This window comes from Oncorhynchus masou, chromosome 15 (assembly GCF_036934945.1).
Source record: "Oncorhynchus masou masou isolate Uvic2021 chromosome 15, UVic_Omas_1.1, whole genome shotgun sequence".
NCBI lineage: Eukaryota > Metazoa > Chordata > Actinopteri > Salmoniformes > Salmonidae > Oncorhynchus > Oncorhynchus masou.
The window spans coordinates 65,408,516-65,474,850 of NC_088226.1; the positions used below are offsets into that span (position 1 = coordinate 65,408,516).

General features: G+C 43.1%; 1 pseudogene; it reads right to left on the reverse strand.

Annotated features, from left to right (window-relative positions):
• Positions 1–26,434: 26,434 nt before the first annotated feature.
• Positions 26,435–50,570, reverse strand: LOC135555199 (ethanolamine kinase 1-like; annotated as a pseudogene).
• Between the last annotated feature and the right edge of the window lie 15,765 nt (positions 50,571–66,335).

The window sequence follows — 66,335 nt, forward strand, 5'->3', positions numbered from 1 at the left end:
AAATGTATGTGACAATGTGTATTTCAGAATGGAGACATACTCCATATGTTAGAGCACACTATAAGGAGGATGGTCCGTGCACGTTTTTGCCAATTGTTTTCCAGAGTTAAAACGGAAAAATCTGCAATGTGAAGAACCCAAAACTGAAAAATTGCTTTTTTTAAATGTTATATATCGTTTTTGCAAAATACTTGATATTTACATTTTCACAAGTGGGTGGGGTTAAATGTGGAATACCTGTCATTGGCCAAATGCACAACCAACACTTCCTATGTTGGTTAACAATGAAGTTAAAAGGAGATCACCCTTCATTGTATTTATCTACTATCTATTAACTTATCCAACAATGCCACGGTGAAGTGATATTTCTCCATTTCTATTTTAGATTTAATATTATAAGATAGACACATAAATTATAGTGTTTATTGATCTATTCTATCTGATGTTACTGTAAATGGTTAGGTAACTGATATATGCTATCTCCCTAGATAACCATTGGTTGTCAGAGCATCATTTCTGAAGAGGTGTCATTTCAAAATGAGAGGTGCTGTAGCTCTGCTGGTGTTGCTATTCTCTCTGTCGAGGGCATGAGCTCAGGTAAGGAGGAGAGTTGAGGGGTCAGAGAATGACATCAGGCCTGAGGCTACAGAGACAACTCACAAATGACTGTCCAGGCCACCACACACACTCCTGCAGTTCACTCCTCTCCCCGCCTCCTTCCCCTGCCTGCTAAGTACTCAAATGTAGGGAACATCCAGGCCTGTATTCACAAGGTGTCTCAGAGTAGCATTGCTGATCTAGGATTACTGATCAGGTCCCCCTTGTCCACGTAATTAGCAGATTCAGCACTGTTCAGAAGTCAGAATGGGTCCCCTAATTGAGTCCCCTAATTTAGACGATATCATTATAGGAAAGGCCCATTTAATAAATGCATTTGTATCACTATGCTTTCTTTATGGTTGTATTGCATTTTGTCCACCCACCCACTAGCTGTCAAATCCTTGCTTCATACGTCTTTGTTTCCTCCATTCCTCGCCTCGCTTTAAAGCACATCGGAGGAGGCCTAAGGGGAGGAACCTTCAATCCTCTCTCCTAATATGCTTTGAGAGGGAATTGAGGAATGAAGGAAACAAGGACAGAGGAAGCAAGGATTTGACAGCTAGTAACATTTTTAGACAGTGCCTGAGTGAGTGAGTGAGTGAGTGAGTGAGTGAGTGAGTGAGTAGCCGTGTTACCCAGGCCCTGTCCAGACACAGCCCCTAACCCGAGAGGGATTGATTGGTGGTGACATGGTGAGAGCTCTATCTTACCCTCTGCTTGGTGCTAATTACATGGGCAAGAGGGCCCTGATCAGTAATCCTAGATCAGCAATGCTACTCTGAGACACTTTTTGAATACATCCCTAGATCTACCCAAAATGTTAGGTGTGTGAGTGAGTGCGTAGTGGGGAGAGGAGTGTACTGCAGGTGTATGTGTGGTGGCCTGGCCAGTTATTTGTGGGTCGTCTCTGTAGCCTCAGACCTTTGGCTCTTAATCTGAAACTCCCACCCTGCTCACTTCCTCTTCATTGTCCCTCTGTTAAATGATGTAATTCTCTGATACCTCCACTCTCCTCCTTTCCTGAGTTCATGCCCTTGACAGACAGAATAGCAATTCAAGCAGAGTTATAGCACCCCTCAATCTGAAATGATTCAGCAATGATATAGTCTGCGATGCTCAGATTACCAATGGTTAATTAGGGAGCTTTTATATTAAATCAGTTCCCTAACCATTCACAGTAACATCAGTTCATTAATAGGTCAATAAACACTATCATTTTTGTGACTATCTTATCATCTTAAGTATAAAATAGAACTGAGAAATATCACTTTATCTTTACATGAATAGATAAATTCCTAGCTATTAATAGATGACTTAATAGATGGTAGATGAATACAATGAAGTGAAAAGGGTGAACTTCTATTTTGTGGGGTCAATAAGTGTTTGGCCAATCACAGGCATTACACCTTTAAACCCACCCGCTTGTAAAAATCGAAATATCAAGTAAGTTGTTTTTTGGTTTATATGCAAAAGTGAGATAACATTTTCAGTTTTTTTTTCAGTTGCTGCAGAAAATTAAAAACATTTTCAAAATAAGTCGTTTTCACATTGCAGATCATTTTTTTAGTTAAGTTTTAGGGCACAAAGTTTTAGGGCACAAATGTCAACGAACTGACTATAATGACACCAAAAAGTTGTCTATCATGTACAGTTCATGGATCACAAGGTCTTAAAGGGGGCATGTACATGTGTAAATATTGCATAAAATTGTCACTTTAGTCATGATTTATAAAAAATATGGTTTGTGATACAAAATTAAAAAGCATGTCAAACATCCTTACTCCCAATTGCGTATCTAAGTGAAGATTGCCAGAACAATTTGAGATACCAAAAATATTTTCCACTCACGCTGGCATGGAATCGCCCTGTAAAGTTTTAAAGTAGCAATGTACATTTAAAAAAGTTCAGTTCAGGAAAACTAGTAATTAAAATACCAAGTGTCAACCTTGGACATCCTAAAACACTAAATGCAAGTTACACAAATAAAATAAAATGTTAAAACATTGCCTTTGTAAGACAGGCTTTGGTGATGCCCATATTTCAATGTCTCCAAAACACTGTATAGAATTCTGTACTTACATTCATTCAATTGAAAAATGAAACATTCAAAGGAAAATGGTCAATGGACAAAAGGCCAATTTTTATTTTCTTGAATTGAAGTCCTTGGTTGCTTTCACATGCTTAGTCCATTAATTAAATATCCTATATTCAACAATGTTCCTTTGAAAGCTTGTCAGATTGTGTGACTCAAACACATTATCGTAGCCTTGATCAATGGAATTGTGCGTAGCTGTATTTCTAAAGTTGCAAAAGAATGCATTGTCATATGTCCAAAGAATAACAGCCCATACATCAATAACCATTTTACAATAGCTTTGTATTTGCATCTCTTTTACTAAAAGATAGACACAGAAATGAACCAAAACATTTTTGCATGAGAATGCATGAGCAGAAAAGAACCCCATACCCACTGTAAAATATGATGGTGGATCGTTGATGTTATGGGGCTATTTTGCATCTACTGGTCCTGGGGCCCTTGTTAAGGGCAACGGCATCATGACCTTTACAAAGTACCGGGACATTTAAGCCAAAAACCTGGTTGTCTCTGCCAGGAGGCTGAAATTTGGCCGGAAGTAGATCTTCCAGCAAGACAATAACCCCGAGCACATGTCAAAATCCACAAAGAAATGGTTCATTTTAGGAATGGTCTAAAGATCCCTTTATGATTCCTCCCTTCTACAACTCATAAAACATTTGAGAAAAAGGCTCAGTGTCATTATCCTTGCAAGGTGAGGTATTAAAAGGTATTGAAAACAGGAGGGGGGGAAATAAATGATTACTTGTTAAACAATATCTCTTTCACTAAGCAATTATATTTTGGGGAGTATACAATATACAATAGTTCATATGTTTTTGGTGAGCCCAACACGCCATTTCTCTAGAGAGGCATCAAATAATTCACGAGAGAAATCAAGTCAATAAGTATGTTGGACGATGGGCTCAAGGGAGTTGTAGTTTTCATTAAAGGGAAATTTCTAAAATGTTCAACTTCATATGCATCTCCAGCACCACTCCAACATCAACATTATGTGAAAACGGTGCATTTCTAAGTGTTGTAGTAAAAAGGATAGAGGAAGACAAGTGTTCCCAATGATATCAACCAATGAGTAGATAATTTATTAGGCAATATCTACTCATAACTGGTTAAAATCACATGATTCACACTGATAATGTCATTGAAACACTTACACTATCGTTCAAAAGTTTGGGGACACTTAGAAATGTCCTTGTTTTTGAAAGAAAAGCAAACTTTTTGTCCATTTAAAATAACATCAAGTACATTAATTAAAGTGTCTAGTTTGAGAAACAGACGCCTCACAAGTCCTCAACTGGCAGCTTTTATTTTATTTTTTATTTTTATTTCACCTTTATTTAACCAGGTAGGCGAGTTGAGAACGAGTTCTCATTTACATCTGGGACCTGGCCAAGATAAAGCATAGCAGTGTGAACAGACAACAACACAGAGCTACACATGGAGTAAACAATAAACAAGTCAATAACACAGTAAAAAAAAAGAAAAAAAAATAGTCTATATACATTGTGTGCAAAATGCATGAGGAGGTAGGCGAATAGTTACAATTTAGCAGATTAACACTGGAATGATACATGATCAGATGGTCATGTGTAGGTAGAGATACTGGTGTGCAAAAGAGCAGAAAAGTACATAAATATAAACAGAATGGGGATGAGGTAGGTAAAAATGGGTGGGCTATTTACCGATAGACTATTTACAGCTGCAGCGATCGGTTAGCTGCTCAGATAGATGTTTAAAGTTGGTGAGGGAGATAAAAGTCTCCAACTTCAGAGATTTTTGCAATTCGTTTCAGTCACAAGCAGCAGAGAACTGGAACGAAAGGCGGCCAAATGGGGTGTTGGCTTTAGGGATGATCAGTGAGATACACCTGCTGGAGCGCGTGCTACGTGTGGGTGTTGCCATCGTGACCAGTGAACTGAGATAAGGCGGAGCTTTACCTAGCATGGACTTGTAGATGACCTGGAGCCAGTGGGTCTGACGACGAATACATAGCGAGGGCCAGCTGACTACAGCATACAGGTCGCAGTGGTGGGTGGTATAAGGTGCTTTAGTAACAAAACGGATGGCACTGTGGTAAACTGCATCCAGTTTGCTGAGTAGAGTATTAGAAGCTATTTTGTAGATGACATCGCCGAAGTCAGGGATCGGTAGGATAGTCAGTTTTACTAGGGTAAGTTTGGCAACGTGAGTGAAGGAGGCTTTGCTGTGGAATAGAAAGCCGACTAGATTTGATTTTGGATTGGAGATGTTTGATATGAGTCTGGAAGGAGAGTTTACAGTCTAGCCAGACACCTAGGTACTTATAGATGTCCACATATTCTAGGTCGGAACCATCCAGGGTGGTGATGCTAATCAGGCGTGCGGGTGCAGGCAGCGAACAGTTGAAAAGCATGCATTTGGTTTTACTAGCGTTTAAGAGCAATTGGAGGCCACGGAATGAGTGTTGTATGGCGTTGAAGCTTGTTTGAAGGTTAGATAGCACAGTGTCCAAGGAAGGGCCAGAAGTACAGTTTCATTAAATAGTACCTGCAAAACACCAGCCTCAACGTCAACAGTGAAGAGGTGACTCTGGGATGCTGGCCTTCTAGGCAGAGTTGCAAAGATTTTTCTACATATGAGACTGGCCAATAAAAATAAAATATTAAGATGGGCAAAAGAACACAGACACTGGACAGAGGAATTCTGCCTTGAAGGCCAGCATCCTGGGGTCGCCATCTCATTTTACCAAATGAGTTTATCTCCAAACAACTATGTGACCCGCTTCAGGAAACTAGGCATTAGTCGCAAGTCACAACTTCACAGGAGTGGCATTTTAATGTAATTTTATTTCTTTATTAAAATGCGGAAATGCCTTCTGGACTCGTAAACTTACATGTGCCTTAATAACAAACTTGTATGCCATCTGTAAATGCGAATAACATAGTTAAATTATGAGCCTTGTTGGTTTAAACCACAGACAAAGTCAGCAACCTTCCCACTAGCCATGATTGGCTGAGATAATGAGTGGGCTGGACATCCTGAGAGATGAGTTTGGATTGGTCTCTCATATACAGTTGAAGTAGTAAGTTTACATACAGTTAGGTTGGAGTCATTAAAACTTGTTTTTCAACCACTCCACAAATTTCTTGTTAACAAACTATAGTTTTGGCAAGTCGGTTGGGACATCTACTTTGTGCATGACACAAGTAATTTTTCCAACAATTGTTTACAGACAGATTATTTCACTTATAATTCACTGTGTCACTATTCCAGTGGGTCAGAAGTTTACATACACTAAGTTGACTGTGCCTTTAAACAGCTTGGAAAATTCCAGAAAATGATGTCATGGCTTTAGAAGCTTCTGATAGGCTAATTGACATAATTTGAGGTGTATCTGTGGATGTATTTCAAGGCCTACTTTCAAACTCATGACAACAGTTTTTAGCTGTGCTAACATAATCGCAAAAGGGTTTTCTAATTATCAATTAGCCTTTTAAAACGATAAACTTGGATCAGCTAACACAACGTGCCATTGGAACACAGGAGTGATGGTTGCTGATAATGGGCCTCTGTACGCCAATGTAGATATTCCATTAAGAATCAGCCGTTTTCAGCTACAATAGTAATTTACAGCATTAACAATGTCTACACTGTATTTCTCTATTTTTGATGTAATTTTAACTGACAAAACAAATGCTCTTCTTTCAGAAACAAGGACATTTCTAAGTGACCCCAAACTGTTGAACGGTAGTGTATGTGCAGTGCCATCAGAAAGTATTCACACCCCTTACCTTTTTCCACATTTTGGTGTGTTACAAAGTGGGATTAAAATGGATTTCATTGTAATTTTTTTGTCAACAATATATTCAAAATATGTTTGTTTTTTAATGGAAAATAAAACACTAATATATTAATATACAAAAAGGCTTCTCAACAGTTTTTTTTACCACCAAGTCATAAGACTCTTGAATAGGTAACCAAATGGTTACCCGGACTATTTGCAATGTGTGCCTCCCCCAACCCCTCTTTTAAACTGCTGCTACTTTCTGTTTATCTTATATGCATAGTCACTTTAACTATACAGTCATGTACATACTACCTCAATTGGCCCGACATTGGCTAACCGGGCTATCTGCATTGTGTCCCACCACCCGCAAACCCCTCTTTTTACACTACTGCTACTCTCTGTTCATCATATATGCATAGTCACTTTAAACCCCATACCCACATGTACATACTACCTCAATCAGGTTGTCTGTATATAGCCTTGCTACTCTTATTTTCAAATGTCTTTTTACTGTTGTTTTATTTCTTTACTTACCTACACACACACACACACACACACACACACACACACACACACACACACACACACACACACACACACACACTGTTTTTCCTCCGCACTATTGGTTAGAGCCTGTAAGTAAGCATTTCACTGTAAGGTCTACTACACCTGTTGTATTCGGCGCACGTGACAAATAAACTTTGATTTGATTTTGATTAGATAAGTATTCAACACCCTGAGTCAATACATGTTAGAATCACCTTTGACAGTGATTACAGCTGTAAGTCTTTCTGGGTAAGTTTCTAAGAGCTTTGCTAACCTGGATTGTACAATATTTGCCCATTATTCTTTTCAAAATTCTTCAAGCGCTGTCAAGTTGGTTGTGGATCATTGCTAGACAGCCATTTTTCAGGTCTTGCCATAGATTTTCAAGCCGATTTAAGTCAAACTGTAACTAGGCCACTTAGGCACTTCAATATAACTGCCATGTTTACTGTGTTTGGCCTTGTGGTTTATGTTATTGTCCTGCTGAAAGGTGGATTTCTCCCAGTGTCTTTTGTAAAGCAGACTGAACAAGGATTTCCTCTTGAACTCTGCCTGTGCTTTGCTCTGTTCCGTTTCTTTTTATCCTAAACAACTCCCCAGTTCTTGCCGATGACATGCATACCATCACCATGCTAGAATATATGAACAGTGGTATTCAGTGATGTTTTCAGTTGGATTTTCCCCACACATAATTATTTTGTATTCATGACAAAAAGTTAATTTATTTTCCATATTTTTTGAAGTATTACTTGGTGCCTAATTTTTATTTGATTTTTTTTCCCCCACCTTTATTTAACCAGGTGGCCAGTTGACAACACCTTTATTTAACCAGGTGGCCAGTTGACAACACCTTTATTTAACCAGGTGGCCAGTTGACAACACCTTTATTTAACCAGGTGGCCAGTTGACAACACCTTTATTTAACCAGGTGGCCAGTTGACAACACCTTTATTTAACCAGGTGGCCAGTTGACAACACCTTTATTTAACCAGGTGGCCAGTTGACAACACCTTTATTTAACCAGGTGGCCAGTTGACAACACCTTTATTTAACCAGGTAGGACAGTTGACAACACCTTTATTTAACCAGGTGGCCAGTTGACAACACCTTTATTTAACCAGGTGGCCAGTTGACAACACCTTTATTTAACCAGGTGGCCAGTTGACAACACCTTTATTTAACCAGGTGGCCAGTTGACAACACCTTTATTTAACCAGGTAGGCCAGTTGACAACACCTTTATTTAACCAGGTAGCCAGTTGACAACACCTTTATTTAACCAGGTGGCCAGTTGACAACACCTTTATTTAACCAGGTGGCCAGTTGACAACACCTTTATTTAACCAGGTGGCCAGTTGACAACACCTTTATTTAACCAGGTGGCCAGTTGACAACACCTTTATTTAACCAGGTGGCCAGTTGACAACACCTTTATTTAACCAGGTGGCCAGTTGACATCACCTTTATTTAACCAAGTGGCCAGTTGACAACACCTTTATTTAACCAGGTGGCCAGTTGACAACACCTTTATTTAACCAGGTGGCCAGTTGACAACACCTTTATTTAACCAGGTGGCCAGTTGACAACACCTTTATTTAACCCGGTGGCCAGTTGACAACACCTTTATTTAACCAGGTGGCCAGTTGACATCACCTTTATTTAACCAGGTGGCCAGTTGACAACACCTTTATTTAACCAGGTGGCCAGTTGACAACACCTTTATTTAACCAGGTGGCCAGTTGACAACACCTTTATTTAACCAGGTGGCCAGTTGACAACACCTTTATTTAACCAGGTGGCCAGTTGACAACACCTTTATTTAACCAGGTGGCCAGTTGACAACACCTTTATTTAACCAGGTGGCCAGTTGACAACACCTTTATTTAACCAGGTGGCCAGTTGACAACACCTTTATTTAACCAGGTGGCCAGTTGACAACACCTTTATTTAACCAGGTGGCCAGTTGACAACACCTTTATTTAACCCGGTGGCCAGTTGACAACACCTTTATTTAACCAGGTGGCCAGTTGACATCACCTTTATTTAACCAGGTGGCCAGTTGACAACACCTTTATTTAACCAGGTGGCCAGTTGACAACACCTTTATTTAACCAGGTGGCCAGTTGACAACACCTTTATTTAACCAGGTGGCCAGTTGACAACACCTTTATTTAACCAGGTGGCCAGTTGACAACACCTTTATTTAACCAGGTGGCCAGTTGACAACACCTTTATTTAACCAGGTGGCCAGTTGACAACACCTTTATTTAACCAGGTGGCCAGTTGACAACACCTTTATTTAACCAGGTGGCCAGTTGACAACACCTTTATTTAACCAGGTGGCCAGTTGACAACACCTTTATTTAACCAGGTGGCCAGTTGACAACACCTTTATTTAACCAGGTGGCCAGTTGACAACACCTTTATTTAACCAGGTGGCCAGTTGACAACACCTTTATTTAACCAGGTGGCCAGTTGACAACACCTTTATTTAACCAGGTGGCCAGTTGACAACACCTTTATTTAACCCGGTGGCCAGTTGACAACACCTTTATTTAACCAGGTGGCCAGTTGACATCACCTTTATTTAACCAGGTGGCCAGTTGACAACACCTTTATTTAACCAGGTGGCCAGTTGACAACACCTTTATTTAACCAGGTGGCCAGTTGACAACACCTTTATTTAACCAGGTAGGCCAGTTGACAACACCTTTATTTAACCAGGTGGCCAGTTGACAACACCTTTATTTAACCAGGTGGCCAGTTGACAACACCTTTATTTAACCAGGTGGCCAGTTGACAACACCTTTATTTAACCAGGTGGCCAGTTGACAACACCTTTATTTAACCAGGTGGCCAGTTGACAACACCTTTATTTAACCAGGTGGCCAGTTGACAACACCTTTATTTAACCAGGTGGCCAGTTGACAACACCTTTATTTAACCAGGTGGCCAGTTGACAACACCTTTATTTAACCCGGTGGCCAGTTGACAACACCTATATTTAACCAGGTGGCCAGTTGACATCACCTTTATTTAACCAGGTGGCCAGTTGACAACACCTTTATTTAACCAGGTGGCCAGTTGACAACACCTTTATTTAACCAGGTGGCCAGTTGACAACACCTTTATTTAACCAGGTGGCCAGATGACAACACCTTTATTTAACCAGGTGGCCAGTTGACAACACCTTTATTTAACCAGGTGGCCAGTTGACAACACCTTTATTTAACCAGGTGGCCAGTTGACATCACCTTTATTTAACCAGGTGGCCAGTTGACAACACCTTTATTTAACCAGGTGGCCAGTTGACAACACCTTTATTTAACCAGGTGGCCAGTTGACAACACCTTTATTTAACCAGGTGGCCAGTTGACAACACCTTTATTTAACCAGGTGGCCAGTTGACAACACCTTTATTTAACCAGGTGGCCAGTTGACAACACCTTTATTTAACCAGGTGGCCAGTTGACAACACCTTTATTTAACCCGGTGGCCAGTTGACAACACCTTTATTTAACCAGGTGGCCAGTTGACAACACCTTTATTTAACCAGGTGGCCAGTTGACAACACCTTTATTTAACCAGGTGGCCAGTTGACAACACCTTTATTTAACCAGGTGGCCAGTTGACAACACCTTTATTTAACCAGGTGGCCAGTTGACAACACCTTTATTTAACCAGGTGGCCAGTTGACAACACCTTTATTTAACCCGGTGGCCAGTTGACAACACCTTTATTTAACCAGGTGGCCAGTTGACATCACCTTTATTTAACCAGGTGGCCAGTTGAGAACACCTTTATTTAACCAGGTGGCCAGTTGACAACACCTTTATTTAACCAGGTGGCCAGTTGACAACACCTTTATTTAACCAGGTAGGCCAGTTGACAACACCTTTATTTAACCAGGTGGCCAGTTGACAACACCTTTATTTAACCAGGTGGCCAGTTGACAACACCTTTATTTAACCAGGTGGCCAGTTGACAACACCTTTATTTAACCAGGTGGCCAGTTGACAACACCTTTATTTAACCAGGTGGCCAGTTGAGAACTAGTTCTCATTTACAACTGCGACCTGGCCAAGATAAAGCAAAGCAGTGCGACAAAAACAACAGAAATGTACAGTCAATAACACAATAGAATCACAATAAAATCTACGTACAGTGTGTGCAAATTTGGAATAGTAGGGTGAGGCAAAAAATAGGCCATAGAGGTGAAATAATGACAATTTATCATTAACACTGGAGTGATAGATGTGCAGATGATGATGTGCAAGTAGAGATACTGGGGTGCAAAAGAGCAAGAGGGTAAGTAATAATATGGGGATGAGGTAGTCGGGTGGGCTATTTACAGATTGGCTGTATACAGGTACAGTGATCGGTAAGCTGCACTGACAGCTGATGCTTAAAGTTATAGAGGGAGATATAAGACTCCAGCTTCAGTGATTTTTGCAATTCGTTCCAGTCATTGGCAGCAAAGAACTGCTTTTTTCGTACATATATGTATACAGTGGGCCAAAAAATAATTTAGTCAGCCACAAATTGTGCAAGTTCTCCCACTTAAAAAGATGAGAGAGGCCTGTAATTTTCATCATAGGTACACTTCAACTATGACAGACAAAATTAGAATAAAAAAATCCAGGAAATCACATTGTAGGATTTTTAATGAATATATTTGCAAATTATGGTGGAAAATAAGTATTTGGTCACCTACAAACAAGCAAGATTTCTGCCTCTCACAGACCTGTAACTTCTTTAAGAGGCTCCTCTTGATGTACTTTCAGAATTGCGTGTCGAGATTCTCCTAGATGGGCTGCTAGCTCCTGTTGGAGACCCCTGCTCTAGGACGTTGGGAAAGGTGGAAGTGACATGGTCCTTGACTAGCCTCTCAAAGCAATTCATGATGACATAGGTGAGTGTGTAGTTGTGTAGAAATGATGTTGAATAATAATAAACTACTTTTATCAATCTGACTCCATTATTATGTGAATAAATGCAACAGGCCCTGTGCGTCTCTGGAGGATCTAGCAAGATAGTGAATCATTGCATCACCGTCTCAGTATGTCTATAATGAACATGTGTCTGGCTTGCTATGTTATGCAATTATTAAGAGGCTAGATAAATATAGCTAATCCTGGCAACCAATATTCTAGCGTTAATTTATTGAGGCAAGCAGATCAGAGATGTCAAGTTGGTACCCAAACATGTGCTATGTGTATAGTGCAGTGAACAACTGTCAATAGAACTACTAAATTATAGGCATATAGTCAATCAAAAAATTACTCTGTAAAACGAGGAATACATTTACACAATTCAACTAATAGAATGTACTAGTCACTAATTGACACAAACAATTACATTGTACATGAAATACATGACACATTACAGAATAACACAGAGTAAATGACTATTACCAATAGGCCACGATTTAACGTGGTAACACGTGTTCAGTTCAGAATAATGTCTGAGAGAAAACACGGTGTGTCTGATACACACAGGAGCTTGGTAGCAAGTTCTCAAAGTATGATTGAATTCACTGCCCTTTAAACCAAATTCAAGCAGGAACGCACCCCCAACCCGAATTAATATTTCTTAATACTTTGGTTAGTGAAAACCAAAGGTATGAACAACACACCCAGATTCTAATCTAATAAACTCAATTTGGATGTTATGACCTGACAACAAGAATGTGCCTGATAACCAGTAAACCCAACATACAATTGAGTCACTTTAAAAATACGTCAACCAGAAAACATAAAATGCCATAAGACATGTCAAAATGTGCAGCTCTTTATTAGATTTTGAAACAAACCAAACACGACAATTTAATTCACACAGTACCACCGATTTCATCATGTCACGTTTCTATCAGTTGTCCCACCTTTCCTGGCATCAGCGACCCCAGGACTTCAGTGAGAGCATCTCTTCATCGAAATTGACACAGATTAGATGTATTTTATCCCTGTGATAGCCCACAGATAGTCTGCCATCCAAACAATGTCATAAATTGTGATTGAGTCATTACGCCGTACTCCCACGCCAACCAATCGCTAGTCGCGAGTATCACCGTATCTCATTATTCCACTACAAGTGCTACGGGGTGATGGTCATTTAGTTCAGTTACCTTAGCTTGCTTGGGTACAGGATCAATTGAACAAGTGGGGACAACAGACTGGGATAGGGAGAGGTTGAATATGTGACCCGTTTCAGGAAGCTAGGCATATGTCGCACGTCACTACTTCACAGGAGAGGCAAACGTAATTTAGTTTTTTTTTTTTTACAAATTCGTTTTTTTGGCAGAAACATGTGAACTTTCATGTGTCTTAATAACAAATGTGTGTGCCATCTGTAAATCTGAATAGAATTGTTAAATTACGAAAAAAATATGAAAAAGTCAGGAACCTTCCCACTAGCCATGATTGGCTGAGTTAATGAATGGGCTGCACATGCAGAGAGATGAGTTGTAGGCTACTACTTTTACCACTTTTAGTCTTGAAATCTTTAGTTGTTTACTACACTACCTTACTCACTCTGTTTAGCACATGTCCTCACATGTGAATCATTAAAGAGATGGGTGGGGCTAAGGCTTAAGAGGGTGTGAACGATGCTGAATAGGTGAAGACAAAGAAGAGCTCACCGGTAGGTGTACTTTTTCTAAAAAGTGGGGTTTCAAGTTTATCAACTTTCTAAGCAGAATTACTTTCCCATTGTTCCTCAACTGCAGTGTATGATATATCATTTTGTAGCTCCGAGTCTCTACTTTTATCCAATGTAAATTTCAAATGTTGCTACATAAGACCTAATCGAGGTGGTTGGTCACATGACCAGCCAGCTGGTCTGCACATGCACTGATAATTATGCTTTGTATGCCATCTGGGCCAGCTACCTTGCGAGGGTTAACACGTTTCAAAGTCCAACTCAAGTCGGCTACAGGGATCGGGAGCTTGCAGTCCTCGTGAGCAGCGTGTTGTTTTCCTCAAAGCAGGTGAAGAATGTGTTAAGTTTGTCTGGGACTGAGGTGTCAGTGTTCACTACCTGGCTCGTTTTCCCTTTACAATCTGTGATTATCTGATGTCCCTGCCACGTGTCTCATGTCTGAAACATTGAAATGCGACTCCACTTTATCCATGTAATGTATTTTTGCCTCTTTGATTGGCTTACGGAAGTCATAGCTGGTCTGTTTGTCCTCGTCCATGTCCAGTCACTTTACTGTGGTTAAATGCGATGATTTGCACTTTCAGTTTTGTCCGAATGTTGCCATCTATCCCCTGTTTCTAATCCTTACTATAGGACAACATCCTCTATGCACTTCCTGATGAACCCAGAGACAGAGTTAGTGTACTTGCAGATATTATTCCCAAAGGTGACCCAGAACATATCCCAGTGCACGTGATCAAAACAGTCTTGTAGTATGGATTCCGATTGGTCAGACCAGTGTTGAATAGATCTTACCAAATGCAACCTCAGAATATGCAGTTTCCAGTTTGATAAAAGTCCCTTATAGTTCTTTGAGTGCCACCGTGATGTTGATGATTCTTTTGAGAAGTAATGGTGTAGACATTTGATTCCAGATTGGGAATGCAAAAGGTCTTTAGTTGTTGTACCTTGCTACAATACACCATGAGTTATTAATTATTAAACATATCCCTCAACCTTTGCTGTTCACAGAGAGTTCTTTCTTCTGGCAGGAGAAGGTGTAGCCGGGGAGAGCCATGTTTCTGTAAAAGAAATTATGTTACAATCTCTCGTGTGCTCTGGAAGGAGAATAGATCCTCTCCATGAGCTTGTCTACCTTATTGTCTAGAAACTTTACATTAGCAAATAATATACTCGGAAGTGGTGGGTGGTTTGCCCTCCCATGGAGTCTGATTACCTCTCCGTGTGGTGCCAGGACATCAACCTCTCCCTCAACATGATCAAGACAAAGGACATGTTTGTGGACTACAGGAAAAGAGGACCGAGCACGCCCCCATTCTTATCGACGGGGCTGTAGTAGAGCAGGTTGAGAGCTTCAATTCCTTGGTGTCCACATCACCAACAAACTAACATGGTCCAAGCACAATAAGACAGTCGTGAAGAGGGCACAACAAAACCTATTCCCCCTCAGGAGACTGAAAGGATTTGTCATGGGTCCTCAGATCCTCAGAGCCTCCTGACTAGTTGCATCACTACCTGGTATGCCAGCTGCTCTGCATCTGACCGCAAGGCACTACAGAGGGTAGTGCGTTCGGCCCAGTACATGGCTGAGGTCAAGCTTCCTGCCATCCAGGACCTCTATACCAGGCGGTGTCAGAGGAATGCCCTAAAAATTGTCAAAGACTCCAGCCACCCTAGTCATAGACTGTTCTCTCTGCTATCGCACGGCAAGCGGTACCGGAGCACCAAGTCTAGGTCCAAGAGGCTTCTCAACAGCTTCTACCCACCAAGCCATAAGTCTCCTTAACATCTAATCAAATGGCTACCCATACTATTTGCATTGCCCCCCCTCTTTTACACCGCTGCTACTCTCTGTTGTTATTATCTAAGCATAGTCACTTTAATAACTCTACCTACAGGTACATATTACCTCAACTAACAGGTAATATGCCCCAGCAAATTGACTCTGTATTGGTACCCCGCTGTATATAGTCTCACTATTGTTATTTTACTGCTGCTCTTGAATTACTTGTTACTTTTATTTCTTATTCATATTAATATTTTTTAAACACTGGTTTAGGGGCTCATAAGTAAGCATTTCACTGTAAGGTCTACACCTGTTGTATTCGGCGAATGTGACTAATAAAATTGGACTTGATTTGATTTTCAACATGTCTTTTTAGCAGAGCATCCGGGGTGAATGGGGCTGCTTCCAAACCAAGGGTCCAGGTCAGCGAAGTAGAATTTGTGGTCAGTAATTGCTGATCTAATGACCAGAAGTTCTTGACAGTCACGTTAAATGTTGTAAATGTCGGTTTAAGTGTAAATTGCCTTCAAAAGTCTGTTATAGTGGGCTGTTTTATAACGCACCTTTAATCCCTGCCTCAATCTCCTCATGAACACACCTGCATGAACACTGGTTGTTTGACATTGACGGAAACATATATTTCTTTGTTTATTGTCAACAGTTTACTATAGTAAAGTACAGTTAAATCCACATTCAAATAAAATTAAGGGCTACAATCTGTCTGCCATAAAACACCATTCAAACCAAACATTTTCACCTGCACTGCTATGAATGTTTCAATCATGGATTTACATGTAGATGAGTAAAACCATGAATGAAAATGATACTTTCTTAAACTGTTACATTGCCACGATATCTGTTCTGTCAAAAGCATTTGGAACTGAGATGATTTAGGATCAGTCGGAGTCTTGTATTGCTGGCCCAAAATTGCATTTTCTGGCTTTTATACACTCATGAACTGCGTAGAGACCTATTCATCAACACAAATGTGTTGTGTTGTCATAGCGCTTGCTTTCAGGGGAGGAAAGGCATTATTCATTTGATAACCATTATGATTAAGTTCTTTCAGAAACGCCGGGAAAAAGTAGGTAATTTCAAGCATGGAAATTAAGTGATTCAGTGAAAACACTTCAAATGTTCCTCATTCAACGCCTTTCCTATCAAGGGGAAGAGGGCGGCTGAGAAAAATCATTTCAATGGGGAGGGATTAATAACAAAAAGGATAAGTGATAGGTCAGGTAGGATCCGGTTGTATGGCATTAATGAAAGAGGAGAGAGAAAGAGATGAACCAAGGTAAAAAGATGACATTAAACAGTAAAAAAATGTTTAATTGATTTTAACAAATTATTATGGTGAAATAGAAATACAGTAACAAAAGATTGGAATTCAAACATCTCCGAATATTGACAATCAAATAATCAATTAGGAAAACCAATTGAGATAATTTGTAATCTATTGATTAGAAAAAAAAACTTTATTCCATGGGACATGTTTCCCTCTTTGGACGAACTGATTTACTTTGTTACAGTATGTTGTATCTTCACAGAAGTTGTCCCAAAATGGCATTGATTTAGGTAGTTGCCTTTCATGACATGATTAAGTCGGCTTTGATTTTCATCATCTCAACAAAAGTACTTTCTTTCAAAGTAGCACAGAAGCCTCGACATGTTTGAAAAGTTAACCGCGAGAAAAGTGGTTTTGTATTTGTTTGAACCAAGTTGTTCAACACTTCAATAAATCTGATGCTCTTGCCCTTGGCTCATCTTTGAAACAGTGAAGTTAAAAAAAAAGAACGGAAAATGGAGACATAAAGGAGATGATCGTTAACTCTTCCGTGCCAACTCAGTACATAATGTGAATCTCACTGAACCTCATAGTTGCCCTAACTGACAGCCATCTTACCGTGGTGAAAATACTCATTTTGTATACAACAGGTGTATTACATAAAGTTATTTTCCAGTTCCACGACTTAGCATTCCACACTCCCATCTATATGTGTGGTTATTTTGTTGTAATTGTTTGGATTCATTTGTCATTCTGTTAAAATTGTTAGTTTGTGCCTCAAGTTGGCAATGACATCATAGAGAGGATGATTAAAATTGTCCACTGTTCAATTTTAGAAAAGGTTATTTATCTGAAAGACCTGTTTTAGAGTCATCATCAGTCTTCTGGGAGTAACTTGGTTAAACAGAAAACAGTTATTGTTGAGAACAATTGATAAAAATATTTAATTAAGTTTGTTTCCATCGACCCAGTTGTCGTAATTTGCAGTTTTTCCCTCTTGCTTAAAGATGACATAAGTCTATGGTTATATCGTGTTGGCCTAATGTAGGACATGACCACATGAAGTGGAGTTAAGAAAACCGTCATTTAACTTCTCCAACAGGATGCCATGAAAATGTATGTTTTACAACAAAATGTAGTAATAAACATTTTCCTATTTACTGTAGAAAAAGGGGGACAAATACACACATTCAAAAGCAGGTGCTATGTACTTGAGTGAAGACCCAAAAGCGGTTTTAACAGAAAACAGAGTTCTTTAATGAAAAACAGGAATGGCATAAATCCTCTTCCAACGTAGTCAATGGAACAAAAAGAACGTTAGTATAATGCAGGATGCACCTGCCAGGCAGACTCCGACAGGATAGGACAAGGTGGAAGCAAACGAGACGACAGCTTGCTTCTGGCATCAAAAACACAAACAAGAATCAGACACAGAAAGTAGCAGGAACAGAGAGATAAATAGAGACCTAATCAGAGGGGGAAGAGAGAACAGGTGGGAAAGAGTGAAAGAGCTAGTTAGGGGAGATGTAGAACAGCTGAAGAATGAGAGACAGAGAAGGTAACCTAAAAAGACCAGCAGAGAGAGACAGAGTGAAGAGAAAGGACAGGAACAGACATAACAAGACATGACAGTACCCCCACTCACCGAGCGCCTCCTGGCGCACTCGAGGAGGAACCCTGGCGGCAACGGAGGAAATCATCGATCAGCGAACGGTCCAGCACGTCCCGAGAGGGAACCCAACTCCTCTCCTCAGGACCGTACCCCTCCCAATCCACTAGGTACTGATGACCACGGCCCCGAGGGCGCATGTCCAAAATCTTACGAACCCTGTAGATGGGTGCGCCCTCGACAAGGATGGGGGGGGAGGGACGAGCGGGGCGCGAGGAACGGGCTTAACACAGGAGACATGGAAGACCGGGTGAACGCGACGAAGATAGCGGGAGAAGAAGTCGCACTGCGACAGGATTAATGACCTGAGAAATACGGAACGGACCAATGAACCGCGGGGCCAACTTGCGAGAAGCTGTCTTAAGGGGAAGGTTCTGAGTGGAGAGCCATACTCTCTGACCGCAACAATATCTAGGACTCTTGGTCCTACGCTTATTAGCGGCCCTCACAGTCTGCGCCCTATTACGGCAAAGTGCCGACCTGACCCCCTTCCAGGTGCGCTCGCAACGCTGGACAAAAGCCTGAGCGGAGGGGACGCAGGACTCGGCGAGCTGAGATGAGAACAGCGGAGGCTGGTACCCGAGGCTACTCTGAAAAGGAGATAGACCGGTAGCAGACGAGGGAAGCGAGTTGTGGGCGTACTCTGCCCAGGGGAGCTGTTCTGACCAAGACGCAGGGTTACGAAAAGAAAGACTGCGTAAAATGCGACCAACAGTCTGATTGGCCCGTTCGGCTTGACCGTTAGACTGGGGATGAAAGCCGGACGAGAGACTGACGGAAGCCCCAATCAAACGGCAAAACTCCCTCCAAAATTGAGACGTGAACTGCGGGCCTCTGTCGGAAACGACGTCAGACGGAAGGCCATGAATTCGGAAAACATTCTCGATAATGATCTGAGCCGTCTCCTTAGCAGAAGGGAGCTTAGCGAGAGGAATGAAATGAGCCGCCTTAGAGAATCTATCGACAACCGTAAGAATAACTGTCTTCCCCGCTGATGAAGGCAGTCCGGTGATAAAATCTAAAGCGATGTGAGACCACGGTCGAGAGGGAATGGGAAGCGGTCTGAGACGGCCGGCAGGAGGAGAGTTCCCAGATTTAGTCTGCGCGCAGACCGAACAAGCGGCGACAAATCGACGCGCGTCACGTTCCCGAGTGGGCCACCAGAAACGCTGGCGAATGGAAGCGAGCGTACCCCGAACGCCGGGGTGGCCGGCTAACTTGGCAGAGTGGGCCCACTGAAGAACGGCCGGACGAGTAGGAACGGGAACGAACAGAAGGTTCCTAGGACAAGCTCGCGGCGACGGAGTGTGAGCGAGTGCTTGCTTTACCTGCCTCTCAATTCCCCAGACAGTCAACCCGACAACACGCCCGTCAGGGAGAATCCCCTCGGGGTCGGTGGAGACCTCAGAAGAACTGAAGAGACGAGATAAAGCATCAGGCTTGGTGTTTTTTGAGCCCGGACGATAAGAAATAACAAACTCGAAACGAGCGAAAAACAGAGCCCAACGAGCCTGACGCGCATTAAGTCGTTTGGCTGAACGGATGTACTCAAGGTTCCTATGGTCAGTCCAAACGACAAAAGGAACGGTCGCCCCCTCCAACCACTGTCGCCATTCGCCTAGGGCTAAGCGGATGGCGAGCAGTTCGCGATTACCAACATCATAGTTACGTTCTGACGGCGATAAGCGATGAGAGAAAAACGCGCAAGGATGGACCTTGCCGTCAGAGAGAGAGCGCTGAGAAAGAATGGCTCCCACGCCCACCTCTGACGCGTCAACCTCAACAACAAACTGACTAGAGATGTCAGGTGTAACAAGAATAGGTGCGGATGTAAAACGATTCTTAAGAAGATCAAAAGCTCCCTGGGCGGAAACGGACCACTTAAAGCACGTCTTAACAGAAGTAAGGGCTGTGAGGGGAGCTGCCACCTGACCGAAATTACGGATGAAACGACGATAGAAATAGCGAAGCCCAGAAAGCGCTGCAGCTCGACGCGTGACTTAGGAACGGGCCAATCAATGACAGCCTGGACCTTAGCGGGATCCATCTTAATGCCCTCAGCGGAAATAACGGAACCGAGAAAAGGGACAGAGGCGGCATGAAAAGTGCACTTCTCAGCCTTCACATAAAGACAGTTCTCCAAAAGGCGCTGGAGGACGCGTCGCACGTGCTGAACATGAATCGAGAGAGACGGTGAAAAAATCAGGATATCGTCCATGTAAACGAAAACAAAAATGTTCAGCATGTCTCTCAGGACGTCGTTAACTAGTGACTGAAAGACAGCTGGAGCGTTAACGAGGCCGAAAGGAAGAACCCGGTATTCAAAGTGCCCTAACGGAGTGTTAAACGCCGTCTTCCACTCATCCCCCTCCCTGATGCGCACGAGATGGTAGGCGTTACGAAGGTCCAATTTGGTGAAAAACCTGGCTCCCTGCAGGATCTCGAAGGCTGAAGACATAAGAGGAAGCGGATAACGATTCTTAACTGTTATGTCATTCAGCCCTCGATAATCCACGCATGGGCGCAGGGACCCGTCCTTCTTCTGAACAAAAAAAAACCCCGCTCCGGCGGGAGAGGAGGAGGAGACTATGGTACCGGCGTCGAGCGAAACCGACAAATAATCCTCGAGAGCCTTACGTTCGGGAGCCGACAGAGAGTATAATCTACCCCGGGGGAGTAGTTCCCGGAAGGAGATCAATACTACAGTCATACGACCGGTGTGGAGGGAGAGAAGTGGCCTTGGAACGACTGAACACCGTGCGCAGATCGTGATACTCCTCCGGCACCCCTGTCAAATCGCCAGGCTCCTCCTGTGAAGAAGAGACAGAGGAAACAGGAGGGATAGCATACATTAAACAGGTCACATGACAAGAAACATTCCAGGATAGGATAGTATTACTAGACCAATTAATAGAAGGGTTATGGCGCACTAGCCAGGGATGACCCAAAACAACAGGTGTAAAAGGTGAACGAAAAATTAAAAAAGAAATGGTTTCGCTATGATTACCAGAGACAGTGAGGGTTAAAGGCAGCGTCTCACGCTGAATCTTGGGGAGAGAACTACCATCTAAAGCGAACAAGGCCGTGGGCTCCCTAACTGTCTGAGAGGAATGTCATGTTCCCGAGCCCAGGTCTCGTCCATAAAACAGCCCTCCGCCCCAGAGTCTATCAAGGCACTGCAGGAAGCAGATGAACCGGGCCAGCGGAGATGGACCGGAAAGGTAGTGCGTGATCCAGAAGGAGAGGCCTGAGTAGTTGCGCTCACCAGTAGCCCTCCTCTTACTGATGAGCTCTGGCTTTTACTGGACATGAGGTGACAAAATGACCAGCGGAGCCGCAGTAGAGACAGAGGCGATTGGTGATTCTCCGTTCCTTCTCCTTGGCCGAGATGCGGATACCCCCAGCTGCATAGGCTCAGCATCCGAGCCGGCGGAGGAGGGTGGCAGTGATGCGGCAGGTGGCAGTGATGTGGAGAGGGGAGCAACGGAGAACGCGAGCTCCCTTCCACGAGCTCGGCGACGAAGATCAAACCGTCGCTCTATGCGAATAGCGAGAGCTATTAAGGAGTCCAGACTGGAAGGAACCTCCCGGGAGAGGATCTCATCCTTAACCTCGACGAGGAGACCCTCCAGAAAACGAGCGAGCAAAGCCGGCTCGTTCCAGTCACTAGAGGCAGCGAGAGTGCGAAACTCAATAGAATAATCCGTTATGGATCGATTCCCCTGACATAGGGAAGACAGGGCCCTGGAAGCCTCCTCCCCAAAAACAGAACGGTCAAAAACCCGTATCATCTCCTCCTTAAAGTCCTGATACTGGTTAATACACTCAGCCCTCGCCTCCCAGATTGCCGTGCCCCACTCACGCGCCCGTCCGGTAAGGAGAGAAATGACGTAGGCGATGCGGGCTGCGCTCCTGGAGTAAGTGTTGGGCTGGAGAGAGAACACCACATCACACTGAGTGAGGAATGAGCGGCACTCAGTGGGCTCCCCAGAGTAACACGGCGGGTTGTTGATCCTGGGCTCCGGAGACTCGGAAACCCTGGAAGTGGGCGGTGGATCGAGGTGGAGTTGGTGAACCTGTCTTGTGAGGTCGGAGACTTGGACGGCCAGGGTCTCAACGGCATGTCGAGCAGCAGACAATTCCTCCTCGTGTCTGCCTAGCATCGCTCCCTGGATCTTGACGGCGGAGTGAAAAGGGTCCGGAGCCGCTGGGTCCATTCTTGGTCTGATTCTTCTGCTATGTACTTGAGTGAAGACCCAAAAGCGGTTTTAACAGAAAACAGAGTTCTTTAATGAAAAACAGGAATGGCATAAATCCTCTTCCAACGTAGTCAATGGAACAAAAAGAACGTTAGTATAATGCAGGATGCACCTGCCAGGCAGACTCCGACAGGATAGGACAAGGTGGAAGCAAACGAGACGACAGCTTGCTTCTGGCATCAAAAACACAAACAAGAATCAGACACAGAAAGTAGCAGGAACAGAGAGATAAATAGAGACCTAATCAGAGGGGGAAGAGAGAACAGGTGGGAAAGAGTGAAAGAGCTAGTTAGGGGAGATGTAGAACAGCTGAAGAATGAGAGACAGAGAAGGTAACCTAAAAAGACCAGCAGAGAGAGACAGAGTGAAGAGAAAGGACAGGAACAGACATAACAAGACATGACAGCAGGTATACCATTTCACAATGTGCTTTTCTTCACTTGACCCATTCCAAACAGTGGGCCTCCCACTCAAACAGTGGGCCTCCCACTCAAACAGTGGGCCTTCTACTGGAACAGTGGGCCTCCCACTCAAACAGTGGGCCTCCCACTCAAACAGTGGGCCTTCTACTCAAACAGTGGGCCTCCCACTCAAACAGTGGGCCTTCTACTGGAACAGTGGGCCTCCCACTCAAACAGTGGGCCTCCCACTCAAACAGTGGGCCTTCTACTGGAACAGTGGGCCTCCCACTCAAACAGTGGGCCTCCCACTCAAACAGTGGGCCTGCCACTCAAACAGTGGGCCTCCCACTCAAACAGTGGGCCTTCCACTCAAACAGTGGGCCTCCCACTCAAACAGTGGGCCTCCCACTCAAACAGTGGGCCTCCCACTCAAACAGTGGGCCTGCCACTCAAACAGTGGGCCTCCCACTCAAACAGTGGGCCTCCCACTCAAACAGTGGGCCTTCTACTGGAACAGTGGGCCTCCCACTCAAACAGTGGGCCTTCTACTGGAACAGTGGGCCTCCCACTCAAACAGTGGGCCTCCCACTCAAACAGTGGGCCTCCCACTCAAACAGTGGGCCTCCCACTCAAACAGTGGGCCTCCCACTCAAACAGTGGGCCTCCTACTGAAACAGTGGGCCTTCTACTCACTTAAAAAAGGTGCTATATAGAACCTAAAATGGTTCTACGGCTGTCCCCACAGAATAACCCTTTGAAAAACTTTTTTTTGGTTCTAAGTAGAACTCTATTGCATTCCATGTAGAAGCATTTCCACAGAGCGTTCTCCATGGAACCGAAAATAGTTCTATCTGGAACCAAAATGGGTTCTACCTGGAACAAAACAGGCTTTTCCAATGGGGACAGCCAACGAATCCTTTCAAAACCCATTTTTCTAAGAGTGTAGAGTGGAAGGCAGGGAGGGTGGGGTGCATGCATTCCCCTTGCGGCTCCCTATTGTCACATGCACATCTGTCTTTGGTTAAGCGTGAAGCCTAGCAGTCGCCTGTCATTCATTGAGTAGTCAGCAGAGATTTGTCTCAAAGAGATAATGCAGCGAGGAAACAGGCATAGAGAGAAACACCCCAACAAACCTTAATCGCGAGGACTCTCCTCCCAGTCTAGGACATATGCTCTCTACTGGAAGCTCTAGAGGAAGCCTTTACCCACACAAGCAGCTGGTGCAAACTCGCCGTTCTCCACCTTATTATGGTTCAACTTAGATTTGGGGTATAGGGATGTAACCTGACCCTCGCAATGCACTTTGGGGCAACTTGTGCATGGGGCTTGGTGGGGCGAGACAGGCTAACAGCCACGTGGCCCAACCGGGGATGAGAGACAGACAGGGAGAGCCAATGAGACTGGAACACTTACTGTTCCATCTGCTCCTGATGGATCACATTTCTTCCAAGGTTCTGATAGAGAAGAGGTGGGACACCTGTCACTTGTCCACAGAGCGTGCAGAGAAGAAGCCACACAGAGGGAAAGGTTGTAAGGGTTGTCGTCGGTGGAAGAAGGGGAGGACCAAAACCCAGCGTGGTAAGTGTCCATAATGTTTATTTTAAAACATAAACTGAACAATATGAAATACAAAACAATGAACGTGAAATGAACGAAACAGTCCCGTGTGGCGACAAACACGGAAGACTAACACCCACAACCCAAAACTGAAACCCAGGCTACCTAAGTATGATTCTCAATCAGGGGACAAAAATTGACAGCTGCTTCTGATTGAGAACCATACTAGGCCGAACTCAAAAATAAACATAGAAAATCCAACATAGACTGCCCACCCAACTCACGCCCTGACCATACTAAAACAAAGATAAAATAACAGAACTATGGTCAGAACGTGACAGGGGTGCTGTGTGTCAATAGTGATTAGCGTCAGCACAGTTGAGACTGCTGCTGCTGCTGCTGCTGCTGCTGCTGCTGCTGTGGGGCGCAATGGGGCATGGTAGCAGAGAGGAGGAAGAACGAGAGGAGCAGGAAAGGAACACTTTCTGCTCAGAGGACTATGCTGTTCATAATACATTTTTGTCCCCCTGAAATGACAAAATGTTTGTTACTGATTCTAATGTGTTACTAGGTGATTCCATTGAAGTTCATCCATTGTGCTTGGTGTTTTCTCACTCCTCATAAAGGTTGTGTGAGTATGAGGAGGTGGGGAGGTTGTGTGAGAATGGGGAGGCAGGGAGGTTGTGTGAGAATGGGGAGGCAGGGAGGTTGTGTGAGAATGGGGAGGCAGGGAGGTTGTGTGAGAATGGGGAGGCAGGGAGGTTGTGTGAGTATGTGGAGGCGGGGAGGTTGTGTGAGAATGGGGAGGCGGGGAGGTTGTGTGAGAATGGTGAGGCAGGGAGGTTGTGTGAGTATGAGGAGGTGGGGAGGTTGTGTGAGTATGGGGAGGTGGGGAGGTTGTGTGAGTATGGGGAGGTGGGGAGGTTGTGTGAGTATGGGGAGGTGGGGAGGTTGTGTGAGTATGGGGAGGTGGGGAGGTTGTGTGAGTATGTGGAGGTGGGGAGGTTGTGTGAGTATGGGGAGGTGGGGAGGTTGTGTGAGTATGGGGAGGTGGGGAGGTTGTGTGAGTATGGGGAGGTGGGGAGGTTGTGTGAGTATGGGGAGGTGGGGAATTTGTGTGAGTATGGGGAGGTGGGGAGGTTGTGTGAGTATGGGGAGGTGGGGAGGTTGTGTGAGTATGGGGAGGTGGGGAGGTTGTGTGAGTATGGGGAGGTGGGGAGGTTGTGTGAGTATGGGGAGGTGGGGAGGTTGTGTGAGTATGTGGAGGTGGGGAGGTTGTGTGAGTATGGGGAGGTGGGGAGGTTGTGTGAGTATGTGGAGGTGGGGAGGTTGTGTGAGTATGGGGAGGTGGGGAGGTTGTGTGAGTATGGGGAGGTGGGGAGGTTGTGTGAGTATGGGGAGGTGGGGAGGTTGTGTGAGTATGGGGAGGTGGGGAGGTTGTGTGAGTATGGGGAGGTGGGGAGGTTGTGTGAGTATGTGGAGGTGGGGAGGTTGTGTGAGTATGGGGAGGTGGGGAGGTTGTGTGAGTATGTGGAGGTGGGGAGGTTGTGTGAGTATGGGGAGGTGGGGAGGTTGTGTGAGTATGGGGAGGTGGGGAGGTTGTGTGAGTATGGGGAGGTGGGGAGGTTGTGTGAGTATGGGGAGGTGGGGAGGTTGTGTGAGTACGGAGCAGCAGAGGTCTGAGGTGAGGAAAGGCCATTCATAGTAAAGCTAAGTAAACAGTTGTAGGTTTTACTTTGTATCAGCATTTAGAAGTAATACAATTACTGTAAGCCCGAAGTCCCACAGTCTAGACTCAAGAGATACCTGGTCACTCACCTTTCAAAGTTGAAGTCAATGGACGAGTATCTGGCCTGCAGGATTGCCCAGAGACCTAAGAAGAAATTGGAGACCTGCGAATAGGTTTGTGAGAAGGAGGAGGGTCATGCCTTGTTCAGGGTTGTTCTCATCTTGTCCTCTTCTGTATAAATCTAATGCTTAACCCTGTCGCTACATTTAAAAAATATTTCTTATTGTTAAATATAATTCAGAATCCTTTCTTTCTTATAGGGATACTTCTGGATTTTGACAACGGAGCCCTTAATCTATTTCCCCAATGCAGATCAACTCGTGGGTGTCTCTGCATGCAGTTTGAAGGAAGTAGCTAACGACATTTAACATTACATTTAAGTCATTTAGCAGACGCTCTTATCCAGAGCGACTTACAAATTGGTGAATTCACCTTCTGACATCCAGTGGAACAGCCACTTTACAATAGTGCATCTAAATCATTTAAGGGGGGGGAGAAGGATTACTTTATCCTATCCTAGGTATTCCTTGAAGAGGTGGGGTTTCAGGTGTCTCCGGAAGGTGGTGATTGACTCCGCTGTCCTGGCGTCGTGAGGGAGTTTGTTCCACCATTGGGGGCCAGAGCAGCGAACAGTTTTGCAGTAATCCAGACGGGAGATGACAAGTGCCTGGATTAGGACCTGCGCCGCTTCCTGTGTGAGGCAGGGTCGTACTCTGCGGATGTTGTAGAGCATGAACCTACAGGAACGGGCCACCGCCTTGATGTTAGTTGAGAACGACAGGGTGTTGTCCAGGATCACGCCAAGGTTCTTAGCGCTCTGGGAGGAGGACACAATGGAGTTGTCAACCGTGATGGCGAGATCATGGAACGGGCAGTCCTTCCCCGGGAGGAAGAGCAGCTCCGTCTTGCCGAGGTTCAGCTTGAGGTGGTGATCCGTCATCCACAGTGATATGTCTGCCAGACATGCAGAGATGCGATTCGCCACCTGGTCATCAGAAGGGGGAAAGGAGAAGATTAATTGTGTGTCGTCTGCATAGCAATGATAGGAGAGACCATGTGAGGTTATGACAGAGCCAAGTGACTTGGTGTATAGCGAGAATAGGAGAGGGCCTAGAACAGAGCCCTGGGGGACACCAGTGGTGAGAGCGCGTGGTGAGGAGACAGATTCTCGCCACACCACCTGGTAGGAGCGACCTGTCAGGTAGGACGCAATCCAAGCGTGGGCCGCGCCGGAGATGCCCAACTCGGAGAGGGTGGAGAGGAGGATCTGATGGTTCACAGTATCGAAGGCAGCCGATAGGTCTAGAAGGATGAGAGCAGAGGAGAGAGAGTTAGCTTTAGCAGTGCGGAGCGCCTCCGTGATACAGAGAAGAGCAGTCTCAGTTGAATGACTAGTCTTGAAACCTGACTGATTTGGATCAAGAAGGTCATTCTGAGAGAGATAGCGGGAGAGCTGGCCAAGGACGGCACGTTCAAGAGTTTTGGAGAGAAAAGAAAGAAGGGATACTGGTCTGTAGTTGTTGACATCGGAGGGATCGAGTGTAGGTTTTTTCAGAAGGGGCGCAACTCTCGCTCTCTTGAAGACGGAAGGGACGTAGCCAGCGGTCAGGGATGAGTTGATGAGCGAGGTGAGGTAAGGGAAAAGGTCTCCGGAAATGGTCTGGAGAAGAGAGGAGGGGATAGGGTCAAGCGGGCAGGTTGTTGGGCGGCCGGCCGTCACAAGAAGCGAGATTTCATCTGGAGAGAGAGGGGAGAAAGAGGTCAGAGCACAGGGTAGGGCAGTGTGAGCAGAACCAGCGGTGTCGTTTGACTTAGCAAACGAGGATCGGATGTCGTCGACCTTCTTTTCAAAATGGTTGACGAAGTCATCTGCAGAGAGGGAGGAGGGGGGAGGGGGAGGAGGATTCAGGAGGGAGGAGAAGGTGGCAAAGAGCTTCCTAGGGTTAGAGGCAGATGCTTGGAATTTAGAGTGGAAGAAAGTGGCTTTAGCAGCAGAGACAGAGGAGGAAAATGTAGAGAGGAGGGAGTGAAAGGATGCCAGGTCCGCAGGGAGGCGAGTTTTCCTCCATTTCCGCTCGGCTGCCCGGAGCACTGTTCTGTGAGCTCGCAATGAGTCGTCGAGCCACGGAGCGGGAGGGGAGGACCGAGCCGGCCTGGAGGATAGGGGACATAGAGAGTCAAAGGATGCAGAAAGGGAAGAGAGGAGGGTTGAGGAGGCAGAATCAGGAGATAGGTTGGAGAAGGTATGAGCAGAGGGAAGAGATGATAGGATGGAAGAGGAGAGAGTAGCGGGGGAGAGAGAGCGAAGGTTGGGACGGCGCGATACCATCCGAGTAGGGGCAGTGTGGGAAGTGTTGGATGAGAGCGAGAGGGAAAAGGATACAAGGTAGTGGTCGGAGACTTGGAGGGGAGTTGCAATGAGGTTAGTGGAAGAACAGCATCTAGTAAAGATGAGGTCGAGCGTATTGCCTGCCTTGTGAGTAGGGGGGGAAGGTGAGAGGGTGAGGTCAAAAGAGGAGAGGAGTGGAAAGAAGGAGGCAGAGAGGAATGAGTCAAAGTTAGATGTGGGGAGGTTAAAGTCGCCCAGGACTGTGAGAGGTGAGCCGTCCTCAGGAAAGGAGCTTATCAAGGCATCAAGCTCATTGATGAACTCTTCGAGGGAACCTGGAGGGCGATAAATGATAAGGATGTTAAGCTTGAAAGGGCTGGTAACTGTGACAGCATGGAATTCAAAGGAGGCGATAGACAGATGGGTAAGGGGAGAAAGAGAGAATGACCACTTGGGAGAGATGAGGATCCCGGTGCCACCACCCCGCTGACCAGAAGCTCTCGGGGTGTGCGAGAACACGTGGGCGGACGAAGAGAGAGCAGTAGGAGTAGCAGTGTTATCTGTGGTGATCCATGTTTCCGTCAGTGCCAAGAAGTCGAGGGACTGGAGGGAGGCATAGGCTGAGATGAACTCTGCCTTGTTGGCCGCAGATCGGCAGTTCCAGAGGCTACCGGAGACCAGGAACTCCACGTGGGTCGTGCGTGCTGGGACCACCAGATTAGGGTGGCCGCGGCCACGCGGTGTGGAGCGTTTGTATGGTCTGTGCAGAGAGGAGAGAACAGGGATAGATAGACACATAGTTGACAGGCTACAGAAGAGGCTACGCTAATGCAAAGGAGATTGGAATGACAAGTGGACTACACGTCTCGAATGTTCAGAAAGTTAAGCTTACGTAGCAAGAATCTTATTGACTAAAAAGATTGAAATGATACAGTACTGCTGGAGTAGGCTAGCTGGCAGTGGGTGCGTTGTTGACTTTGTAGGCTAGCTGGCAGTGGCTGCGTTGTTGACACTACACTAATCAAGTCGTTCCGTCGAGTGTAATAGTTTCTACAGTGCTGCTATTCGGGGGCTAGCTGGCTAGCTGGCTAGCTAGCAGTGTTGATTACGTAACGTTACGTTAAAAGAACGACAATAGCTGGCTAGCTAACCTAGAAAATCGCTCACAAAGACGGCTATGTAGCTAGCTAGCTACGATCAAACAAATCAAACCGTTGTACTGTAATTAAGTAAAATGAAAATGTGATACTACCTGTGGAGCGAAGCGGAATGTTGACCGGGTAGTTGAAGTTCAATTCGGTAGACGTTGGCTAGCTGTTGGCTAGCTAGCTAGCAGTAGCTCCTACGTTAAGGACGACAAATAGCTGGCTAGCTAACCTCGGTAAATTAAGATAATCACTCTAAGTCTACACACTCTAAACTACACAATTATCTTGGATACGAAGACAGCAAAGACAACTATGTAGCTAGCTAACACTACACTAATCGAGTCGTTCAGTTGAGTGTAATAGTTTCTACAGTGCTAGTAGACGGTGGACGATAGCTAGCTGCTGGGCAGATAGCAGTGTAGACTACGTTAGGACGACGAAATACGATAATTACGCAATTATCTTTGATACAAAGACGGCTATGTAGCTAGCTAAGAAGAAATTGCTAAGATTAGACAAATCAAACTGTTGTATTATAATGAAATGTAATGAAAATGTAATGAAAAGTTATACTACCTGCGGACCGAAGTGTAGATGCGACCGCTCGCTCCAACCCGGAACCGGAACTACATTTACATTTTTCTCATTTAGCAGTCACTTATCCAGAGGGACTTATAGGAGCATTTAGGGTTAAGTGCCTTGCTTAAGGGCACATTGACTGATTTTCACTTAGTCAGCTCGGAGATTTGAACCAGCAACCTTTCAGTTACTGGTCCAATGCTCTTAAATGCTAGTCTACCTGCCACAACTACGCTAGCGCTAGCGTAATTTCTAACTAGCTTTAGCACAATGACTGGAAGTTTACGGTATCAGCTAGCATGTTCGTAGATACCATAACTTCCAGTCATTGCGCTAACAGTAGTTAGCATGGACTCACAAAAGTACCTCTAACTTCCGTCATACTGGATGCAGAGACATACAAATGGTATCCATGAGTTCATCTGAGTCTGGGGGAGTATCCCTTTAAAGTTCAGTGAGATTGAAGTGCCCACTAAGTGGTCGTATTGAGACACTGTAGCCTGCAAAGAGCTGGTGTTTCAGACCCCAGAAAACCATTACAATTCCTCTCTGGTTATATTGTCCTGTCCTGTATGTTCCCAGAAGCCTTTGTTCCACACTGCTGTGGCTCTGAGGATGTACCTTTCATGGTGCAATATTGTAGGCTACATGACTGAAATAGACTGATGTTGGATCTTAACTTTACCAATATTGTCGTAGAAAAATGATCCTACAGCAACAGGATTTAAACATTTAGTCCATAATGTTGCTTGATCGGTGGTTAGGCTGGACAAAAGTAGGCTGCATGAAAAGTGCAATACTCTTAATGTTTATTTATTTATTTTTATTTAACTTTTATTTAACTAGGCAAGTCAGTTATGAACAAATTCTTATTTAGGAAAAATACCTCATGCATGGACAGTGGCTGGGATTAAAATATATAAAAAATATAGGACAAAACACACATCACGACACGAGAGACAACACAACACAACATAATGAGAGACCTAAGACAACAACATAGCATGGCAGCAGCACATGATAACACCGCATGGTAGCAACACAACATAACAACAACATGGTAGCAACACAACATGGCAGCAGCCCAACATGGTAGCAACACAAAACAGGGTACAAACATTATTGGGCATAGACAACAGCACAAAGGGCAAGAAGGTAGAGACAACAATACATCACGCAAAGTAGCCACAACTGTCAGTAAGAGTGTCCATGATTGAGTCTTTGAATTAAGAAATTGAGATAAAACAATCCAGTTTGAGTGTTTGTTGCAGCTCGTTCCTGTCGCTTGCTGCAGCGAACTGAAAAGATGAGCGACCCAGTGATGTGTGTGCTTTGGGGACCTTTAACAGAATGTGACTGGCAGAACGGGTGGAGAATGAGGGCTGCAGTAAATATCTCAGATAGGGGGGAGTGAGGCCTAAGGGTTTTATAAATAAGCATCAACCAGTGGGTCTTGCGACGGGTATACAGAGATGACCCGTTTACAGAGGAGTATAGTGTGCAGTGATGTGTCCTATAAGGAGCATTGGTGTCAAATCTGATTGCCGAATGGTAAAGAACATCTAGCCACTTGAGACCCTTACCTGCCGATCTATAGATTATGTCTCTGTAATCTCGCATGGGTAGGATGGTCATCTGAATCAGGGTTAGTTTGGCAGATGGGGTGAAAGAGGACTGATTACGATAGAGGAAACCAAGTCTAGATTTAACTTTAGCCTACAGCTTTGATATGTGCTGAGAGAAGGACAGTGTACCATCGAGCCATACTCCCAAGTACTTGCTCTAGGTAGTAATCACACCTGTGGGGAGAGGGGCATTCTTCTTACCAAACCACATGACCTTTGTTTTAGAACTGTGATATAACTGTGTTAGAGTGGGTTTTCAGTGAATTTATGTAATTCACAAAACTCATCTGCAGTTCCTGCAGCGCAGGAAAATTCTCAGCAAATGAAATCAAATGAAATCAAATTTATTTATATAGCCCTTCGTACATCAGCTGATATCTCAAAGTGCTGTACAGAAACCCAGCCTAAAACCCCAAACAGCAAGCAATGCAGGTGTAGAAGCACGGTGGCTAGGAAAAACTCCCTAGAAAGGCCAAAACCTAGGAAGAAACCAAGAGAGGAACCAGGCTATGTGGGGTGGCCAGTCCTCTTCTGGCTGTGCCGGGTGGAGATTATAAGAGAACATGGCCAAGATGTTCAAATGTTCATAAATGACCAGCGTGGTCGAATAATAATAAGGCAGAACAGTTGAAACTGGAGCAGCAGCACGGCCAGGTGGACTGGGGACAGCAAGGAGTCATCATGTCAGGTTGTCCTGGGGCATGGTCCTAGGGCTCAGGTCCTCCGAGAGAGAGAAAGAAAGAGAGAAGGAGAGAATTAGAGAGAGCACACTTAGATTCACACAGGACACCGAATAGGACAGGAGAAGTACTCCAGATATAACAAACTGACCCTAGCCCCCCGACACATAAACTACTGCAGCATAAATACTGGAGGCTGAGACAGGAGGGGTCAGGAGACACTGTGGCCCCATCCGAGGACACCCCCAGACAGGGGGTTCTCGGAAAGCATTCTCAAATGAAGATCCTATCTTTCTTATGCAGCGTCTCGGGCGACTCATGAAGGCAGGACAAAAACGTATACCAATGTTTTCAATGAGACATCAACGGCAAATGCCACCAAGGCTGACAGAAAATACTGTCCATTGCGGCGCCGGGAAGAATTTGAAGCAAGAGTTGAAATGGAGAATTAACTAAAACAATAACTGTGTAACACATCTAAAAAATATATTCTCACGATATGATTAGTGACATTACCTAGAGAATGTGCTATACGTTTTGTACATGTTTCGTAAATTTTGACATCTTTAAACTAGAAAATTAACTTACATGTGAGAGTTGTATTGTGTTAGGATGTTATTTATGGCCAATTTTTACGACAAGATTTTTGTTACCCATAATCCACAAGTACATTTTTTTCGATTTCCCCGTGTTTTTCTTCTTAAGAAAAAGGGGAAATGTGTAATGCTCATATTGAATTGTTCCCGTACTAATGGAATTGCTCCCTTAGGTCAACGGCACTCCACGTCTCCATACATTTCTGTTGTCATCCACCCTAATAGTAATTATCCACGGTGGGACCACTAATAATTTCCTAACAAGTTCCAGGCGGACCTCTGTGTTGTGGCCGAGTGATATAATCACATTTTTATTTGATAATCAAATAAAGGGCGGAATGAAATATTGGAGCAGTGTGTGGTTTCTCCTCTCCATTTTTTCCTGGCACATTTTCAACTGTAATGTCTCTCCCCAGTTCTAGATGGAGATTGAGTGCAGTTCTTCTACTGTGTTTAATAACTCCCCTCCATTAAGATGCCATTAGCCTAACGCTAAGCAGAGATGGCCAGTGACAGGGTGCCATTCAGAAAAGCCCAAAGAGGAATCATACTACAACAAGATAGGGGGTGACATCACAGAGTCACAGTCTTTGGCCCCACAGTACTTGGGGGCGGGGGGGGGGGGGTCCCAGAGGGGGCCAAGAGGAGGCGTAAAGAGCCCAGTGTGCCTTGGCTTACTCTGTCTCAGCTTAAGATAGGGAGAGGATCAGTGGAGAAGCTCCCCACCCCAGAACATTGGCAGAAAGCTGCTTGTTAGTGATGCCACAGCGAAGACAATTTGTCTATCTAAGGACCCTGGGAAATATCACAACAGACCCTGCAGTTCAATAGGGCATTGATATCAGTTGGACAAAGTGTGTTTCCTTTCAGTAGACCTAGGTCCTCCCATTAACTGAAATGGTAGTCTAAAGACACTGGCAAACCACAAAGATCCGGTCACATGACTAAAAACCAGAGTATGGGAGGGATATTGAGAAAGTTCTAGTCATATCTCATAATCAGATTTAAATGAAAACCAGCTAAGCCAAACTTTTCTTTCGTGATTGTTTTGATAAACAAGCATATCCACAATCTCTATGCCAGACTTAACTTGGACAGGAAACTTGATTTACCCATTCATTGTCAATGAGGGACTTCTCCCACTTCTTGGTTTGTCACAGAAATCTGATTTCAATCAACAATATGTTATCGCTGCTCTTATTCATTTCCAGGCATGTTTTTTTCTTCCCTTCCACGTTTTGGCTGAAGCAGAGTTATTTTAAAAAGAAAAGGCTTACTCACCATTTCTGGGCTATTTTGAGAGACATCGACACTACCCCCACAAATTACTAAAACAATCCTGCGTATTGTGTCCACTTATGAAAGCACCATTAGTTTAGTCCAGCAGCACTTGAGCCACCAAAGACTGAAAATTGTGGTTGTTAAAAAACACATCTTGGCTGCTGTCTGTCATTTTTCTTGCAGTGGTTTCAAATCAACTCCAATAGAGTATGTCAAAATCCAGCGGTAAGTGGATCATACAGAGTGGATGGGAATTCGCTTTTTGGAAATATGGACCCTTAAATGGACATTGTTTGATGTGAATTGAAATATTGAATCTTGCCAGTGCTCATTACTATAGTGAAAGGCAGGCACCCCTGCACAAAACTACTTTGGTCTCTTTATCGACAAACACCCACATTAAAATGGAGATCAGCCAATGAATTTATATCCTGTAAATTTCACACAGAGAAATAAAAGTGAATCAGAAAGTGAATCAGAAAGTATAGTATTAACTTACATATAGTATTTACTTAGACTGTGGTGAAATATCAATGTCGTAGGCCAGGTTAATGGGTGCTGTGGTGAAATATCAATGCCGTAGGCCAGGTTAATGGGTGCTGTGGTTAAATATCAATGTCGTAGGCCAGGTTAATGGGTGCTGTGGTTAAATATCAATGTCATAGGCCAGGTTATTGGGTGCTGTGGTGAAATATCAATTCCGTAGGCCAGGTTAATGGGTGCTGTGGTGAAATATCAATGCCGTAGGCCAGGTTAATGGGTGCTGTGGTTAAATATCAATGTCGTAGGCCAGGTTAATGTGTGCTGTGGTGAAATATCAATGCCGTAGGCCAGGTTAATGGGTGCTGTGGTGAAATATCAATGCCGTAGGCCAGGTTAATGGGTGCTGCGCCAGTGTCTCTCACCAGTGAGAACTTGCAGCTCCTGAACCTCTCGTCCTGTAACTGTGGCTCCTAGCCCCACACTGTGCTTGTAGCTCTCCAGGTAAGCAGTCGACCAGTCCCTCTGCAGTACAGGGCTGGGATATAGGCTGTAGTCAATGCCTTTCACACCTTGGGGACGTGTCAAACACACAGACACATTTAATGAGAACCTGTCAAACCAATCAGGCTGGATGATACAGCGACAACATGGGTTAGAAACCCTTGTACCCGTCTGGAGATCTGTAATGTATCATGAGGTCCCTGGCAATTCCCAGACTGAATGTGTGTGTGTTGTAGAGAGAGTATGTGTGTGAGAGAGAGTGTGCGTGCATTTGAGATAAAAAGAGATAGATGGAGAAGGGGAGGGGGGACTAGTGGGCCTAACTGTTTAAAAGATCACACTGTAAATCTTTGCGTAAACTGTGTAAAGGGAAACTTTTAAAGGACAGTTTGTCAGCGTATCTTTTACATTCATTTGGGGTGGAGGCAAATAGCTGCATCTACACGACCAATGTTGTGGGAAATGGTTTCATCTTGACATTAGACTACTTTACAGGTAGACTACTTAGACAACTTCACATCTGACAAATGTTTATTCGAAGGTGTAATGCCCCTTTAATGTGCTTGCTTAGTTCAACGTTGAAGGCAAAATGAAATATTTGAAATACATTGAAATAAAAAAACATATTCGCTCTGATTCCCCTTTTGTGAGATTCACCTCAGAAATGAACTGTAAACTGAAGGAACGCACCTGCAAACTCATTGAAGTGGTTGCCTATGTCGAAGGCCTGTTAGTTATAATCAGCATACTCATAGTCAATGAATCTCACCATGCCTAAAGGAGAAGAGAGCAACGTACGGTTCATACAGCTAATTGCAATGACACGTACACATTAGTAAACTGTTCTGTAGCACCTCAGCAATATAGTTATTACTCTATCAGACCGAGGTTGCAATTACTTGACAAATATAGTCAAATACTTGGCCTGTTTGAGCATGCCTGGCTTAATAAACAAATAGAAAAGTCCCAAAACTGCAAACACCACCCACTAGGCAGACAAGCAAAGCCTCAAAGTATTTTAATGATTTTTTTCAAATATTTGAAACCCAGTACTGTACCTACCCTATGTAGAGGTAACTGCCAAAATAAAGGAAACACTTGAGAAATGAGGGATACAAAGTATATTGAAAGCAAGTGCCTGAGTTAATTAAGCAATTAACATCCCATCATGCTTAGGGCCATGTACAAAAATGCCCAGTTGCCCAATATTTTGGCTACCATGGCCAGAAGAAGAGATCTTGAAACTCCCGAGTGGTGCAGTGGTCTAAGACACTGCGTCTCAGTGCCAGACACCCTGGTTCTGTTCCAGGCTGTATCACAACCGGCCGTGATTGAGAGTCCTGTAGGGCAGCGCACAATTAGTCCAGCGTCGTCCGGATTTGGCCGGTGCAGGCCGTAGCCTAGTAGTTAGAGCGTTGGACTAGTAACCGAAAGGTTGCACGTTCGAATCCCCGAGCTGACAAGGTACAAATCTGTCGTTCTGCCCCTGAACAGGCAGTTAACCCACTGTTCCTAGGCCATCATTGAAAATAAGAATTTGTTCTTAACTGATTTGCCTAGTAAAATAAAGGTAAAAAATGTAAAAAAAAATTAAAAATGTGAATTTGTTCTTAACTGATTTGCCTACTTAAATAAAGGTTAAATAAAAATAATTATAATCATCTCAGTGACTTCGAAAGAGGAGTTTCAAAAGAAGAATTGTGTGTGTGTGAATGTGTGTGTCACAGGAGTTTGGTGGCACCTTAATTGGGCACATGGTAATGACTGGAGTGGAATAAGGGCTCAACTGCCTATTAAGACACTTTATGTTGGTGTTTCCTTTATTTTGGCAGTTATCTGTATGCCGCTATAATTGATAGTGTGCTCTGAAAGCTTTAATAGTCAACGCTACAATTCCACAATAGGATACAATAACATAAAAAAAAAAGATACAATGAAACAATTTCCCACTATATTATGTTCTGATATGTATGATTTGTTCAGATATCATATTATTTTAGTTTGTGCTTTACTGTTAAAACAACAAAGTCCCTGAAAAGCTTCAGAGAAACATTAATAATGTATTCATTATAATGGTGTTCCATACATTAATCATAACAATGACCAAGGCTGTACGTCTGCACATAAGGGCATAATGAAATGACATAATGAAATGACAAGAGGATTAAGATAATAGGGTATAGATTTATTATCCATAGGAAAAGAAAGGAAAGATGTGACCGTTTTGTGAACCACATTTTGTCAAAGTGTTAAAATGGATCATGTCTTACAATTGGACCATTTCATTGAAATAAGTTCAATCAAAGGGACATCCAAGTTATTGAGACTAAAACATGGCAATCTTGTATTCTTACTGACACTGATGGTATATTGCATCATAATGGCAGAACAAACGCTATAACCAATCGGTTCAGTAGTAATGAATCCACTTATTCTTCATACTGCGGCGCTTTTTTAAATGATCACATGAACTCGCTTGGAACACTTTTTATGTCAGGCTTGCAGCTCAAATTCCAGACACTAAGACCCATCATCCACCCTCTTTGTAGTCACAGATGATGTTTTTAGTCAGGAGGTCGTTGTGACAAAGCACGGTCGTCGAGCCGATCAGAGAGAGGTGTCTTTTCAACGTTTCCATTTCATCTGACAGGGTTTCGATGCTAGGGAACTCTTTCAGCAGCTTGGAACTATGTGGACAAAAAAAGTACAAAATAACTGTTACGTATTGCAGGCACTGAAAGTATCAGCATCACATTCAAATAGTATCAGCACATTCAAATTGACCTCATGCGATAATGCATGCTGTGTTTAATTAGCTGTTTAGTAGGTATTTATCGTCTTTATGGTCTTTTTCATATTTGAATTCCTTCCAAATACACTTTCAAAAACAAATAGACTATGTCTCCATTGGAGAAAATGCAGAGAACCCCTAGATGAAGGGAGGTATAATATACTGTATGTTATAAAGTACTACAGATGGTCTGCAGTAAATATACACGTTTATAAGGAATAGGATGGAATCATATTACTCAGGCACCGACGCCTGCCGCATGTGATAGGGGCTACAGTCCATTACGGATTATAATGGAACACCCAGCCGTGATCTGCCCAGCGAGGCCTCTCTACCAGACTAACTCAATACATTTTATGCATGCTTTGAAAACAACAACATTGAGCAGGGTGTGAGGGCCGTCACCTGCCTAGAGGACTGGTTGATCTCGCTCTCCGAGGCAGATGTGAGAAGGGTCTTTAACTAGGTCAATACCCGCAAGGCTGCGGTATTCTAGGGTGCGTTCTCAGAGCTTGCGCAGAACAGCTGGCAGGCATATTAAATAGGTAAATTAGAATTTGTTCTTAACTGACTTGCCTTGTTAAATAAAGGCCAAATAAAAAAAGATTCACAGTAATTGTCTACCTCTCCTTGTCCCAGTCTGTAATCCCTACATGTTTTAAGATAACCACAATCATTCCTGCTCCTAATAACTCTAAGGCTTCATGCCACAATGACTACCACACCGTAGCACTCACTTCTGTAATCATGAAATGCATTGAGAGCCTGGTTATGGCACACATCAACTCCTCCATCCCAGCCAACCTGGACCCACTCCAGTTTGCATACTGCCCCAACAGATCCATAGACAATGCAATCTCAATTGCTCTCCACACAGCCCTCACCCACCTAGATAAGAGATATACCTATGTGAGAATGCTGTTCATTGACAACAGCTCAGCGCTCAACACCGTTGTCCCCTCCAAGCTCATCACCAAACTTAGGACTATGGGTCTGAACACCACCTCCCTATGCAACTGGATCCTACAGAGGGCTGTGCGGACAGCCCAGTACATCACTGGGGCTGAGCTCCCTATTCAGGACCTCTATATCAGGTGATGTGAAAAGAAGGCCTCGAAAAATCTTCAAAGACTCCAACCACCCAAGCCATTGACTATTTTCTCTGCTGCCACATGGCAAGACATACCGGTGCATCAAGTCTTACACCAACAGGCTCTTGAACAGCTTCTATCCCAAAGCAATACGACTGATAGATAGTCAGCTATCTGAATTCATCTTGTTACTTTATTGACCTTTTATTTCAATCTTTGCACTGTCCCTATGCACACACACACACACACACGCACACACACGCACACACACGCACACACACGCACACACACGCACACACACGCACACACACGCACACACACGCACGCACACGCACTGTCCCTATGCACACACACACACACACACGCACACACACGCACACACGCACGCACACGCACACACACGCACGCACACGCACTGTCACTAGTCACCTTACCCCTATACATATACCCCTATACTACCTCCATCACTCCAGTATCCCTGTCACCTTACCCCTATACATATACCCCTATACTACCTCCATCATATACCCCTATACTACCTCCATCACTCCATTATCCCTGTGACCTTACCCCTATACATATACCCCTATACTACCTCCATCACTCCAGTATCCCTGTCACCTTACCCCTATACATATACCCCTATACTACCTCCATCACTCCAGTATCCCTGTCACCTTACCCCTATACATATACCCCTGTACTACCTCCATCACTCCAGTATACATGTCACCTTACCCCTATACATATACCCCTGTACTACCTCCATCACTCCAGTATCCCTGTCACCTTACCCCTATACATATACCCCTATACTACCTCCATCATATACCCCTATACTACCTCCATCACTCCAGTATCCCTGTCACCTTACCCCTATACATATACTCCTATACTACCTCCATCACTCCAGTATCCCTGTCACCTTACCCCTATACATATACTCCTATACTACCTCCATCACTCCAGTATCCCTGTCACCTTACCTCTATACATATACCCCTATACTACCTCCATCATATACCCCTATACTACCTCCATCACTCCAGTATCCCTGTCACCTTACCCCTATACATATACCCCTATACTACCTCCATCATATACCCCTATACTACCTCCATCACTCCAGTATTCCTGTCACCTTACCCCTATACATATACCCCTATACTACCTCCATCACTCCAGTATTCCTGTCACCTTACCCCTATACATCTACCCCTATACTACCTCCATCATATACCCCTATACTACCTCCATCACTCCAGTATCCCTGTCACCTTACCCCTATACATATACCCCTATACTACCTCCATCACTCCAGTATTCCTCCACATGTAACTATGGTATTGGAACATTTTTTTATAATATTTCCTGTATATAGTATGCTTACTTACTTACTTTATTGTGCCTTCAAGAATTTCCACCTCTGGCTGGATACTGACATTTTCAAAAAACAAATCATACAGGTATATTGGAAATATTTCCATGTTTCAAGTTACTTGTATAACACCCAGGCCATGTGGGCCATTAATCAACCAGTAGTCTCACAGTGAAAATGACTTAAATAAAGTCCATGATTTCCAGTGCCTACAAAGACTAGAAGAGGAAAACGTCTGGCCCGGTATTTTATTCTATCAGGGGGAGAACTACTTCTTAATGCAGTAGTTCACCAACCTGTAGATGCATTCTCCAGGCCTGCATGCGTTTACAGCAACACAAGTTGTTTATGACAGCAGACAGCACACCATATCATCTGGAGAGGTTACATGCTGTTTACAATCTCTTGTTTTTCCTTCTTGGGACAGCTCTATCAATCAACAAAGGTCTTATTTTCACGGACGGTACTTGAAAAAAGAAATGCACCTGCGAAATGCTGTGTAAGCATTGTACCGTTCTGATGAATTTTTATGTCTCCTTTCAATTGGCCCCCAAAAATATTTAATTTAAACACTGTTATACCTATTTATGCAAGGAGACATACAGTTGTGGTGTTATTATACACAGTTGTCGACATAATTTAGTGAGTTCTGTTAGGAACGTACAATAAATGCAGTGATCTAGGCCGTTGTTTACAGTCATGATAGAGGTCTCTTCTCCCCTCCTACAGCTTCCTTCACTACTTCCTCAGCCGCACACGCTTATTTGGATGGAAGAGTATCTCATTCTGCTCTGTTCCATCGTTTCTTTAGTTGTGGTTGCAAAATGGACACTTTGCTCATCACTCATAAAGGCTTTTGGCCCTGTTCACTGAAAACTGGTATCTGTATTTCTGGGGTATATTGTGACATAGTTTTGTTGTAGCGTGGCATTCTTGCCTTTTCAGAATATCCTGGTTTTTTGTTAGTTTTTTACTTTCCCCAGAACTCAAGTTTTGCTTAGAAAAATGGCATAGTACAGAATAATTAGTTGTATTATATTAGTATTTCTTTCATATATTAGCTCTTGATAGGATATTTATTTATATCATCAATATTCATGAAAATATGTAATATTAAATGTGGTTTACAAATTCCATATCTCTTTAAAATGCATACTCATTTTTAATTCTGTTTGCAGAATAACTGTTCATATGAAAACGAATGTTTGTTCAAAGGCTCAATCCTTGGTGAAACTTACATGATTCATTCCTATCAACTATTCTATATATGTATAAACAAGCTCCCAAGCATTTCACATCGTAACACCACTCTGCTATCTGGACTTCCTCCCCCTTCTCTTGCCCAGTGCCTTTCAGATGCAGGCGGTGGTGGAGGACGATGCTCGCCTCCCGGCTCCCACTCCTCTCATGTCTCTCAATGAAGTCTGTTTCTAGAGAGCTAGCTACTACAGCAATTAGAGGAATTTCCTCCTCTGGCGGCTCATTATCAATGTGCCTTATTTACATCTGATTACCAGCTCCAGTGGAGCAGCAGTGATTATGGCAGTATTGTGTGGTTTGTGTTGAGTGTTAAATGGGAGAATTAGCGGGAGGGCTTTGAGCAGAGCAGGAGGCTGCTCTCCCGGTTTCTACGCTTTCCTCGGAAAGTGCAGCTGTACTGTGTCTCTCTTTTCCTGCATTCCTCCCCTCTCATGTTCTCTCCTGTCCGGCTCTGTCCTGTTAGGTCCTCTCCCCCCCTCTCCTGTTAGCTCCTCTCCCCTTCTCTCCTGTTCGGTACTCTTCCCCCTCTCCTCAACACCACAGATGTATCTCCTCTCCTTTCTCTTCTCTGCCTCCCACCCCAGTGGGTGACTATCTGATTCAGACAGAGGAGCTTCAGCAGGTGCACCCACTCTCCTGCTCCCCCTCTCCCCACGTTTCCTCGGAAGACACTCTCTCACAAGCACTCATACATTGCCCAAGTATAAAAGTCTATCTGATGCTTTTGTGTGTTGACTGGTTCTCACCCTGTCCTTCTGTTGCTCTCTTTAGATACACAGCAAATTGGACAGTGTTGATTTTTCAGTGTAACATTTCTTAGGTTGACTCAGGTGTTAAATGAACTCTGTAAGAGAAAATTAATTAATATTTCATATATATTTAATGTTAATATTAAATTAACACAGTGGTGTAAAATAATCCCAGTATTGGTGCTACTAACCAGTGGTACTAACCAGTGTTTCCCAGCATGCTCTATTGCTTGTTGATTTTTAGAATTGTTTGTTTCAATATCTCTGTTTTTGCATGATTGATTAATTAATCGTATGCTACTCAACTATAAATAACATAAATGTGTCTAAACTAATCAAATCTGTTAATTGGACTTATTGCACCCGGGTACTGAAATGGTTGTTCCAGTTTAAATGGTTTAGGTATTCTCCTGTCTTACTCTTCAAAACCTAGCATTCATTCTGAATGCAGGTTGTGGGTGAATAAAAATTCAAAATATTGGATATCCACACTCTGGCTGGATTCCAATAAGAATCACACATCACTTTTCAAGCCAGCATAATGTGACTTGCAGGCCGGATGTGGCCTGTAAACCATGAGTTTCATGCCACTATATTAGGGTAATACTAGGGCCTTAAAATAAGGGCTTATGGAATACTGGTAGTATTGTGTGCAATAATTAAATTTTTATGATAACATATTTGCTTAGGATCTCACTTGGTGATGGCCAGAGGCTTGAAAACGGATGAATGCAACAACCATGTCTCTGTCACTAACTCCCCCTTCAGACATATGGAATGTGGCGCCTTGAAGCACCTCGGCTGCAGCATGTTTGTTTGTCTGAAAGGGTACAGCTTTTAAAAAGCCGCCATGAAACCTTCCCTGGATATAGTTTTGAAACGCCACTGAGCAGGCATATAACTTGTCTGTAGTGGCGGCAACTTCTGGTTGAACTGTCAATGAAATGATCTCAAGATACCTGTGTGCAGCCCGCCTGCATGCAGACCACTCGCCTCGAAGAAAAGTAATTTGAAGTCTGTTAAATACAATGACTTACCAATACATTTAGTAGAGAGAAAACATCTACCCTACCATTAAAAAACAACACAGGGAAACAATACCTAATATTCTATAGAGAATTCTTCTGTCTCTAAAGGGACAGAAGCCACACTTAAATGTTAAACAAATTGTCTGAAAGGTTATCAATTATTGCTTTTGAACAGGTATAATAAAGACAATCATGGGTGGTAACGTTACAATTCCCTCGAAAAGCAAGGCATTCTGGGAAATATACAAATAACACTTTACACTAAGCATTGTGTAATTGTAACACTAAAAAATGTGGACCCGTATAGACACTGGAACAGTGTTACATTTAACATGGTCAATGTTGAGTTAACACTGTAGAATTAGCTGTGTACGAAACAACATGCATACACACATTCAACGCAATCAAATGTATGTTTTATGGATTATTGACCTGTAAAAGCCAATACATTTCAATAATTTATTGTATAAGTGGAACACCTTACAATGAGAGATGTAAAAATATATATATTCTTTTTTTTTACAGAAATGACCTTATATTGAGTATGATATATATTATTTGTTCTCTCTTTGATGCTTTCTTGTCATATGAATTTCATTTTGAGGCTTTTAAATGTGGATCGAGTGATCCAGCTTAAAAAATATATCACAATATAGCTCCATCTATTGGACTTCTGAATGTGGTGCAACTGAGATAAAGGCTGGTGTGCTCTGTAAAATGAAATGTCCTTTATATAATGAAATTGCCTACAAGTTATCAATTTCGTATACATACTTGGCTGTTAACATAATCTTAGGGCTCTATGCAATCAGTGTCACGGAAGTTCAGTACCACATTGTGATTGAAATATAAAGGTAACATTTCCACCGTAAGCGGAGACTGCATTCACTGTAAACGCTGCCTATGTCAATTCAATCCGATATTTTCTATCGCGCGATACCGATTGAATGGAGCCCTTAGTTACTTCAAAGATACAAGAAAATTGTTTGCTTATACTCCCATTATCATATAATAATAATAGTCTCCCCATGTGTAATGTCACATCATGACAACACTTCAGAATAGAGCTATATGGGCTGTTGCTCACAGAAAGTTAGTTGCCTGTGTCCTGTCATAGCAATGTTTAAAAAAAGACTACTAGAGACATGCTGGCTCCATCTCAGATGTATGCAGGAAGCTGCTTCTCTCTTATCATAAAGGTCCCAATCTCCCCATAGCAGTTGTCTATTAAATGGATGACCCAATCCATAGCTAATTGCCTTGACCTCTTGACCTCTCTCCACAAAACACAAAGAACATACTGGAACAGTCTGGTGAGATTATTTCAATCTAAAGAGCTAAAGCAGACACAGTACTTTAGGACTCTAGTTTGCATGGACTTCCGACCCCTCAATCCTCACAGCAGTCGTAAACACCACAGAACATTTGATTGATAATGGAGAGAGACAGTCCAAGGAAGCCAAGCTAATGTTTTATTTTCTTTGTTCCCCCACCTCCTCAATGGGCTAACCACTGCTTGGTGCCACATGGCAAGAAAGTGGACTGATAGCAACAGAAAAGACTGGCTAAACGAATCAGACTTCACCGTCAACACATCTCATAGAAGAAGAGGAATGTGCAAATCTTTGCTTTACAAAAAAATATTTTGCAAAATAGAAAATGTCTAAGTAGTGTTAACTCACCTCTGTGATGCTGGTGTTCTGCTCTGAGCGTGCTGGACAAGTTAGAGAAATTGTGTCATCTTCTTCCACAGAATATTCTCTGCGTGATTGTCAGATTCGAACTCGATCGAGAGGATTTTTCCAATTTCTGTCGCAATCAATCTGCAGGGGAAAAGAACTAGGATAATTTATACCATACACTACAGATGAGACTGAGCCAAGATATTGCACACAAAAAAACTCTGGACCAGAAATAGATAGCTGCTATTTTTCCATTAAGCAATCCATTCAAACCAGATGTTGTTTCATTTAGGACCCTATTGATTGCTAGAGTGCATGGTTTGCAGATTGTTTGTGGTGTCATGGAGCCGGTGGGCTTTTTCTACAGGCTATCAAACTGAGCAGGCTGATAGATGGAGACTGGCCCTGAGGTTTGCCCCCTGTTGTCTGGATACTATCCACTAGCATAGCTGGAGGAGTCAAACCTGCTGTCTGTACTGTAAAACATTTCTTGTATAAACTACATGAACTTACTGGCAGAAATTGGCGAGTAAATTAAGGTAATTTATTTTACAGTGCAACTACTTTAAACAATTTAACGGGGAACATTTTACTTTAATCTAATTTACAGTATATTACTGGAATTACTCATGCAGCGACATTTTACCCAGTGTTCTTTGCAAGTTTAAAAGTTTTACATTTACCTTTTGGCCATTCAGTTCTTCTCCTTAAAAAGAATAGCTCCTTAAAAAAATGAATTAAATGTAACTAGGTAAGTCAGTCTTATTTACAACGACAGCCTATCCTGACCAAACCCTAACTACGCTGGGCCAATTGTGCGAGATGCAGTGCCTTAGACTACTACGCCACTCAGGAGCCCTGAGCATCTTCACATCTTACAGTCAGTGCATTCAAACAAGATTGAATTAAAAAAACACATCACAGTCATGGCAAGTAAAACATTTCCGTAACCATTACTGAAAATATTGATGCAGTTAAGGTCTTCAAAATGATTGTAATTAAAACAAGATATCTTATGATATATCTCTGGATAGTGCCAATACAATACTGAGAAATTCATGGTAACATGATGCCAGAGCAATGAAGCTCAGTATAATACAGTAATAGTGACTATTAAACTGTAAGACAGTTATTTATTGAGTATTCTACAGCAGGTTAGCTGCATACATTTGCGTAGTACAGCACATTAATGAATGCTAGGTGTTTTATATCACTTGCACTTCTAGAGGCCTAAACAAACGCTTCCAAACTGGCTGTGATTACACGGAAAAACATATAAATTAACATATATTAACATATAAATTAAACATGGGCAAATATTCAACCATTAAAAGTTTAAGACCCGCTACAACTCAGACCTTGTGCTTATATACATTTAACTGTTAGGAAGCCACTACCACATATTAGTTAAATTGGTTCAGGAATCTCACTAACGGGTGCAACAAATATAGACCCTTACAGAGCACAGCTTAAAATATGTTAATTGAACCTTTATTTAACTAGGCAAGTCAGTTAAGAACAAATTATTATTTACAATGACAGCCTACTGGGGAACAGTGGGTTAACTGCCTGTTCAGGAGTAGAACAACAGATTTTACCTTGGGGATTCAATCCAGCAACCTTTTGGTTACTGGCCCAATGCTCTAACCACTAGGTTACCTGCCTCCCCAATGAACCTGCAATTCTTCCTCCTCACAAGATATTTCCCTACAATTTAACGTAATTTACAAAATGCTGCAGTAAAAATATACCAAAATAGTAATACAGTACTTTATTGTTGAATTGTATTGAAAATAAAATCAGCAATTTCTAAAAGTGAGTATTTAAATGTATCTTACAGCATAACAACTGATATTTGGCACGTTATATCTAAACTGACAGTGATTACAGGACATGGCCACTCAACCATCAAAGGTTGGCAACATGCTGCCGTTCTGATCCGTCAAGTTTATAAATTAAATTATCATGGGACCACTACCACATATTACTTCAATTGGTTCAGGAATCTCACTAACAACAAATATAGCCCTTACAAGACGCACCTCAAAATATGTAATTGAGTGAAAAACAACAAAACCATGCACCCACTAGTGTTCAAAAGGTTTTTGACACTCCAAAAAATGTGGTATGGTACTGTATTCTGAATTACAGTAATTTACTAGCAGCAATTTACCAGTAAGTTACAGTAGAGTTTCAGGACAAAGTTTGTAGAAACATAGTATATTACCATATTCTGTGGGGGTACAACAAATATAGCCTTTTGCATGGCATGCCCTAAAATATGTTAATGAGCCAGAGACTCTTTCCCCGCCCACAACATTTTTTCACGATGCACCGTAATTAATACTGTAAAACACGTTTAAGGTATTTTACTGTGCATTCTACAGTGTTTTACTGCAATTTCAGAAGGGTCTTATAGTGTACTGTAAAACAAATGTACAATATTTTACTGTGCATTCTACAGTTATCTTATGTATTCAGTTTATAAAGTATGGTACTGTTAATTAATAGGGTAAGTTACTGATAAAATTACAAAAACGGCTAACAGTGTGGGTTCGATCCACTAGCATAGCTGGAGGAACAAATCTGTTGTCTGGGTTCTGTCCACTAGCATAGCTGGAGGAACAAATCTGTTGTCTGGGTTCTGTCCACTAGCATAACTGGAGGAGCAATCACATTGTTAAAGACATAATGGCCATATATCACTGTGCCTTGAAAAACAAACATACCCTTAACTCTGGTGCTCACTGAGAAACCATCCTCCAGACCCAAATCTGAATTAGCGCCCCAACTTTACTTTGCACGCACGCACGCACACACACACACACACACTCCCTCCATTCCCTCATCCCTCCATTCCTTCATCCCTCCATTCCCTCATCCCTCAATTTCCATGCTCCACTGTTATAATTAACTTTCAGATCCAGTGTGAGACCCAGTGGATTGACACTGTTCAAATTGTCCTTGGGAAAAACCTAATATGGATCAATTGTAGTTATATTTGAGATTCTTCCCAGTAGCCACCCTTTGATGACAGATTTGCACACTCTTGGAATTCTCTCAACCAGCTTCACCTGGAATGCTTTTCCAACAGTTTTTAAGGAGTTCCCACATATGCTGAGCACTTGTTGGCTGATTTTCCTTCACTCTGCGATCCTACTCATCCCAAACCATCTCAATTGGGTTGAGGTCGGGTGATTATGGAAACCAGGTCATCTGATGCAGCACTCTATTACTCTCCGTCTTGGTCAAATAGCCCTTAAAAATCCTGGAGTATTGTTGGTTCATTGTCCTGTTGAAAAACAAATGATACTCTCACTAAGGGCAAACCAGATGGGATGGTGTATCGCTGCAGAATGCCGTGGTAGCCATGCTGGTGTGCCTTGAATTCGAAATAAATCATGACAGTGTCACCAGTAAAGCACTCCACACCATCACACCTCCTCCTCCATGCTTCACGGTGGGAACAATACATGCATAGATCATCTGTTCACCTACTCTGCTTCTCACATTGACAGTGGTTGGAACCAAAAATTGCAAATTTGGACTCATTAGACAAAAGGACAAATTAAACTGGTCTAATGTCCATTGCTTGTGTTTCTTGGCCCAAGCAAGTCTCTTCTTTTTATTGGTGTAACGATCTTTGTCTTCATCGGATGAGGAGTAGGAAGGATCGGACCAAAATGCAGCGTTGTAAGTGTCCATGATTATTTATTATAACAGAACACGAAAACACCAAATAACAAAGTGAACATAAGAAATTAAAATCGAAACAGTCCTGAAAGGTGAAAACACAAAACAGGAAACAACTACCCACAAACACCAGGTGGGAAAAGGCTACCTAAGTATGGTTCTCAATCAGAGACAACGATAGACAGCTGCCTCTGATTGGGAACTATACCAGGCCAAACACATAGAAAAACAACATAGAATGCCCACCCCAACTCACGCCCCGACCAACTAAAATAGAGACATAAAAAAGGAACTAAGGTCAGGGCGTGACAGTAACCGCCCCCAAAGGTGCGGACTTCGGCCGCAAAACCTAAACCCGTAGGGGAGGGTCTGGGTGGGCATCTATCCACTGTGGTGGCTCTGGCACAGGACGTGGACCTCACTCCACCTTAGTCTTGGCCCACTTAGGTGGCGCCTTTGGAGTGGTGACCCTCGCGGTGCGGTGACCCTCCGGACTGACGGGCGGCTCTGGCGGCTCCGGACTGATGGGCGGCTCTGGTGGCTCCGGACAGGAGTGAGACTCTGGAGGGTCCGGACTAGAGGGAGACTCTGGAAGGAGAAGACGCAGAGACAGCCTGGTGCGTGGAGTTCCCACAGGGCCCACTAAGCTGGGGAGACCTACCGGAGGCCTGGTGCGTAGAGGAGGCACCGGATAAACCGGGCTGTGGGGGAGCACTGGGGCTCTGGTGCGCAGCCTTGGCACCACTCCTCCAGGCTGAATGCCCACTTTAGCCCGGCCCCTCCAGAGTGCAGGCACAGGACGAACCGGGCTGTGGGGGAGCACTGGAGATCTGGTGCTTACCACTCGCACTTCTCCATTAGGCTCAATGCTCACTTTCGCCCGGCACGGGCGGAGACACGGTACGCAGAGCCGGCGCAGGATACCCTGGGTCAAAACGGCGCACCGGAGACCAAACACGTTGGGCTGGCACAATCCGCCCTAGCTGGATGCCTACTCTCACATGGCACTTCCGGGGGGCTGGCCTATAGCGCTCCAGGCTATCAGCGCACACTGGCGACACCGTGCGCTTCACCGCATAACACGGTGCCTGACCAGTACTACGCTGCTTCCGGTAAGTACGGGGAGTTGGCTCAAGTCTATCACCTGACGGTCCCTTACCGTTTAATATCTCCTCTGAAGTCCAGGAGTCCTGAACCCTCTGCTCCTCATTACCACGTTGCTTGGTCCGTTGGTGGTGGGTAGTTCTGTAACGATCTTAGTCTTCATCGGATGAGGAGTAGGAAGGATCGGACCAAAACGCAGCGTGATAAGTGTCCATGATTATTTATTCTAACAGAACACAAAATACCAAATAACAAAATGAACGTAAGAAATGAAAATCGAAACAGTCCTGAAAGGTGAAAACACAAAACAGGAAACAACTTCCCACAAACACCAGGTGGGAAAAGGCTACCTAAGTATGGTTCTAGTGGAGTGGTAATGTCAGGATAATGTTGATAGTCTGGTGGAGTGGTAATGTCAGGATAGTGTTGATAGTCTGGTGGAGTGGTAGTGTCAGGATAGTATTGATAGTCTGGTGGAGTGGTAGTGTCAGGGTAGTGTTGATAGTCTGGTGGAGTGGTAGTGTCAGGATAGTGTTGATAGTCTGGTGGAGTGGTAGTGTCAGGATAGTATTGATAGTCTGGTGGAGTGGTAGTGTCAGGATAGTGTTGATAGTCTGGTGGAGTGGTAGTGTCAGGGTAGTGTTGATAGTCTGGTGGAGTGGTAATGTCAGGATAGTGTTGATAGTCTGGTGGAGTGGTAGTGTCAGGGTAGTGTTGATAGTCTGGTGGAGTGGTAGTGTTGATAGTCTGGTGGAGTGGTAATGTCAGGATAGTGTTGATAGTCTGGTGGAGTGGTAATGTCAGGGTAGTGTTGATAGTCTGGTGGAGTGGTAGTGTCAGGATAGTGTTGATAGTCTGGTGGAGTGGTAGTGTCAGGGTAGTGTTGATAGTCTGGTGGAGTGGTAGTGTCAGGGTAGTGTTGATAGTCTGGTGGAGTGGTAGTGTCAGGGTAGTGTTGATAGTCTGGTGGAGTGGTAGTGTCAGGGTAGTGTTGATAATCTGGTGGAGTGGTAGTGTTAGGGTAGTGTTGATAGTCTGGTGGAGTGGTAATGTCAGGGTAGTGTTGATAGTCTGGTGGAGTGGTAGTGTCAGGGTAGTGTTGATAGTCTGGTGGAGTGGTAATGTCAGGATAGTATTGATAGTCTGGTGGAGTGGTAGTGTCAGGGTAGTGTTGATAATCTGGTGGAGTGGTAGTGTTAGGGTAGTGTTGATAGTCTGGTGGAGTGGTAGTGTCAGGGTAGTGTTGATAGTCTGGTGGAGTGGTAGTGTCAGGGTAGTGTTGATAATCTGGTGGAGTGGTAGTGTCAGGGTAGTGTTGATAATCTGGTAGAGTGGTAGTGTCAGGGTAGTGTTGATAATCTGGTGGAGTGGTAGTGTCAGGGTAGTGTTGATAGTCTGGTGGAGTGGTAGTGTCAGGGTAGTGTTGATAGTCTGGTGGAGTGGTAGTGTCAGGGTAGTGTTGATAATCTGGTGGAGTGGTAGTGTCAGGGTAGTGTTGATAGTCTGGTGGAGTGGTAGTGTCAGGATAGTGTTGATAGTCTGGTGGACTGGTAGTGTCAGGGTAGTGTTGATAGTCTGGTGGAGTGGTAGTGTCAGGGTAGTGTTGATAGTCTGGTGGAGTGGTAATGTCAGGATAGTGTTGATAGTCTGGTGGAGTGGTAGTGTCAGGATAGTGTTGATAGTCTGGTGGAGTGGTAGTGTCAGGGTAGTGTTGATAGTCTGGTGGAGTGGTAGTGTCAGGGTAGTGTTGATAGTCTGGTGGAGTGGTAATGTCAGGATAGTGTTGATAGTCTGGTGGAGTGGTAGTGTCAGGATAGTGTTGATAGTCTGGTGGAGTGGTAGTGTAAGGATAGTGTTGATAGTCTGGTGGAGTGGTAGTGTCAGGGTAGTGTTGATAGTCTGGTGGACTGGTAGTGTCAGGGTAGTGTTGATAATCTGGTAGAGTGGTAGTGTCAGGGTAGTGTTGATAGTCTGGTGGAGTGGTAGTGTCAGGGTAGTGTTGATAGTCTGGTGGAGTGGTAGTGTTAGGGTAGTGTTGATTTTCTGGTGGAGTGGTAGTGTCAGGGTAGTGTTGATAATCTGGTGGAGTGGTAGTGTTAGGGTAGTGTTGATAGTCTGGTGGAGTGGTAGTGTCAGGGTAGTGTTGATAGTCTGGTGGAGTGGTAGTGTCAGGGTAGTGTTGATAGTCTGGTGGAGTGGTAGTGTCAGGATAGTGTTGATAGTCTGGTGGAGTGGTAGTGTCAGGGTAGTGTTGATAGTCTGGTGGAGTGGTAATGTCAGGATAGTGTTGATAGTCTGGTGGAGTGGTAGTGTCAGGATAGTGTTGATAATCTGGTGGAGTGGTAGTGTTAGGGTAGTGTTGATAGTCTGGTGGAGTGGTAGTGTCAGGGTAGTGTTGATAGTCTGGTGGAGTGGTAGTGTCAGGATAGTGTTGATAGTCTGGTCACACTCTGACTCTCAACCACATATTTCTACCCCTGAGGGGTTAGTTCACTGCTTGGATATTTCAAGCACAGCACAAGTTTAGCTGCAATGTGTCCCGCTCTCCCTGTTCTAAATCAGATTCTTAACTGGGTGGTTCGAGCACAGAATGCTGATTGGCTGACAGACTATATTTCCCGGGTATGACAAAACATTTTTTGTATGCTGCTCTAATTATGTTGGAAACCAGTTTATAATAGCAATAAGGCACCTTGGGGGTTTGTGGTATATTTATTTATTTTATTTTTATTTCACCTTTATTTAACCAGGTAGGCAAGTTGAGAACAAGTTCTCATTTACAATTGCGACCTGGCCAAGATAAAGCAAAGCAGTTCGACACATACAACAACACACAGTTACACATGGAATAAACAAACATACAGTCAATAATACAGTAGAAAAATAAGTCTATATACGATGTGAGCAAATGAGGTGAGATAAGGGAGATAAATGCAAAAAAAAGGCCATGGTGGCGAAGTAAATACAATATAGCAAGTAAAACACTGGAATGGTAGATTTGCAGTGGAAGTATGTGCAAAGTAGAAATAAAAAATAATGGGGTGCAAAGGAGCAAAATAAATAAATAAAGCAATAAATACAGTAGGGGAAGCAGTAATTGGATAGGCTAAATTATTGATGGCCTATGTACAGGTGCAGTAATCTGTGAGCTGCTCTGACAGCTGGTGCTTAAAGCTAGTGAGGGAGATAAGTGCTTCCAGTTTCAGAGATTTTTGTAGTTCGTTCCAGTCATTGGCAGCAGAGAACTGGAAGGAGAAGCGGCCAAAGGAAGAATTGGTTTTGGGAGTGACCAGAGAGATATACCTGCCGGAGCGCGTGCTACAGGTGGGTGCTGCTATATGTATATATATGGCCAATATACCACAGCCAAGGGCTGTATCCAGGCACTCTGCGTTGCGTCGTGTGTAAGAACAGCCCTTAGCCACGGTATATTGGCCATATACCACACCCCCTTGTGCCTTATTGCTTAATTATACCACTTTTATGCATGATGTCTATATCAATAATGTTTTGTGTGTTTATGTTGATTGTTCTGTGGACTCAACATCTCTGTTTGCGTAGTGTCCAAAAGAGGGAATAAGCATGCAAAACATCAGAATAAGTGGAAACAAAAGGTCCGAACTACTTGAGATTAAAACATTAGTGAGGCTGTGCTATGGAGTGTTCTGCATGGGCTTGCCCCTTGTGTGTAAACAACAACATTCAATATGAAACTAACAATAAGTCACAAGTTCCTGTTTCAAGTAATTGCATAATACTTTAATTGGGATGGTATTTCTATTCCCTTTAAAGTTATGAGTTTATGACTTCCAGCTTTATACCTTAAAGATAACAATTCTATGATGATTGAACCCAATAAACACTAAGAGAGCAAACCCATGTCTTATTCAAAGCCAGCAGAGACTTGTTTAGGGAGGGAGCAGGCAGCAGGGTTTGGCTCTACTCATTAAAGAGATAGTTCACCCAAATTACAAAATGACATACCATTACCTTCCCTGGAGACAGTAGCTAGGTAAACCAAAACAAAACATGGATTGCTGTCTTATCTTGTTCCTACACTGCTTAAACCAATATGGAATTTTGTAATTTGGGTGAACTGTCCCTTTAATCTGAGAGAATATTAAAAGGACACATTTAAACATCGTTCTTGTAAGCGTTTATAGTCACTCCAGTGTATTAAGTAACTGATTGTGAAAAAGAGTGACAAACCCTACAGACAACTTGCATTATTGAGCACCGACAGGACACTTTTCAATGGTTATTATATTGCCTTTGTCAGCAATATCAGACCCTCCACATGCAGTCTGTGTTGGCCTGTGTTTGCTAGCAAGGCCTCATCATTGCACGTTTGTTTCCACTTATTGGCTGCTGAGCGTTCTCTCACTTCCACTGTTCCCCAAAGCATCCTCAAACTCCGAAGGGACCGCATGAAACACCGGCAGAGAACAAACATTGTCGCCTTGACATTTGATGAAGTATTCATAGCACTGGAATGAGAGCCACTTGAACAAACACGCCACATCTAACACAAAATATTGTGATCAAATACGACAGGCTTTTGTCATCAGACCGACATGGTATGTCGGAGCAAGAAATCAACGCCATTACCTTTTCTTGAATATGAAGGACCATGCATTTACAAACCGTTTTTTGGGGGGGTATTCTATCTAGAATCTGCCTTTCGTTGGCTAGCAACCAGAAATGTTGTAGCGAACTTGAGAGAGTTTACACTGTCTCTTGTGACAGATTCTTAGAACAATTGTTATATGGCCGGTGTACAGAAGATTTGGTTCTGGGTTTGCACAATGTGGTGAGCATCTCTATTCCACGTTGGTTTAACTTAATTTTCAACTTAATCATTGAAATGATGTGGAAACGTTGATTCAACCAGTGTGTACCCATAGGCTTTTTCACCAATAACAATACTGTATATGCTGATGTGCAATCACATTCCACGGAACCTCGGCTAACAGAGAATAGCTTGCTTTGTTGATCCATCTTAAAAGTGATTGATTCACTGACTACGGTAACCAGCTGATCAGTATTCTGATTAAGATTCAGAGGAAGGTTTTTTTCATACAAATTAAAGGCTGTACACACTCCAATTACCTGGCAAGAACAATTAGCTGTGTTCCTGATGCCAAAACATGGTGCCTGGTTCAAGGAGAGGTGTTTGCCTCGTTTTAATAGAAAAATATTTGATGGAGTTTAAAAGATGATTAGACCACTTGTTTCGTACTTGAATAGACGTATGAGAACCATTACATTCATTGAATGAATCTGTGATCTCACATTGCCTTGGTAATGAATATATGTGAAATCTCAACATCTATGAAGTTTTGCAGTAGGGAATCTTTTAATTTGAAAACGTAAATGAAGTCCATGTAGTACCTCTCTGTTTCAGTCCGTTTTTGCTCGGTTTCATGTCTAATGAACACATTAGGAACACAAACTCAGCAGCATTGCAGTTCTTGACACACCCAAATCGGTGCGCCTGGCACCTACTACCATACCCCATTCAAAGGCACTTAAATATTTTGCCTTGCCTGTTCACCCTCTGAATGTCTCAAAGCTTTCACCTTTATTCACTTGGTGCGTCTATATCATGGAAAGAGCAGGTGTTCTTAATATTTTATAAACTCAGTGTAGCTGTCGTGGTGTAAACTCTGCTGAGGAGATCAATTTCTCTATCCAACTGACTGAAGAGTCTGTCGCCCTGATTCAACCTGACTCGTCTATTCAACTGAGCCTCTGAATTATGTTGAAGCATGTCTGTCTAAGAGTCGAGATTGACAGAGCAAAAACATTTGAAGCAGACAAAAAAGCTTCAACTTAATCCGTAGACAGTTTGAGAGGCTATGCTTCCTTTAATTTGAGAGAGTTTCTCTGAGATGTCTATATATCCCCTTTTCTTTCCTTTTTGAATCGCTTGCTCGTAATCCCACAAACCTACTGACACAATGTGCATTTGAGGGGGGAACTCTGGAAGTTGCATCCACCTCTCTGTGTGCTTAAACTAGACCTACTCTAGATTGAGAGGTCACTGTCTCGCTCCAGTGTGACCCTGACAAACATGGATCCCATTTCTCTGGGAGATTGCCCCACTGTTTGTACACACAAATGAAGAGAAGCTATGTTAGCTGAGGACAGATGTTCTACTAATGTAATATGGTGTCCAACCTTACTGCAGAAGTTGTTACCTCTGAGTGTCCATTTGAAGGATGAGAGGAATGTCTTTCAGTGAAACATTTTCAAGGTGACACCAGAAGAAAACCAGGGGAACAAACGACACACTTAGAAAAAAAGAGTTCCAAAAGGATTCTTCGGCTGTCCCCATAGGATCACTCTTTTTGGTTCCAGGTAGAACTCTTTTTGGTTCCAGGTCAAACCCTTTTGGGTTCCATGTAAAACCCTTTGTGAAAAAGGTCATGCATTGAACCCCAAAGGGGTTCTACCTGGAACTGAAAGGTTCTTCAAAGGGTTCTTCTAAGGGCACAGCCAAAGAACCCTTTTATGTTTAGGTAGCACCTTTTTTTCTCAGGGGGGGTACTAATTTCTCAGAATACTAATACTTCTTGCTTACATTCCAGTGGTCAAAACTGGCTGAAATTACATTATTAGAACCAAAACCGTGCTTGAAATTAGGTCATTTTCTGCCAATTTCTACCCACTTGCATACTGATGCGCCAACTTAGATGTGTCATGATACCTCTCATCCATTCACTTACCTTCCTCTGGATAGCCTGTGGCTTCCATTGGAGCCTCAGTCTGCTGAGAATCTCTAGGACACCACTGTGAGGCTCCTTCTCATCCACACACACATCCAGGTGCAGTAGCTGACCTCTGGGGCCTTAAGATCCACCATCCATGACCTCCTGAAGAAGGGCCAAGACTCAAGACGGTTCAGGGTCAGAAACCTGATCAGAAGTAGTCGGCCCAATCTGGTTAATTAGTTTTTAGACCAAGTTGAACAGTAGCCAGAAAAAGTTGAGCGGTGTTCAGGCAAACTAGTAGTAGTAGTAAGTGGAGTGTTGTTCAACCAAGTGATGTAATGCAAATCCAAAGGTGCTCAGACCCACATAGTGTTCAGTACAGAGTTCAGACACAGCGATGTGCTGCGGTGATGTGCTGCGGTGGTGTGTGCGGTGGTGTGTGCTCAAACTGTCCAGTGACTCCGCACGCCATGCCAGTTGGGTTATCCAAGTTCCTTTTGGGCATCCACACCACCTCGGGTTCAGTTAGTTTGCGTGGTTACACATTAAACCAACGAACTCGCATATACTCCAGCAAAGGCACTACCAAAACTAAAACATGTACGCTCATAGATAGGGGCTATATATTAACACCTTTAGTGGCTGCCTGTCTACCACAAGTACAGTACCTTTGACTGCCGTCATAAATGTGAGTTGCAGATTGTGTTCGATGGGTGAAGATAACGTTTTACCAAGGGTCCTGTCTGAGCATAGCCATCTCTGTGGCGTTCTTGAAAATGGATTAAACATTGCATTATTTAGCATCGATTCAGTATTACTAATCACGTTAGTTCATTGCCATGGAATATACTAAAAGGGGAAGTTCCAGATTTGACAACTTTAAGTTAGATGGTTGGGTTTCCTCTGTTTAGAAAAAGTGGAACCATGTATTAGGGTTGGCCGGTAATCCAGATTTGAATACCTTCATACCATTCCTGTACCATACCAAGGTATACAGCATTACTGGCAGTGCACACAAGGGGCAATATTTATTTTCAAATGCATTTCTTTGAAGCACAAAACAAATACAGGCAAGGATCTTGATACAGGAGGAGATTGATTGTCTCTGCTGTAACCAAATAGGTTGATCTTGCAAGCTAGCCACTTAGCTAGCAAGTTAACAAAGCCAAATGCATAGCTGGAGCCCTGAGCGGGAAATAAAGAGATTAAGATTAAGCCCTGAGCTGGAGATTAAGTCGCAGTGGTCTAAGGCACTGTATCACAGTGCTAGCTGTGCCACTAGAGATTCTGGGTTTGAGTTCAGGCTCTCTCGCGACCGGGAGACCCATGGGGCGGCGCACAATTGGTCCAGCGTCGTCTGAGTTTGTGGAGGGTTTGGCCAGCAGGGATGTCCTTGTCCCATTGTGCATTACTAAATGCATGCTATTCAACCGATCACTGCCCGCACCTGCCCGCCCATCCTGCATCACCATTCTGGACGGTTCTGACCTAGGATATGTGGACAACTACAAATACCTAGGTGTCTGGTTAGACTGTAAACTCTCCTTCCAGACTCACATAAAGCATCTCCAATCCAAAATTAAATCAAGAATCAGCTTCCTACTTCGCAACAAAGCCTCCTTCACTCATGCTGCCAAGCATACCCTCGTAAAACTGACCATCCTACCGATCCTCGACTTTGGCGATGACATTTACAAAATAGCCTCCAAGACTCTACTCAACAAATTGGATGCAGTCTATCACAGTGCCATCTGTTTTGTCACCAAAGCCCCATATACAACCCACCACTGCGACCTGTATGCTCTCGTTGGCTGGCCCTCGCTTCATACTTGTCGCCAAACCCACTGACTCCAGGTCATCTACAAGTCTCTGCTAGGTAAAGCCCCACCTTATCTCATCTCACTGGTCACCATAGCAGCACCCATCTGTAGCACGCGCTCGAGCAGGTATATCTCACTGGTCACCCCCAAAGCTAATTCTTTCTTTGGCCACGTTTCCTTCCAGTTCTCTGCTGCCAATGACTGGAATGAAATGCAAAAATCACTGAAGCTGGAGACTCATATCTCCCTCATTAGCTTTAAGCACCAGCTGTCAGAGCAGCTCACAGATCACTGCACCTGTACATAGCCCATCTGTAAACAGCCCATCCATCTACCTACCTCATCCCCATACTGTATTTATTTCTCTTGCTCCTTTGCACCCCTTGCACATTCATCTTCCGGACATCTACCATTCCAGTGTTTATTTGCTATATTGTAATTATCATGGCCTATTTATTGCCGTACCTCCATTATCCTACCTCATTTGCACACACTGTATATAGACTTTTTCTACTGTATTATTGACTGTATGTTTGTTTATTCCATGTGTAACTCTGTGTTGTTGTATGTGTCAAACTGCTTTGCTTTGTCTTGGTCAGGTCACAGTTGTACATGTTCTCAACTAGCCTACCTGGTTAGATAAAGGTGAAATAAATAAATGAGTGACTCCTATGGCGGGCCGTGCACGGTGTTTCCTCTGACACATTGGTGCAGCTATATGGTCTATATTTCAAAATACCCCCAGTATACTAGGGTATGGATCACAGTTTTTCCTGGCCCATAGATTACTTTTAGGGTGAGGAACCATTTAACATCAAGTTGTAAAATCCTGAACTTCCCCTTTAACATTCTACCACATTGAATGGATGATATGTAATAACAGGCTGTTTACATGTTGAATTATTTAGAATGTCGTCCAAAGTTTACAATTTTACATAATTACAGTAATTGCTTAGAAGTCATGATTATGTTGATTATCATGAATTCAATATTTTCCAGGCTTTTAGACGCAAATTAAATTCAGTTGTCATCAAAGGGCGCCTCGCCATCAAAGATGTTGTGTATTGAAAGGGAGATGATTGTATACATAAATGATTTAGGAGATACTGTAGAACAGCACAGATTCAAAGTCAGTGTTGGCTGAACATGTTTTTCCAACAAGTTGGACATACAGTAAGTAGCACGGTAGGAGGGTACTGGGATGGCAGACACACACACACACACACACACACACACACACACACACACACACACACACACACACACACACACACACACACACACACACACACACACACACACACACACACACACACACACACTGGGAGACAGACTCCGCACACTTTTTATGTCTTTCCTTCACTTTTCCTTACACACTGTCACACTGTCACTATCCCCCTCTCTTCTATCCACGTTTCCGTTTCAGACTCACAGTCCTGTTTGAATCAGGGGAGAGGCAGACCTTGGAGATGACTGGGGAGAAATGAATAATTGATAAAAAGATCACAAGCAAACAAGAGTTGAAGAGAACATGAGAGAATAATAGAGTTGTGTTATTTTGACCGGGGTGGTGTTGGGTACTGTTGCCCTGTCTTTTTCTGCAGTATCATCAGACTGAAGACAAAATGGACTATGTTTGATTGTGCAAAATTTATTAAATTTTAGAAATCTGTGTGCAACTTCAGACTCATTTTACTTTTTGATGTGTTAAAGCAAGATGACTCATTGATTTACCACCCAAGTGTTCTTTAATTGTCTGGGTCACTACAATCTCTTTCCAATGAACATCAACAGAAACTCCAAGTTGATTACAGTAAATGTGCTCGATGTTGTGCGCATATGCATGTGTGTGGCTTATACAACCTAGCCCCATTTTTACTAACAATGAATCATTTTGTATTTTTCTACAATGTCTCAGCAATAACCTCAGCGTTTCCTCAAAATATAAGTATTTTGTAAGAGTTTATTACAACAACAGTTTCTTATCAGGAGCCATTAAAAGTAAGATAATATTTCTGATCATAACTTTAATGGTGGACAATAAAGATGATCTAATCTTATCTTATCCAACCTAACCATCAACGTAAAGATAACATAGTATGTTCTGAACCAAACACTATATAGGCTTACATGGTTAGCATTACACAGTGCACTACTTTTGACCAGAACCTATCCCCTACATAAGTACTCAAAAGTAGTGCACTATATAGGGAACGGAGTGTCATTTGGATTGCGACCATGTCCTTTGAGGTGATGAATAAATGTATGATTTCATCAGGTCTTCAATTAACATGAAGCTCTGTTGAATCACAAATATGGTTTTGTAAGATGTGAAGACAGGACACTTATATACATTTTTATAATTGAGAACATCCAAGATGGCATTCGTCATAACAGTGGGCACATACTGTACTCCACATATGCCCATGTATTTTTCCTCCCGGAGGGAGGAAGTCTCAGAACTTATTCAAAGGAAATATTCACTTTTATTACTGTAGGCAAACATTAGACGGTGTCCATTATCAAACATCTATTTACAGTACAGAGCACTATGGAGACATTTAACCTTTTTATATAGTCTTACAATTGGGTCTCTCAAAGGATTTCATTTGTGATGTGCCTATGAGAAATCATGCAGCACGGCCTCATTTCATCTGGCTCTACAGTATATTTATATTTCAGCTCAAATAGAATCCAATATGTCCTCCCGGCGCTCTCCCCCTCCCCCCCCCCCTCCCCACCCTCCGATGTCTTGGCTTCCCTCTGTAATTTCCATGGACATTCTGTGTTCAAAGGCAGTAATGGACACATTTATCACATCACAAGGCATTCAATTTTCTTTTCAATCACACACCGGTATGAATAGAGCCAACAATGAGGGGCTATTACCAAAGGATGGTTCGCCTTCACTCGCATTTTATGGAAGTGTGTCAAATTGTTTGCCGTCGCTAACGTTTGTTAGAGACAAACGGAGTCGGCTTTCAGACAGGTTGATATCCAATTTTATTGCCAGACAAATGCCTTTTTTTTGTTTCAAGGGGGTATGGTAATAACTGTGGGTGCACACTGGAATTTCGAGGTTCTAATGCTGCCTGTTACACCATTTAATATGGCTTACTCTTCAAACCAAGACATGACACTGTCCTGCTGTCAGTTGATTATGTGGAGAGGGTGACGTAGGGGACAAAGCTTAACTATTCTTCTTCACACTATAGAAGATAGGGAAACTAGAAGCAAGGAATTATTATTTTTCTTCATTAGAAAAGCATGTATCTTATTGTTTTGGGGATAAGTGGATGCAGAGAAGCCCTTTCTTATGCCTGGTAGGGAAACAGAGTAAGAAAACACAGGGCCCTGTGTGTGTGTGTGTGTGTGTGCGTGTGTGTGTGTGTGTGTGTGTGTGTGTGTGCGTGTGTGTGTGTGTGTGTGTGTGTGTGTGTGTGTGTGTGTGTGTGTGTGTGTGTGTGTGTGTGTGTGTGTGTGTGTGTGTGTACTTTCTCTAGTGTGTAAAGGAAGTGTGTAGGCAATGTTTAACCAATCAATTGACTTGACAGTCAAGAGTAAGGATAAAACACTCAACGGGATGGCGACTGTCAAATGTAAAGCAGAGGAGGACGGAAACCGTTGAGATCATGTTGTACTGTAACCTTCTATAACCATATACTGTAGCTCGAAACATTGTTCGTCATTGGAGTGCCATCCAAACCACAGTCCACTAGGTTACCCACACAAAGCTTGGCTCTAGTCTGATGCTAACAGCAGCTTCTACAAGGATCTCAGGCTTCCCAAACGGCTCCCTAATCCCTATAATGCGTTTCTTTGGACCAGGGCCTATAGGGAACCATCTTACCATGAAACTTTAAGTAATCTGAAATTGTAAATTTATGAAATGTGTAATAATCTGAAATCTGGAGGGGGAAAAATGGAATAAATATATATACAGTACCAGTCAGGGATTTTCTTTATTTTTACAACAACAACAAAAATAATTATAATAATGCCAAGTCTGTGCAAAGCTGTCATCAAGGCAAAGGGTGGCTACTTTGAAAAACCTAAAATGTTAAATATATTTTTAATTGTTGAACACTTTTTTGGTTAATACATGATTCCATATGTGTCATTTCATAGTTTTGATGTCTTCACTATTATTATACAATGTAGAAAATAGTCTAAATAAATAAAAACCCTTGAATGAGTCGCTGTGTCCAAACTTTTGACTGGTACTGTATATATCACCCCCCAAAATGTAGTGCACTATGTAGGGAATAGGATGCCATTTGGGACTCATCCTTAGTATCCTCTATGAATCAGATCTGCTCATTGCTCGAAGCAGCCATATCCCTCACCACAGCTAGTCTTGTTAAACCTACTTCGATAACACACTTATATTCGGCAATAAAACTGTATAATTCCTGGTTTATATGTTCCATGTTCGGAAAGCGTTTTAGCAGACTTCAACGGACTTTGAATGTTAATAAATGCGAGGGAAGCAGTAGAGTGGTTGGGGTTGTGTTTATGGAGCGAGGCCGTGGGTTAGTGCTGAAATCATCTGTCGGATACCCAGCCACCATAACCACGTCACCAGATGAGTCCCCAATTTAGTTTTATAGCGAGTAATGGAGAGTTGAGATCTGGCTACTGTTTTTAGTTCTAAGTAGGGGAAATTAGCACTACATGGTGCACTGAAATAGACCATTTAGCACGGTGAGATGCCTCCTAATGCACTAAGACAGGCCCATAAATGCATATTAATATGCCCACATACAGGATAAGCAACAACGCCTACTCCCCTGTTGTACTCCCTGTTCACCCACGACTGTGTGGATAAGCAACAACGCCTACTCCCCTGTTGTACTACCTGTTCACCCACGACTGTGTGGATAAGCAACAACGCCTACTCCCCTGTTGTACTCCCTGTTCACCCACGACTGTGTGGATAAGCAACAACGCCTACTTCCCTGTTGTACTCCCTGTTCACCCACGACTGTGTGGATAAGCAACAACGCCTACTCCCCTGTTGTACTACCTGTTCACCCACGACTGTGTGGATAAGCAACAACGCCTACTCCCATGTTGTACTCCCTGTTCACCCACGACTGTGTGGATAAGCAACAACGCCTACTCCCCTGTTGTACTCCCTGTTCACCCACGACTGTGTGGATAAGCAACAACGCCTACTCCCCTGTTGTACTCCCTGTTTTTTTTAATATATTTTTTAATGGCCTGCATGCTGAGTGTACTTTTGATATGCCATTTCCTGTGATGAGTATTTTGTGTATTCATTGAATTTAGAGATGACCGATAGAGCATACGATACCATGACATTTCGCTTAGCAGCCAAGCGTGTGTTGATCCTGTTTTATTAAATATGTATGACTGGGCAGCTGACCTTGGTTTGAAAGAGAATGTTAATAGTTTGGTTTTCAAAAGAAAAGAATGTCTGATAGCAATTATAAAGATTGTTAATTACATATTCACTTTCATCTCTGAGAAAATCTCAGTCCAGCCTTAATGGCCCCCTCTCGTTTGATAAAATCATACACGTTAGAAACATTATCAAGTGTAATAACAGTTGTTGTTGTTATATTTACTGTTCATATTGAGTCAGGACAAATTGTGGGAAATAGTGCAGAAAATAAAGCTATTCAGGAAAATATTTCCCGTATACTTGTTCAGTTACAGAGCCCTATTCCTGACAAAGAGCAATTTTCACAGACAACAATTCAAAGTGGTTTACCTTCGGACTGCTCAATGTGTAATTAGACTCTTTAGTTCATAATATAACAATATAAATATATATATTCAGTGGGGCAAAAAAGTATTTAGTCAGCCACCAATTGTGCAAGTTCTCCCACTTAAAAAGATGAGAGGCCTGTAATTTTCTGTTCTGGCCAGTTCCTGTTCATGGTGAACAGACGTTGCTTTCCACCCTCAGGAGGTCGTCTGGCAGTTCTGTAGAAAATGCAAGAATGTGATGTCATTGGTTAGGTTCTTTTTTACATACAGTACACAGAAACATCAAAACTGTATTACATGTACTTCACAGTACTATACCTATTTATTGTGTTCAATGAGGAGCAGAGACCTAATATTGTAGGACTACATTGTATTGTACTGTGATGCAGAATGATGTGCAACAATTACATAGGTACAGTCTAGTGTAGAAAGTTAGACATACCTGTTGTTCTCTAGTCTAAATGTCCGTATTATGGATGCTACCGTGTAGCGACTCAGGTTGGGCTGGACTCTCTGCCTCCCTCATCTTCAGGCCATGATTTATGCCATGGTCCTGTAAAGTGATCCTAACGTCGTCGGAAATATGTCTCCATCTATTGCCTGGTTCCCTTTGTTCTTGTCGTCGTCGTCGTCGTCCTCCTCCTCCTCCTCTCCCGCTTCCTCTTCCTCTTCCTCTCGCTCTCACTGCCTACATGTTTGCAAAGTTCTCACAAAAGAGGTGAGCTTACCTGAGGTCTATTTGTAGTTCTAAGGCTCAGACTAATTGGTGTTCAATTACTGTAGAAGTGTTTTCATGTGTGTGTGGGTGTGTGGGTGTTGCCAATTTCAGGTATGTTTTGCATTTTGAATAGAAGTGTCTAATGTAAGAAACAGTGTGTAGTGTTTTGCAAGTGTGATGAAGAATTGCAAACAAAGTGCAAAGTGTGTTGGAGAATTGCAAACAAAGTGCAAAGCAGAAAATGAGCTTGTACTTTTGGTGCCTTTGCTTAAGGCATGGTTGCAAAAGTTAAGGTTTTGATGCTTTTGTCTAAGCATCCACTTTCAGTGTAAGCAATTAATGTTAACGTTAGTAATTAATGTTAGTGCATGTTTGCTGCCAGTCCTGAAGTCTTTGTAAATGCTTACATAAGAGCATGTAGAAGTAAAATATGTTGTAATGTCCTTAATCCAAAATGAGTGACCTTGTCAAGAGATATGGACCTCTTTGTTTAGAAATACACTGGTGCAAACTATATACCCTCCCTAGTGTTAAAAATACCATATGAGGTGTTATTGCAAAACACTAAAAGTGTTAATTCCCTAACACTGACAAAGGGTAACAGAGTCAACACTAAGCACAGTGTTAATTTAATAACAATGGAAAGTGTGCACCCGTATAAACACTGGCGCAGTGTTAAATGATTCACTCTCAGTGTTGATTTAACGCTGGAGAATTTGCTGTGCAATATTGTTTTTTAAATATTTTTTGGCATCAGTCCTGCTGAATTCTCACTTGAAACCTTGTTTTTGTGTTTAATAGGCTAAGTTCCACATTCTAACATATGAGCCCAAAGTGATCTGTTCTTGCGATTTGTAGTCTATGACATTTCAGAGTTACACATGATCATCTTTCACTAAGTAGTTTGTGAACTCATTTTTCAAAGTAACCTTGGTTAAGTT